This window comes from Neomonachus schauinslandi, chromosome 13 (genome assembly GCF_002201575.2).
Source record: "Neomonachus schauinslandi chromosome 13, ASM220157v2, whole genome shotgun sequence".
NCBI classification, from domain to species: domain Eukaryota; kingdom Metazoa; phylum Chordata; class Mammalia; order Carnivora; family Phocidae; genus Neomonachus; species Neomonachus schauinslandi.
Window position 1 is genome coordinate 79,977,670 of NC_058415.1, and position 66,332 is coordinate 80,044,001.

The 66,332-nt window shown below is 46.8% G+C and overlaps 4 protein-coding genes and 1 long non-coding RNA gene across 8 annotated transcripts; 3 read left to right on the plus strand and 2 right to left on the minus strand.

The window, feature by feature from the left end:
• Nucleotides 1-2,999: 2,999 nt before the first annotated feature.
• PSMD5 (proteasome 26S subunit, non-ATPase 5) lies at nt 3,000-23,999 on the minus strand. Of its 2 annotated transcripts, XM_021691149.1 has the most exons (10): nt 23,740-23,999; nt 17,837-17,981; nt 16,741-16,854; nt 16,176-16,304; nt 12,881-12,990; nt 10,331-10,473; nt 9,028-9,219; nt 6,817-6,926; nt 6,297-6,437; nt 3,000-3,818 (listed from the first exon to the last, which is right to left on the minus strand). In XM_021691149.1, the coding sequence occupies exons 1-10, from the start codon at nt 23,910-23,912 to the stop codon at nt 3,561-3,563; spliced, it is 1,515 nt and encodes a 504-aa protein (XP_021546824.1). In that variant the 5' UTR covers nt 23,913-23,999; the 3' UTR covers nt 3,000-3,560. The 2 variants fall into 2 exon arrangements, with proteins under 2 accessions (XP_021546824.1, XP_044776279.1); XM_044920344.1 differs by lacking the exon at nt 16,176-16,304.
• On the plus strand, nt 11,176-12,165 carry LOC110581348 (homeobox protein NANOG-like). The gene has a single exon (XM_044920345.1). The coding sequence runs from the start codon at nt 11,236-11,238 to the stop codon at nt 12,163-12,165; it is 930 nt and encodes a 309-aa protein (XP_044776280.1). The 5' UTR covers nt 11,176-11,235.
• A 443-nt stretch (nt 24,000-24,442) lies between the features above and the next one.
• Nucleotides 24,443-26,443, plus strand: LOC110581652 (tigger transposable element-derived protein 1-like). The gene has a single exon (XM_021691570.1). It carries the CDS (start codon nt 24,480-24,482, stop codon nt 26,367-26,369), a length of 1,890 nt encoding a protein of 629 aa, XP_021547245.1. The 5' UTR covers nt 24,443-24,479; the 3' UTR covers nt 26,370-26,443.
• A 6,010-nt stretch (nt 26,444-32,453) lies between these two features.
• LOC110581653 lies at nt 32,454-40,620 on the plus strand. Its single transcript, XR_002480395.1, has 4 exons — nt 32,454-32,515; nt 38,424-38,483; nt 40,276-40,321; nt 40,580-40,620. It is a non-coding gene; the product is annotated as an uncharacterized LOC110581653 (long non-coding RNA).
• Nucleotides 40,621-47,055: 6,435 nt separating this feature from the next.
• PHF19 (PHD finger protein 19) lies at nt 47,056-64,344 on the minus strand. 3 transcript variants are annotated; one of them, XM_044920375.1, is made up of 15 exons: nt 64,286-64,344; nt 64,000-64,200; nt 63,444-63,525; nt 60,660-60,755; nt 60,059-60,159; nt 59,398-59,546; nt 57,726-57,821; nt 56,898-56,966; nt 56,570-56,690; nt 54,443-54,510; nt 52,977-53,138; nt 52,351-52,438; nt 51,496-51,581; nt 50,661-50,756; nt 47,056-49,623 (listed from the first exon to the last, which is right to left on the minus strand). In XM_044920375.1, exons 2-15 carry the CDS (start codon nt 64,183-64,185, stop codon nt 49,281-49,283), a joined length of 1,743 nt encoding a protein of 580 aa, XP_044776310.1. In that variant the 5' UTR covers nt 64,186-64,200; nt 64,286-64,344; the 3' UTR covers nt 47,056-49,280. The 3 variants fall into 3 exon arrangements, with proteins under 3 accessions (XP_044776310.1, XP_021546874.2, XP_021546873.1); XM_021691199.2 differs by lacking the exon at nt 64,286-64,344 and having other exon boundaries at nt 64,000-64,264; XM_021691198.1 differs by lacking the exons at nt 59,398-59,546; nt 60,059-60,159; nt 60,660-60,755; ... (1 more) ...; nt 64,000-64,200; nt 64,286-64,344 and adding an exon at nt 57,932-58,128.
• Nucleotides 64,345-66,332: the final 1,988 nt, after the last annotated feature.

Sequence of the window (66,332 nt, forward strand, 5' to 3'; positions counted from 1 at the left end):
TCCAAGCTGCTCTCTCCCTCTCTAAAATAAATAAATCTTAAAAAAAGAACAACATAAAACCTTTTATCCAGAAATGAGAGAACAGTAATTATAACCAGAAGTCTTGTTTCTCTTTACAGTTAGTGAATTTGTAAACATCATATTCTGTGGAACTGTCATGACTCAGCAATAGCAATGGTGACTGATTTTTAGAATGCTCAGAATTGAAGGAAAACACTAAGGAATGTGTTGAACAACATTTTCATCTTGGATGTAAGCAGGAAACATTTCAGTAATCGGGTGGTAGAATTTCACTTAAAAGTGTTAACCACCTAGTATATGTTAACTTAAACCATACCAAAGACTTGGATCTCTAACTCTTTGTAAAGCTATTTTCATCAAGTCCTAGTTAGACACTGCTTTACAGATGGGATGCAACAAATTCACATTTTGTGTTATGTGTATACTCTCCATTAGCTTCCTAGGAATGCTGTAAGAAAGTACCACAATTTGGGTGAATTAAAAGAACAGAAATGTATTTGCTCAAAGTTCTGAAGACTAAATGTCTGAAAGTAAGGTGCTGTCAGGACCCTGCTCTCCCTGAAGCCTATAGAAGGGAGAATCCTTCCTTGTCTTTTCTAGCTTCTGGTGGTGGACAACCATCCTTAGCATTCTTTGGCTTGCAGACAGATCACTTTAATCTCTACCTCCATCTTCACACATGGCCTTCTCCTGTGTGTCTCTGACTTCACATAATTTTCCCTCTGTGCTGTGTCCAAATTTCCCTGTTCTAAGGATAACAGTCATTGGACTGGTACCCAAATGACCCCATCCTACTTTGATTACATCAGCAATAACTATTTCAAAATAAGGCCACATTAGGAATCAGGGGTTAGGAATCCAACATTATCTTTTTTGGGGGACACAATTCAACTTACAACACACTTCCTGATTTCTCTTGTATAAAGACTAGGCACTAGATCAATAGCTCCCATTCTGGGGTTCTTGGGATTTTAGGTGTCCCCAAAGTAATACACTTTGAAAATCTCCACCATGACACTTATTAGATATTTTTTGATATATTACTAAAATATACGGAGCCTCAGTTTATGTACAAAATCAACCTTGTAGGACTTATGGACTAAATGAGATATGTCAAGCATTTTGCATTGGATTTGGCCCACAGTAAATGTCCAATAAGAGGAATAGGCAGCATTTATGTTTTGAGTTAAACAGTTTAGGTTCAAATCTTGGCTCCACTTGCTGTGTGATCTTGTGCAAGTTCTTTAATTTTGCTGTACCATGGCCTCATGTGTAAACAGGGTAATAACAGTATTTTATTCCTGGGAGAGGAAGGATAGCAACATAAGTTAATAGATGAAAAGCTATTTATTTATTTATTGGGGTAGGGGAGAAGCAGAGGGAGAGGGACAAGCAGACTCCCCGCTGAGCAAAGAGCCTGATCAGGGGCTCAGTCTCACAACCCTGAGATCATGAGCTGAGTCAAAATCAAGAGTTGGATGCTTAACCACCGGAGCCACCCACGTGCCCCTGCAAAGCTTTTAGAACAATGCTTCACAAACATTTGTTTGCTATTATCTTCAAAATATAATCAAGCAACACATCTGACTAGCCACCAGGAAGCCAGGTTAACATTCTAGCTCTGGAGTGTGTAATCTGTCAGAAATAGTAGCTACTATTAGTAATAATGATAAAGAACTTCGTAATTTTCCCCTTTTAAGTTCCAGGGTTTGGTCACAATGCCTTGTAGTTCCCCAAATGTTTCTTGTTTTCATATCTGAACCTCTGCTTTCCCTGCTACTCTCCATTATTTTTCACTTGACTCTCTCCTACCGGTTCTTCAAGATTCAGGTGTTTCCTTCTCTGGGAAACCTTCCTTCAAGTCTAGGGTAGGTGTTTCCTGTTTTTCTCTATTATTGTACTTACTATGTCCACTAATGTTTTATTTCTAGTTCTAGTTCTCTAGTTCTTGTTTCTCTTTTCCTCCACTATTAGTTGCTTGCTACCTGTGTGATTTTGAGATAAGCTACTTAATTTCTCTGAGCCTGGGTTTCTTCATCAGTGAACTACAGATGTAAAAACGTAAACAAGATGAACTTAGCACTTAGGACAATGTCTAACACTTTTCCCAATGCCAAGCACACAATGAGCAGTCAATAGTGTTTATTGATTAAATGCAAAATAAAATAATTTGCAGATTTTATTTAATCTCAGAAAAAAGTCACGGGTGCAAAATCAGAATGAGTATGCAGGCCACACATAGGAGAGAGTGCAACTCTCTGAACTCGGATGTTAAATGAATAAAATTAACATCATGAATGAGATTAAAAAAGTCATCTTAGAGATAGACTGTTTCTCAGGCCAGGAAAGACTTGGCTATAACTTATTAGTGGTATTAGCTGTAGAGAAATGATCAGTATGGAAACAAACAAACAAAAACACCCACAGAGGGTTATCAGAGATGTTAGAAACGAGATGATTAATCTGGGACAAGAGAATTCCAGGCACTTGAGAACCATTTTGTTACAGAGTGGGAAAGGTTTATCAACATCACCATGGCTTAAAAGAGATCTACCTCTGGATTCTGAATCACACTCTGATAACACTCTCATGCCGAAACCTGACTGGTGACTGGCGTGCAGAGTGCTTTTCCAGTTACAAAGCAGGCCACTGGAAACAGGTGGGAACATTTTTTTTTGTCGATGAAAAGAAACTGCATCCTTTGTTAAATCAATGCAATGGCATCCTGGTTTATATATAGTGTCCTGCCATCTGACTCTGGTTATTAGGAGTCAGTGTCTCTCTCTCTGGTCAATTCAATTCTGACTCGATGGCTCTGAAAGATTAAAAGCGAAACCCTCAACAATGATGATCCACCAATAAGTAAAACAAGAGTTGGGAGAATCTTTCTGCTCTAGCATGTTAGCACTCCTTCCAAACCACAACAGAGTACAATTCAATGATAAACAACAAAAAAAGCAAAGAACACTAGAAACATTTTTAAAAGATTTATTGTCCATTTTCCAAAGGAATATAATGGTAACAAAAAACCCAAAGACACCTTATTAAAAGTACTTATTCTTAGTATGGAGAACATAATTTCAAGATTCCATATTGTTCTTCAAAGAATATTTATACCCAAGACTTTGAAAGTGGAATCAGAAAGGCGAAAAGGACCTAAAAGGAAAAAAAAAAAAAAAAAAAGGTGGTAAAGAGAATTCAGAAACAATTTGTTTCCAATCTATTTGAAGCAGAATTTTAAATAAGACAGTGAGTAAGTCCATGAAAATTTCTGGGGGAACAAAAACACCATCTTCTTGGAAAGATTAAGGCAGTCAAAGGAATCTGAAAAACATCGGTGCAATTAAGACCAAGTTTGCCTGCTTTCCTGGTTCCACACTGTGTTTCCATGTAGAAACACCACAGATGTAGTGATATAATTACATTAGACACTCCATGATAATTCTGGGGGAAGGGAAGCCTCTCTTTTGTAAAATACAGGTGAAGTCAAATGCCTTAGGAGAAGTTTTGGTCAAAAGTGGTCTCAACTCTAGAAGAAATCATTCAGCTCCTTCCACGGCTGTTGTGGAGATAGGTTTCACATAGTATGGACCTTCACTCAGGTAAGTTCTGAGCCTCAAATAATTTGGGTTCCCAAAGATTTCTGCAATTGTCTTGGAATTGGCAAGTGCTTTCACCAGTTCATATTTAGCATCCTTTGAAGCTTTGTCACGCTCCACAGACCGGTCCATCACATATTCCACAAACCCTGGACTATTAAACATAAGTTTCTGAGCCCAGGGTTGATTTGCAATGGCCTGAAATGGAAAGCAGAAAGATTAAAACTCCTCTGAGCCTTCAGAAGTTAAATGTGTTACTCGGATAGCACAATCCTTAGGAAAAAACTGGACAACATGAACCTTAAAAACGTTACTTTTTGGGCCACCTGGGTAGCTTAGTCAGTTAAGCATCTGACTCTTGATTTCAGCTGAGGTCATGATCTCAGGGTCCTGGGATTGAGCGCCATGTCAGGCTACACACTCAGCAGGGAGTCTGCTTGAGATTCTCTCTCTCCCTCTGCCCCTCCCCCACTCACACTGTCTCTAAAATAAATAAAAATAAATCTTTAAAAAAATGATACTTTTGCCTAAATAAATTCCCTCCTGAAAATCTAACTTAAGAAAATAACCTAGGGGTGCCTGGATGGCTCAGTCAGTTAAGCATCTGACTCTTGATTTTGGCTCAGGTCATGATCTCAGGGTCATGAGATCAAGCCCAGTGCTGGTCTCTGTGCTCAAAGTGGAGTCTGCTTGTCCCTCTCCCTCTACTACTCCCCCTACTTGTTCTCTCTTTCCCTCTCTCTTGCAAATAAATAAATAAAATCTAAAAAAAAAGAATCTGAATATTAAAAAGCTTTGTTTACAAAGATGTTTATCATAGTGTGGAAGTTATAATATAAATGTCTAATGGTGGGGGGGGATAGGTAAGTAAATTATGGTATATAGGAAGAAAAAATTAAATAAACATAAAGAATAATGTTTATAGGGGCGCCTGGGTGGCTCAGTTGGTTAAGCAACTGCCTCCGGCTCAGGTCATGATCCTGGAGTCCCGGGATCGAGTCCCACATCAGGCTCCCTGCTCAGCAGGGAGTCTGCTTCTCCCTCTGACCCTTCCCCCTCTCATGCGCGCTCTCTCTCTCTCTCAAATAAATAAATAAAATCTTTAAAAAAAAAAAGAATAATGTTTATAAAGAATAGGCAAATCTATGATATTAAAAAAGTAGATCCAAATTATATACATGGCATAATAACAACAGTGGAAAAATAAAAACTAGAGAAGAAAAGACTACCCTGAAGAAACTCTCATATGTGTGCAAAAGATAATATTTTTGAGAATGTTCATTGTAGTACCATTTGTAATAGAGAACTACTGAAATCTTCATTGATAGGAAAGTGATTCAACTGTGGCTATACAATGAAATAATGACCCTTTTTAAGAAAAAGATTTTATTTATTTATTTATTTAGAGAGTGCAAGTGGGGGTGGGGCAAAGGGAGAGAGAGAATCTCAGGCAGACTCCACACTGACTGCAGAGCTCAGTCGGGGCTCAAACTCAGGACCCTAAGATCATGACCTGAGCTAAAATCAAGAGTCAGATGCTTAACTGACTGAGCCACCCAGGCACCCCTGAAATAAAGACTTTCTAATTGCCACTTTTAACATACACAAACTTTAGAAACATAATGTTGAAGAGAAAAGAATGATATGAACAGCATGATACCATTCACAAAGTTTAAGTATAGGCAAAATACTGTAATTTGTTTAAAGATACACACATATGTAGTAAAAGTATAAAATCATGCATAGGCTTATAAACCCCGAATTCATGACAGTGATTACATCCAAAGAGGGAGGAAGGGGGGGGGGGGGGGTGGTTTGGCAGAGATTGGAAAGTATTACTGATGTCTGAAATTTTCACTAAAGGGCACCTGGGTGGTTCAGTTGGTTAAGTGTCTGCCTTTGGCTCAGGTCATGATCTCAGGGTCCTGGGATCGAGCCCCGCATCAGACTCCTCGCTCAGGGGGAAGTCTGCTTCTCCTTCTCCCTCTGCCCCTCCCCCTGCTTGTGCACTCTCTCGCTCTCAAATAAATAAAATCTTAAAAAAAAAATTTTCACGAAAAAAAAGGTAAATAAATACTAACACTAAAAGGAAATACACAAAACAGGTCTGACTTTAAGTGATTTCAAAAATTTCTACTTCACAATGTTTTCCAAATTTTAAAATAACGAATAAGCAGCTTTTACGAGAGCTGACACAGCTTAACTCAACCTTGTGGGTTTGGGCAAAGCTTGCTGAAGACATGCCTGAGCTAGTCCTTTAAGAATGAATAAGAGGTTAACAAGCAAAGTTGGAGAACAGTGTTGAATGTAGAGGGCACATAAAGGTCCAGAGATGTGAAGCAAGCAGTTTGCTATTACTAGAGCACTGAGTGCCAGAAGGGGAATGGCAGGAAATAAGGCTCAGGAAGAAGTCTCGGGCTGGGTCAATAGAGGATTTGCTTGATGGCAGATAAGGAATCTGGAATTAATTCTGTGATCCCACAGAATCCTGTCCAAACCTCTGCCACAATACCTAATGCCTTTAACTGAAACAATCTGTTGACACATCTGTCTCCCTCATTAGTATACACTAATAGCACAGGGCTACGCACTGGTATTTTCCAGGGCATGGCAGAGTAGCCACGGCTGAACTAGCTTCATCCCAGAAGGACCTGAGAAAACGAAGAAGATTCCTACCGTGAACACTTTTAAGGCAGCGCAGTGCAGTTCAGGGAAGGGTTGATTACTGATACCACGGAAGAGCTCCAGAGGATCCCGAGATAAAGAAGAAAACCAGGATTCTGTCATCCGCAGGAGGTCATCAGTCTGCTGCTCAGGCTACAGGACAGAAAGGAAAAATCTCAAGCCTTTGGAAGTCAGGAAGCCTGGGTCTGATGGCATGCTGTCCTTAGTTTGCTACATGATCTCTGCTAAGTCTGGAGCACACTTTCCCAAACCCAGTTCAGACTTCCCCAGTTGTTTTTTGTTTTCCTGATGGGGTGGATTAGGGAAGCTCTAGGGTCCTCTCTCTCCAGTTCTAACCTGGATGACTCCACTTTAACTTAAAAGATGTCACTAGTTAAATAGTGAGGGTTATCTTCTTTTACTAAAAGTTGAGTAACATTTATATTAAGTTAACCAGTATTATGTTGACTTATACAGATTTATTCTCCCAAACATATCCCACGGTCCTTCATTAATTTCCCAATTTACTTACCGGTATATAAAAAATAGATGAAATAGCATCTAAACACCTAATTTTGAGCTCTGTCGAGGCATTCTTTGCTTGATATCCTATTTTCATGAGCAAGCGTTCAAAGCGAGTTCCTTTGAAGGATAACAAAGTATTTTTTATTGTGGTAAAATTAATATAAAATTTAACATGTTAACCATTTTTAAGTATAGAGCTTAGTACATTCATGTTGTTGTGCAACCATCATCACTACCCATCTCCAGAACGTCTTCATCATCTCAAACCAAAGCTCTGTATTCATTAAACAGTAACTCCCCATTTCCCCCACCCTCATCCCCTGATAACCAGTATTTTACTTTCTGTCTCTATGTATTTGACTAAGTACCTCATATAATTGGAATCATATAATACTTGTCCTTTTGAGTCTGGCTTATTGCACTTAGCATAATGTCTTCAAAGTCCCTACATGTTATAGCATGTATAAGAATTTCATTCCTTTTTTTGTTCTGACTGGACCATGCCCAGTGTGGAGCCCAATGTGGAGCTTGAACTCATGACCCTGAGATCAAGACCTGAGCTGAGATCAAGAGCTGGACACTTAACCAACTGAGCCACCCAGGCGCCCCTCATTCCTTTTTAAGATTGGATATTTCATTGTATTGTATACACCACATTTTGTTTATCCATTCATCCATCAATGAACATTTTGGATTGTTTCTACCTTCTTGGCTATTATGAATAATGCTGTTATGAATACAGGTGTACAAATACCTTCTGAGTCCCTTCTTTCAATTCCCTCGGGTGTATATCTAGAAGTGTATTTGCTGGATCATATGGTAATTCTATGCATAATTTTTTTTAAAAGATTTTATTTATTTATTTATTTTAGAAAGAGAGCGCATACAAGCCGGGGGGAAGAACAGGGGGTGGGTGGGGAGGGCAAAAGAATCTCAAGCTGACTCCATGCTGAGTGTGGAGCCCGATGTGGGGCTCAATCTCAGGATCTTGAGATCATGATCCAAGCTGAAATCAAGGGTCAGTCACTCAACCAACTGAGCCACCCAGTCGCCCCTCTATGTATAATTTTTTGAGGAACCAACCACCATAATGTTTTCCACAGCAGCTGTACCATTTTACATTCCCACCAAATATGTACCAGGCTCTCAATTTCTCTACATCCTTGTCAACATTTGTTATTTTGTTTTTGTTGTCTTTTTTTGTCATAATAGCCATTCTAATGGGTATGAAGCGAACAATGAGATTTTTTTAAAAGTATGCTTTTATATACTATGACCTCTACCAACCTAAACCAACACAAAAATGAAACATGTAGTTGGAGACCAAGTGACAGGCCTAAAACACACATTCATATGTAATACAGCATATATATAAGACAAACTGCAGAGGATTTGGAATCAAAGGACCTGGATTTGAGTACGAGCTGCCCCACTGTCTGTGTGATCTTAAAAATTCTCTTAACTTCTCTGAGTTTCAGCTACCTTATCTATAAAATGAAAATGCCATACTATGTTCTTTGCAGGACCATTAAAGGATTACATGTCATAGGTAAAAGCACTTAGAAAAGTATATATAACCAGGATACCAGTTGTGATACACAATAGCATACTAATTTTCAATTCAAGATATACTTCATAAAGGTTTTAATAGTGCCCATATTATTTTTTGTATAGAATTCAGAGTGCTTTAAGATACTCATGGATGTGCTGTAAAAGTATCATTCTTAACATAAATTTGTAACAAATTTTTGTTTCTTTTTCTTCCTGGACATTATAAATATAAAACAAATGTGTGTTTTCATTAAATATTCACAATCCCAAGAAACAGTTGTTTATCCTTTTTATGAATATACGAGGAAAACGGCTTACGGCAATGAAGTAAGGATATAAAGTTCAAAAAGCTAAGTCAGTGTTGGAACTGGGATGTGAACCCAGGTCTTTCTGACTCTAGTCCACAGTCTCTGGACCATGAATACCATCAAGGAAGGTGTAGAGGGGACACAGTGCTTGGTCTAGCCAAGTAAAAACATAAATAAACAAAAATTCAGTAATAATTATGAGACTTTCTAGGGATGAGTCCAAGGTCACAGTAAAAAGACAGCCGTCTGTAAGAGTAGTTTCTACAATGTAGTTAATGCACCAACAAATGAGCTTATATATTGAATCCTTGTCAAAAATGAAGATATCCCTAAAGAAAGCCAAAATAAGTCATACCAACCTGTTTTTTGTAAAACTTGTTTTCCTTCAACATTGGATCCCAGGATTCCAATTGTGTCCACTGCTACACCAATCATGGTGGGGTCCTGACTTTCTGTCATTTCAAAGACTTTTTCCATAAAGACAGGATAACGCTCACAGATTTGTTGAGGACTATCCATGATAGCCAGGTTTCCAAAAAACTTCACAAATCCTAAAATATTTACAAAAACATACGTTAATAGAGGAGGAAGGCCACATAAATTGTGGGCCCTATGTTTTCATAGGGATGGTAATAAACTACCGGCCAGGAAGGGGAGATTGGTTATAGTACTGTACTCAGTTGCCTGGCAATCAGACAGCCCATAAGGAGATACCGAAGGACCTGTGATGTGTGGTCCTGAGAAGAGAAACCCCAGGGTATCAATGGAGCTGGATTCAAATACTGAAGCATTGTCATATGCAAGAGGAAGAGTAAAGAACAAGATACAAATTGGATACAAATTATAGGAAAGCAAGTTTGGAGCCACTGTAAGGAAGAAATTTTTTTTTTTTTAAGTAAGCTCTATGCCTAATGTGGGGCTTGAACTCATGATCCCGAGATCAAGAGTCGTGTGTTCAATACAGACTGAGCCAGCCAGGTGCCCCAAGAAATTTTTAAACAGAGATGTTCATCGATGAAGTAAGCTAGGCTCCCTAAGGAAGGAATACATTTCCAATTTCTGCAAGTGCTCAAGAAAAACTAATCAGCCATGTCCTAGAACAGCATGGCTGGAGTAGATCCTATATTAGATAAAGATTCCAAGAGAGATTTGTTGAATCTGTGAAATATACTGTAAATGTCATTAGTAGTATTTTTATTTATGTTGCTTTTGACTAAGGTTTGAAGGAAACTATCCTCATGCTCTAAATAGCAATGGTATTTCCAGAAAATCAGAATCAATAAGGCGTGGCTCCCACGGCAATACAGTCCACCTCATTAAGGGCTGTGGGTATCATCTAAAGGGAATCTGCTCTAAAGAAAATAATCCCCGGGGCGCCTAGGTGGCTCAGTTGTTAAGCGTCTGCCTTCGGCTCAGGTCATGATCCCAGGGTCCTGGGATCGAGCCCCTCATCGGGCTCCCGGCTCAGCCGGGAGCCTGCTTCTCCTTCTCCCACTCCCCCTGCTTGTGTTCCCTCTCTCACTGTGTCTCTCTCTGTCAAATAAATAAATAAAATCTTTAAAAAAAAAAAAAAAGAAAAGAAAAGAATCCCTGGCCTCTCCCGTCAGAAAGAACTCAGAAAAAACATATACCATCATTTTCACAGAAATCAGTATTTCTTACCTGGCAAATAGAAGCTAGAGAAAGGGTCTGACTCTGCCCCAACAATTATATTAGAAATCTGATCAATTACTCCTTCCTGAGCAAGGTACTGTCGTCCATGATGAGTATATGCCAGTGACGTCACCATTTCTATACAGGTGGCTCTGAAATGCCAAGATTTTGCATGTGGTTAACATAGTTTATAAACTGCTTTCATAGGCTATCTTACTTAATTCTTTTAATCTAAAAGGTCAGTAACCCTGGCTCTACTTTTCAGATGAGGACACAAGGATGAGAAAATTGCAATGATTTGTTCAGAATCACATTGTTATTACAAGGTAGAGTTTAGACTTAAATTTTGACCTTCTGACTTGAGGCCCATTACTATTTCCACTATGATAGGGCTGCTTCCTAAAGAATTTTTTTTAATTTTTATTTTGAAATGTCACACATATACAAGAGTATAAGAGATCAGTGCAGTATGTCGCCATGTACCCATAATCCTGATTGCATAGCCATCATGATTTTGCCTTACATAAGATTTTTGACAAGATTTTGCTTTTCATCTTTTTCCCTCCATTTTTGCTGAATTATTTTAAAGCAAATTCTAGTCATCTAGCCATTTACCCTTGCATACTTCGGTATGCATCTCTAAAAACATGAATATTTCCTCACACAACTATAATGTCATTTCCACGTATTTTAAAAATTGATAAAAATTCTTGGTATCAGGGACCTTTGGCTCCATTGGGCTTGTTGGCTCTTACTATTGCAGTGGTGACGCACTTCATCCTGTCTTTCTCAGACTCTTAACATCTGGAGGTCTTCCTACTCCTCTCAGCTCTTCCACCTAGAGCCAAAAGCCTGGGCCTTTCTTACAATCTCGCTCTTTTTTTTTTTTTTCCGTCTACCCTCGACTCACCAACATGAGTGCAGATCCAGCTCTGCCCCAATGCCCGCCTGGCCCCAAAGCACCCAGTTCTAGGGACTCTTCTCCAATGCCTGAGATTTATGGGGCTGGAGAAAATTATGCGTCCCTGCAAATGTCATCTGCTGAGACACCCCACGCGGAGACTGTCTCTCCTCTTCCTTCATCCATGGATCTCCTTGTTCAGGACAGCCCTGACTCCTCCACCAGTCCCAGGATAAAATTACCACCCACTTCTGGAGAGGAGAGAACAGTGAAGAAGGAAGATACGGCCCAGGGCAAGAAACAGAAGATCAGGACCGTGTTCTCTCAGACCCAACTCCATGTCCTCAATGATCGATTTCAGAGACAGAAATACCTCAATCTCCAGCAGATGCAAGAACTTTTCAACATTCTGAACCTTAGCTATAAGCAGGTGAAGACCTGGTTCCAGAACCAGAGAATGAAATGTAAGAGGTGGCAGAAAAACCACTGGCCAAAGGAGAGCAAGAGTGTGACTCAGAACAGCACAGCAACTGCAGAATACCCAGGCTTCTATTCCTACCACCAGGGATACCTGAGGAACACTTCCGGAAACCTTCCAATATGGAGCAACCAGACCTGGAATAACCCGAATTGGAGCAACCAGATCTGGAACAGCCAGTCTTGGAGCAACTCCTGGAACGGCCAGTCTTGGAGCAACCATTCCTGGACCAGTCAGACCTGGTGCCCCCAAGCCTGGAACAATCAGCTCCAGAACTGTGGAGAGGAATCCCTGCAGCCCCAGATCCAGTTCCAGCAAAATTCCATCAGCAATTTGGAGTCCATCTTAGAAACTTCTGGGGAAAGCCATAGCGTAATACAACAATCTGCTAAGTATTTTAGTACCCAGAAAATAATGGATTTGTTCCCAAATTACTCTGTGAACATACAGCCTGAAGATGTATGATGATGAGTATATTATTCGATCTCAATTTGGGCGGTGGCTGTATTACTTCTCCTAGGCTTTGTCTTTTAGGGTCCTATATATCTCTGCCTCGATATTCTGTTTCCCATTATTCTTATTGTGTCCGTTGAGGGGGTTCGATTGGAGTCAAAGAGGTTTCAGTAGCATTGGCTGCTATGGACAACATGATAAAAGGTGTTTCTGGCTATAGATAACTAGATACAATCCTAACATGGATATCTTTAGGCTCTAGAATCTAACCTCAAGAATAGGAAGTGAAGATACAAAGACGTGTAATGAAGGATAATTTGTATTTTCTGAGATTGTGAGGCTTTTCTTGTTAATAACCTCAATTGTTAACGGTGAAGGGTTAAGCTATAATGTGCTTCATTGATTTCCTCTGTCCCTTGTGATGTTTTACTAGAACTGTTAATTTGTTCATTATTCTAGTATTTGTAGAAAGATGTTTTGTATTTTAATGTATCATGATAATAGTACCAGTCTGGCTGATTGGTTTATAGGTTTAAGTACAAATAAATAAAATACCCACTTTAAAAAAAAAATTCTTGGTATCAGGGCGACTAGGTGGCTCAGTCAGTTAAGCAGCTGACTTGATTTCAGCTCAGGTCATGATCTCAGCATCCTGGTTACTAAGTCCCAAAGCTGTTTCCTGGACCTCCAAAAAAAGACGTTTTAAGAGCTCTCTCAGCCAACAAACCTGACCAGCACATCCTCCCCAGTCAACTCCCTGAGGAGCTGGGTTACCAATCCACTGGTGGTACAGTAGGTTAAAGATTCTGGTGACAGAGAAGAAATCTCCACAATTAACTGAAAGAAAAAGACAGAAAAAGCAAAAAGGTCAAAACAGCCCCAAATCTGTTAAATCTCATTTTTTTAAGTTATTTAGATTTTTATAACCAAACAGGTTCTCTTGTCCTTTCTCAATTCTTCCAATGACAAGATGAAATGAAACCTCTTCTAACATAAGGAAGACTCTACTCTTTAAAGCTCCCTGGTCCAAGGCCTTTAATACTACTTCTTTTTTTTAATTAATTTTTTTATTATGTTCAGTTAGCTGCTGTATAGTACATCATTAGTTTTTGATGTAGTGTTCAATGATTCATTAGTTGCATATAACACCCCGTGCTCATCACAACATGTGCCCTCCTTAGTACCCATCACCCTGTTACCCCAACCCCCCCACCCCCCTCCCCTTTGAAACCCTCAGTTTGTTTCTCGGGGTCCATAGTCTCTCATGGTTCATCTTCATCTCTGATTTCTCCCCCTTCAGATTTCCCTCCCTTCCCCTATGGTCCTCAGTGCTATTTGTTTATGTTCCACATATGAGTGAAACCATATAATTGTCTTTCTCTGCTTGATTTACTTCACTTAGCACCCCTCCAGTTCCATCCATGTCGATGCAAATGGTGGGTACTTATCCCTTCTGATGGCTGAGTAATATTCCATTGTACATATGGACCACATCTTCTTTATCCATTCATCTGTTGAAGGGCATCTCGTCTCCTTCCACAGTTTGGCTATTGTGGACACTGCTGCTATGAACATTGGGTGCAGGTGCCCCTTCTTTTCACTACATCTGTATCTTTGGGGTAAATACCTAGTAGTACATTTGCTGGGTTGTAGGGAAGCTCTATTTTTAACATCTTGAGGAACCTCCATACTGCTTTCCAGAGTGGCTGCACCAGCTTGCATTCCCACCAACAGTGTAAGAGGGTTCCCCTTTCTCAACATCCTCGCCAACATTTGTTGTTTCCTGTCTTGTTAATTTTTGCCATTCTAACTGGTAAGGTGGTATCTCATTGTGGTTTTGATTTGTATTTCCCTGATGGCTAGTGATGTTGAGCATTTTTTCATGTGTTAGATCTCAGTTTAAATTAAACACAGGACTAGGCACTTTATATAACTGAATTTTTAAAAAAATCCATTATCTGTCTCCATAAGTAGAAAAACTTCATTGAACGCGTAAGAATTACTTTGGTACAGAAATACTCCATTGTATCTGATTGTATTTGTGTGTGTTTTTTTTTTTTAAGAAATCATCAATCAGGGTACAAAAGCCTAAATCAGCAAAAAGATGGTTAAAAATCATTCATTCATTCATACATTCTATCAGTCAGTCATTCACTTACTCATTCCACAAGGTTGTCCTGAGGGCTTATGGAGATACAGGACATTGAAGGATTTTAAGCAGAGGAATGACAGAACCAGATTTGAATATTTAAAAGATCATCCTGACTACATCCGAAAATAGACTAGTGGTATCAAAAATGGATGGGAAGAGACCAGTCTGGATGCAAATAGAATAGCCCAGGTGAGAGATACTGGTAGCTTAGACTAGGGTAGTGGTGGTTGTATCAAGGAAGAGAAGTGCATGGTTTAAGTAAAACTGACACCATATGGACCTAATGGATATGTGGCAGGGAGAACAAGGCCTCACAGAGAATGAGCCCAAGGTCTAATACCCAACCATGCTGACTATGATACAGGGCCAGTGTGTTGCTATTTTTGACTGGAGCATGGGCTGGGTAAGGAAGCTTAGGAGTTTGGTTTGAGCATGAGTGTGAGGGGCCTAGAATACATAGGTCTAAAGGGGGAACAGTGAGTAAGCCATTGGACATGAGGGTCTGGGCTCAGAAGAGAGGTCTGGGTTGGAGGTGTATGGAGTCATTCCATATAGATGGGAACTGAAATCATAAGATGAATAAAATTGCCTAGAAATGAATATACAGTGAGAACAGGGTTTGGGAATTCACCTTCATGAACTCCAACAATTAAAAGTTCAATAGAGGATAATGAGCCAGGAGACTGAGAAGAAATAGCTAGAGAGGCAGAAGGGAAACCAGGAGAGCATGGTATTAAGACATGCAAAGTAAGAAAGTGTTGTGAACAGGGAATTAGACTGTCAACGATTCCATTTTGTATATGCAGCCTATTAACTGTATGGGCTGGGTCAGCTACTCCATCAATAGTGAGGTTAATGATGATCATGTACAGGGTTTACCATAAAGACTGAAGACAATATATGTGGAGATTTAGCACAATGGTAAGTACAAAGCGGGTACAAATGAGAGTCATTTCTTCATCTTACTACTGTAACTAATTATTTCAAAGTCTAATTTTTTTTTTTTTAAAGATTTAATTTTTATTTATTTGACAGAGAAAGACACAGTGAGAGAGGGAACAGAAGCAGAGGGAGTGGGAGAGGGAGAAGCGGATTTCCCGTGGAGCAGGGAGCCCGATGCAGGGCTCGATCCCGATGCAGGGCTCGATCCCAGGACCCTGGGATCGTGACCTGAGCCGAAGGCAGACGCTTAACGACTGAGCCACCCAGGTGCCCCTCAAAGTCTAGTTTTAACATTATCTCCTTTATTATAGTACTTTATGTAGTGCACTGTAAATATTTTTTATATGACTGTCCCACATACTAGGCTGGGAGTTCACCCCCACATCCCCAGCATCTAATATAGGGCCTAACACACTCAATGAATACATGGTAAACAAGCCATCTTGCCTTCCAGTGTAAGCTCTACTGCATTCTGAATTGCAGGCATCAGAAAGTGTGCGGGGTGCCTGGGTGGCTCAGTCGTTAAGCGTCTGCCTTCGGCTCAGGTCATGATCCCAGGGTCCTGGGATCGAGCCCCACATCATGCTCCCTGCTCCGCTGGAAGCCTACTTCTCCTTCTCCCACTCCCCCTGCTTGGGTTCCCTCTCTCGCTGTGTCTCTCTCTGTCAAATAAATAAATAAAATCTTAAAAAAAAAAAAAAGAAAGTGTGCTTTTAGAGGCACCTGGCTGGCTCAGTTGGTTGAGTGTCCGACTCTTGATTTCGGCTCAAGTCATGATCTCAGGGTCATGAGATCGAGCCCTGCATTGGGCTCCATGCTGAGCACGCAGACTGCTTAAGATCTTCTCTTCCTCTCCCTCTGCCCTTCCCCTTGCACTCCTGCACTCTCTCTCTCAAACAAACAAAAAAAAGCGTGCTTTTAGTCTTACCTCATACACTCTGTATCGAACAATGTCATTTGTTTTCATTACCCTTTTCAAATCATCCAGCAGATTGCTTTCAAATAAAGCCTCCAGTCCAGCTTGGGTTAGTGATATTCTTGACAGGGACTTAATGGCCTTATAAGGAAAGAAAATACCTCTTAAATCATAAAAATGCAAAATATTAATATTTACTTCATGAGATTGATGTGAAATTAGTATGTGGAATGCATCTTGCACAATGAGCATTCACTATGTTTTAGGTATCATTATTTAAAACTGAAAAAGATACACAGTATTCCCACTAGAAAACAGATGATGTAAATTTTGTTTCTTATCAAGCAACCTAATATAAGCTCCATGATGGATAATTTAGATATGTGTATTCTAGAAAACAGAAAGGGTTTACTGGTATTTATTTGACACCATTTATTTATCTGATACCATCTATATGAGGTTACCAATTCAACTATACAAATCATCCATCCTAAACTTGCACCTCTCAATCCAGAAGGCCTTCTTTTGTTTTTTAGAATACTCTGTGTATTTAAGCTGATGGTTTTAGGTGACTCACCGCTTTAGCTACAGACAGATTGTCTCCACCAATACAATAAACAATCTGTTTTAGTAATTCAGCATTATTCAGAATCTCAGTAACAGCATCAGAATTTTCAACAATTCTTCCGACCTGAAATAAAAAAGCAATCAGAAACTCCCTTAGTGTGCATTTATCTTAGGAGTTACTGATTACAGCTATAAGACAAGCCATTAAAAATTCCAAATGACCCAAATTCATTAAAGCTGAACATACTCATGGTAAAGTCACATTATTGAAAAGAAAGAAAAAAATTAACGGTAAAGAACTGACACTTCAGTGAGAGAAGACAATACAAATTCTAGTTCTATCAATTTTTAGCTACACTGACCTTGGGCAAATTAACTAACTTCTTTGAACCTAATTTCTTATCTGTTAAATGAGAATACTATACTTAATTGCAGGATAGTTATGATGATTGAAGGAGACTAAACAGGAAAAGTACCTACTATGGTGTCTAGCACATAAATAGAGAATCAATCAATACTTTCTCCTTTTCTGTTGAATTAATACTTCCAGAGGAGAGAAGGAAAAACAGTACTTGAATGCCTACTAAGTAACTAACTGCTTGGGTCCTAACAACTTAACAAAATAATCCTCAGCAGCTCTTCACCCAAATAGCAGAGTATTTTGGTTACTAGGGTTGTAAGAGTTACTGTCTCAATTTCTTGGTTTAGTGACCTTTACAATAGTACTTTTTTCATGCCACTATAATAAGACCTAATATGGCAATTACTTTCTCTAGACAAGGAGCTCCTTGAAAGAAAGAAATAGGCTTTATTTATCTTGGTAGCTCTAACAGTATATGGTACAATGCCCGGCATGTAAAAGGAATTCAGTCAGTATTTGATGAATGAATATTTCAGACAATACTTATTAGAACTCCTTACTTTAGCTTGGATCCTCCCGGTTATAGTTAGCTATGCACACTAGAATAGACTAGATACTTCCTAGGCACAGAGAGAGATTCTGTTTTCTTCATCTCTCTATCTTTGGCACCCAACACAGAGCCTGGTCCAGAGCAGGTGGTCACTAAATGTCAGTTCCCTTATTATGTGCTAGTAAAACTTCATACCTGGGATAGAGTGAGAATTTTTACAGAATCATTGGGGTGAGTCAGTCCCCTCTGAAGGTCAGCCCCGAGGTTCCGGGCCACGTGAACTGGCTCCACAGCTTGGAGCAATCTCTCCAGAATGGATACACACAAAGTGATCTGTTCCCTAAAGGAGACATCATAGATCTCATTAGTTTGTGTCCTGCCACGTACGTAGTAACAACCTATTAATATCTGAAGTCTGGCTCAATGAGGATCTTCTCCACACAGACTTCCCTTTAAAGTACTAACTTCAGGGGTGCCTGGGTGGCTCCGTTGGTTAAGTATCTGCTTTCGGCTCAGGTCATGATCTCTGGGTCTTGGGATCAAGCCCCATCCCCATGGCGGGCTCCCTGCTTCTCCCTCTCCCCCCTGCTCGTGCTCTCTCTCTTGCTATCTCTCCCTCTCTCTCAAAAAATAAATAAAATCTTAAAAAAAATACTAACTTCTACTAATTTACTAAACATTTACTAAGTACTCATTATGTGCCATGCCTGTGCTGGGGCTACAAAGAAGGATAATTCTCTAGCCTCAATGAGCTCAGTCTAATGGAAAATATAGAAAAACAGAAGGGCAACTATAATCAGGTGGATAAATGTTAGAGGTTAGGATTGGAAGCTATGGGAGCTCAAAAAAGAACGCAGGGATCAGGAAGCCCTCCCAGAGGGGTAATAGCTGAGCTAAATTTTAAGAAAAAGTGGGGATTATCTAGGAGGACAAAGGTGTTCCAGGTAGAACACATGAAGGGGAACAGAGGAATGAGGCAGTGTTATACATTCAAGGAAGTACAAGGAGCTCCATCTCACTGGGGTAAGAATGGGAGAGAACTGGGGAGAAGGTAAAAGGGGGGTATGAATGGGGAGCAATAAAAAAGGAAAGATGCACAGAAGACACATTCTGATGGGTCTTTTTTGTCATGCTACAGAATTCAGACTTTTTCCAGAAGGCAATGGAAAGCCACAAAGTGGTTTTAAGCAGAAAGTAACATGATGAGATCTGACTTGAGGAAGTCACTCTGCATCAGTTAGAGAAAGAATTTTTCAGTTAGAAGGCCGGTGATGAGGGAGTGAAACGAGGGAGTAGTAAGGAGGGATGGAGAAGAGAGAAAAGATTCAGGAGCAATTAAAGAGATAAATTAATCAGAACTTGATGACTACCAGTTGTGGATACAGAAGATGTTTTAAGAATAACTTCCTTTTCTCTTAATGGGCAGTACAAGTAAACAGCCCAGGCACTCATATACGGTTAATAGGAGCATACAATTAAACTGATACAACTTTTCTAAAAGTTGATTAAGCAATACATAGCAAAAGCCTTAAAAATGAACATAACTTTTTTAACTTAGGGATTCCACTTTGTATAACTGCACCTAAGGGAATGATTAAGAATGTTTATTATACCCAAGATAACTGAAACCATATGTCCCCACAAGAATTTGTACGTGGATGTTCATAGCAATAGAAACAACCTAAATGTCCCATCAATTAATGAATGGATAAACACAACCCAATTTTATCCATCCAATGGAATATTATACAACATGGATAAAATGTGGAAATATGCTAAGTGAAAGAAGCCAGACATAAAAAGCTTCCTTTTGATGATGATTCCATTTATATGAATGTCCAGAACAGACAAATCTATGGAGACAGAAAGCAAATTCCTGGTTGTCAGGGCTAGGGGAGGGACAGAGAGGAGGAAGGTGGAGGAAGGACTGTTAATGGATATGGATTTCTTTTCCTTTTTAAAAAAACTGACTGGATATACCATGGAATTTACCATTTTAACCATTTTTTAAATGTACAGTTCTGTGCATTAAAGTTCATTCACACTGTTGTGCAACCATCACCATCAACCATCTCTAGAAGTTTTTCATCTTCCCAAATGGAAAACTCTGTATCTGTTTTTTAAAGATTCATTTATTTATTTGCTAGAGAGAGTATGAGAGAGGGGGTAGGGGCAGAGAGAGAAGGAGAGGGAGAAGCAGACTCCCCCCTGGGCAGGGGCAGGGAGCCCAACACGGGGCTGGATCCTAGGACACCAGGATCATGACCTGAGCCGAAGGCAGACACTTACCCAATGAGCCACCCTGGTGCCCCAAACTCTGTATCTGTTAAACAGTAACTTCCTATTCTCCCCTCCCCTGAGCCCCTAGCAACCACCATTCTACTTTCTCTCTCTCTAAATGTGACTACCCTTGGTGCCTCATCTAATTGGAATCATACAATATTGTCCTTTGTGACTGGCTTATTTCACTTAGAATGGTGTCTCCAAGTTTCCTCCACGTTGTAGCATGTGTTAGAAGTTCCTTTCTTTTTAAGGCTGAATAATACTCCATTGTATGTATATACCACACTTTATCTATTCATCTGCTGGTAGATACTTGAATTGCTTTGTTATTGTAATTTCAATTTGCATTTCCCTAATGACTAATGACGTTGAGTATCTTTTTATGTGCTTATTTGCCATCCTTGTATCTTCTTGTTCAAATATTTTGCCCATTTTTAAATTGGATACTTTTCTTGCTTCTGAATTTTGAAAGCTCTTTATATATTCTGAATACAAGTCCTTTATCAGATACACTCTTCGCAAAGATTTTTCTCCATTTGTGACTTGCCTTTTTATTCTCTTAACTGTGGCCTTTGAAGAGCAGAGTAATTTTGATGAAGTCCAATTTATCAATTTTTCCTTCTATGGATCACGCTTTTGGTGTCACACCAAAGAAATCTTTGTTCAATCCAAGGTCATAAAAATTCTCTCCCAGGTTTTCTTCTAGAAGTTTTATAGTTTTAGGTTTTATATTTAGGCCTATAATCTCTCATACACTGTTGGTGGGAATGTAAAATGGTACAATTACTTTGGAAAACAGTTAGACAGTTTCTTAAAAAGTTAAATATACACCTGCCATATGATCTAGCCATTTCACTCCTAGGTATTAACTCAAAGAGAAAAGAATATGTCTGTGTAAAGACTTGTACACAAACGTTCATAGCAGTATTATTTGAAATAGAGTCAAACTGAAGACAGCTCAAATGTTCACCAGCAGGTAAACCGAAAACAAATGTGGTACATCTATACAAGGGACTACTATTCAGCAACAAAAAGGAATGAAGTATTCATCCACACCACATGGAAAAATTTAAAATAATGATGATGAGTGAAAGAGACCAGAGTACATACTATGGGATTCCGTTTATATAAAACTCTTTTTTTAAAAAAAAGGCAAACACATCTATAGTGATCAGTGGTTGCCTGGCTGAGGTGGAAAGGGATTACAAAGAAGCACAAGGAAACTTCTGGGGGTAAGAGATATCTTTGCTATCTTGACTGTGGTGATGGTTCCAGGGTGTATACATATGTCAGTATGTCAATACCTGTCAAATTGTGTAGTTTTTTAAAGATTTTATTTATTTATTTGACAGAGAGAGAGCAACAGAGCACAAGCAGGAGTGGAAGAGGGAGAAGCAGGCTCCCTGCTGAGCAAGGAGCCAGATGCAGGGCTCAATCCCAGGACCTGAGATCATGACCTGAGCTGAAGGCAGACGCTTAACCAACTGAGCCACCCAGGCGCCCTTCAAACTGTTTATTATGTGCAGTTTATTTTATGCAAACTACATTTCAATAAGGCTATTTTTTTTTTTTAAAAAGCAGCCATAGGTTAAATAAACTGTATAGTGCATAAATTTCAGATCACATGTGGCCCTTTATAGTAAAAAGCTAAAGAGTTAATAATTTACAATCAATCTCCATATTGTAAAGCAATAATCTTAGGACTTACTTTCTATCACAAAAACTCCTGTCAAGATTCTAGATTTACATCTATTAGATCAGATTCTGAACCAATATATAGCAACCTGGTTTTGCCAGGATAATAGAACTAGATCTAGAGACTGCCAAACTACTATCTGCAGAAGAATTATTCTCACAAATTGCAATTGGTATCTCCTATGTACCCAGTTCTGAATTACCCTGTTTTTAAATTTCCATTAAAATTGTTGCCTAGAGCACTGCTCCTTCATTAGGCAAAACACATCCCCCATAGACCTTATTCTTCAAACTCCCATTCATTTCAGCTCCTACTGTATCTCTGGTGTTAATTTAGGTTATGACTTTTGAAATTTTCTTCATCCCTGATATAAAGTGGTTGGACTAGGTGGCCTCTTTAAAATTTATGAGTCTAATCTTTTATTTGGCATATATTGTACTATGTGCTACACCCTAAGAGGGATGCAGAGATGAACAAAATACGTCCCCTGCATTCAAAGGATTTTCAAACCAGAAGTAAACACATAAAGAACTATAATATAATGCAACAGTGTCAAGTACCATTAACAGAAATAATGATAATGCCTCTCAGGAAGGATCTGAGGACCAGTCACTTGAAACTGGAGTGGCCAAGTGAGACTTTTTGGAGGTGACAGCACTTTACCTGGGCTTTCAAGAATGGAAGAATTTGGAGAGAGGGAGGGCATTTCAGTTAGAAGGACATGCATGAACAAAGTTAGGAAAGTGCCAAGTCATGCTCAAGGGAAAGTAAATGTGCCACATGGTAGCTGAAGCAGATGAAATATTTGTAGAGGAGTGGAGGAAAAAAATGAGGCTGGAAAAGTAGGATGGAAATATACTGTACCGGCCCAAATGCCAGAAAAAGAAGTCATAATTTCATACTGTAGACAATGGGAAACGATGGCAAAGATTTGAGACAAATAACCCAAGAAGTTAACTGGTTGCTGTGTGGGAAGAACGTGCTGGACAAAGAAGCTTAAAGGTAGTGAGTCAGACTAATAGCAAGAGACCCAGCAAGAGGGAGAAAATGAGGGCCTGAATTAAAGAGGACAGAAAAGAGATATTTCATAGGCAGAACCGGATAATGTTAACTAATGGATTTAATGAAGCAGAACATGTATAAAAAAGGGAGGAATCTCAGAAGGATATAGCCAAGAAAGCCCCCTGAAATCACCCGGTGTTGATCTAGTTAAGATTTTTTTACCGTTTCAAGTAGAAGGATCACTTTTACATTTCTGGATCACAAAACATTTGTAAAATTAGGAGCTCCAGTGGCGCAATCGGTTAGCCCGCGGTACTTACACAAAGTGCTTTTTAATCAAACAGTACAGATGTGCATAAAATGAAAAAAGTTGCCATCCCAAATCCCACTTCTGTATTAATAGTTCCTGCTGTACCTTTCAGATATTATCAGTGTTCTACTAGTCTGTGTAGTGGGGAGGGGGGACGGCGATTGAAATCCTTAAAAACATTACACATAATGGAATCATAAACTCCTACAATTTTCCTTTTTCATTCAACAAGATATATTAAGAGATTTTTCCATGTCCACATACATAGATCTACCTCAATTCTTCTACTAGCTGCACAGGGTTACACAGTAGTAATGTATCATAATTTATTTCCAAATCCTTTTAATGGATATTTAGGTTGTTTCTAGTTTTTTGCTGTCACCTTCTGTTATGCAGCTCTCTCTTTATACAGGACATTTTGAGTGCGAGCATACCTGCCTGTTCCATGCCTACGGATCAGAAGATACGTGAATTTAGAATGTGGGTGGACCTTGTCAAATTGCCAGGATAGGACCCATTCTTAAGAGGAAAGAAAGTCACGAACCCGTACACATGACTGCGGAGCCTCCTTCTAGGTGGGCAACCTCGCTTTCCCTCTCCAATTCCTATTTCAAGGATGAAGGCAGTGAGGCCGGGCGACGGCCAGGGGCACACAACTCGGAGGCTGGACTTGAGCGCCGTGTCTGGCCTCGCGACCCAGGGTCCCTCCCGCTAAAGTGTCAGCGACTTCTTTACCCTCCCTGCGACTGGGGAGAACCCTTCCCCTCCTCCCAGCCACCCTCGTCTCCATGCTTGGGGTCGTCTCACCGATGGTTCTCGTTGAGCAGGGAGAAGAGCGGGCCAAGGCGCAGTTCGGCCGCTAACTCGCGGAGCTCGCTGAGCGGCACGGTCTGCAGCACCGAGTGAAGCGCGCGCAACTCCTCCAGCGGTGCTTCCAGTCGCGACACCTCCCTCAACAGCGCTAGCGCCTGGGCCGCCATCGTGCCCCTCCCGCCCCAGCTCGCGGCTCCGCCGGCTCCCGGCTCCCGGCTCCCGGCGCGCCGCTCCGAGCCTCGCGAGATTTGCGAGGCGCAGCCTCTCTTCCCGGGGTTTCCGCCGGGACAGCGAGCTGCCCCGGCCGCACCAATAGCAATGTGGGGGCGGGCGGGCACGCGCGCGCTCCGGGGCCGCCAAGCCTCGCGAGACGGAGGCCGTCACGGGCCCGGCCAACTGTCGCCGGTGGTTACGGGGTTGCGGCCGGGTGTCATCGTGGGCGCCGCTTGGTGGGTCGCGGAGGCCGACTTTCCGGTCGGCTTGCGTATTTCCCTCAGAGAGCGAAGGCGCGTCAGATGCCCGGCAAGCGGAGTGGTGACAATGAGGACCCACAGAAGGTTAAACGGCCTCGCGGGCGGCCGCCCGGTCCCAAAGCCAGGCTGTCGGCTGCGGCGAGGGCGGCGGTGGTGGAGGCCGCCGCGGCTTGGGCAGCGGCCGAGGCCACCCCAGGCGGCGCGGAGGCTATGGGCATCCTGCTTCCGGGCCAGACACGAATCAAGAGGAGGCGGAGGGTCATGCCTCTGGAAGACAAGATGAAAATTCTCGAGAAGCTGGAAGAAGGCGTGAGTAACACCGACGTGGGGCGCCTGTTTGGCGTCAACGAGTCAACCGTGCGCACCATTAAGAAAAACGAGAAGGCCATCAGGGCCAGCATGGAGAGTGTTTCGCCGCTGTGCTCCAAGGTGCTGTGCATTCCCCGTGACGTAAACATCGAGAAGATGGAGACCGAGTTAACTTTCTGGGTGGAGGACCAGACCATAGGGGGCCGGCCTCTGACGCTGAAGGCCATCTGCAGCCAGGCCAAACGCATTTACAAGCAGCTGGTCGAAACCACTGGGAACGGCAACCCGGATAAGTTTCATGCGAGCAAGGGATGGTTTGAGAAGTTTAGAAATCGCTACAGTCTGCGAAATTCGAGGTTGATGGGGGAGGAAGAACCCCTGAATGCCCAGTCGGCACCCAAGTATTCCAAACAACTCCAGAGACTGATCAGAGCCAGAGGCTACGTGCCTCAACAGGTCTTCAACGCCGAGGAGATGAGCCTGTTTTGGAAGTGCATGCCTTCACGTACTTTTAGGGAAAAAGACAAAAATCCCGAAAGCTTAGAGGAAGCTAAGGACAGGATTTCCCTCATTTTTTGTGCCAACGCCGCCGGTGACAAAATGATAAAACCCTTGCTGCTTTATAAAGACCCCAATCCCAGTTGTCTTTTGGAAAAAGATAAAAACCGCCTTCCTGTGTTCTGGCGATCACACCCCAAAGTATCATTAACTGCTGCCCTCTTTTTGGATTGGTTTCATAATTGTTTTATCCATCAGGCCCGGAGTTATTTAATAGAAAAAAATCTTGAGTTCAGAGTGTTGCTAATTCTGGACAGAGGTCCCAATCACCCAGACTCATTATTCTTTGCTCATCCTAATGTTGATATTGTGTTCCTCCCTCTGGAAGGCACTAGCTATCTTCAGCCCTTGGACCAGGGTATAATTGAAGCATTCAGGAGGTATTACACCAAGCATATGTTTGACCACTTTGCTGACTGTATTGAAAAAAACCCCTGTCTTACTTTGAAAGAAACATGGCAACAGTACAACATTGCTGATGCTTTGGTAGTGATAAAAGAGGCAATGGATGATATAAAACCGGCTGCTCTTAATAAAGCCTGGTGGAAACTTTGGGATGATGTTGTGAATGATTATGCATGTTTCCCTAGAGCTAATGAAGAAGTTGCAAAAATCGTAGAGTCTGCAAAGCGGATGGACTTTAAATTCCTTGACATTGAAGAGGGTGAAATTAATGAGCTGCTCAAGTTTCAGGCTTTGGCCATAACTGAGAGAGAGTCTGTATCAATAAATACGGAAGAAGACAAGTCCCCGGAACCAGAGGTAAAGATGAATTTAAGGAAATTGAATGCTGTCTTACGCCAGGCCTCAGACCTCATTGATGCTGCAATTGATATGGATCCTTTCCTGGACCGAAGTTTGGCCTTTAAAAAAGACTTCAATAAATTGTTATATACCTATAAAGAGGTACAGAAGAACCTTCAAAATAAAGCAAAGGAGTTGAAGAAAGAAAAAGACACAAACGAAGAGGAAGTAGTGTGGATGAAGAAGATGGATACAGAATCAGAGTCTGAAGGGGAGTCTGAATCTGAATCCGAGTCTAAATCCGAATCTGAATCCCATAAGGAGGAGCAGGTAGAGAGAAGGAAAGAGGACAAGAAGCCTCCAGAAGAAGATCCTGGACCCTCAAGCAGTGGCACTGAGACTCTCACTATATCTGAAGAATCTGCCAAAGCCATAAATGCAGAATTGGACTTTTGGAATCTAACCTTGGAATTGAATCTGGAGAGAGTAGATGTGCCTGAGTTAAAGGAAGAGAATCCAGAGGCAGTTCCTTCCAAATGACAGTTCATCTCTTGCCATTTTTCCCCTGTTGCCCCAACATCTCCCTTCATCATGACCATCCTTATCATCACCAGCCACACATCCGTATCATTTAGTCATTCAACAAACAGTTATTGAGCATAAGCTGTGTGGGGTCCTGTGCTAAAATTGGGGACATCATCTCAGGAAATCATCTCGGGATCTAAGGTAAATAGTCATTAACAGTGGCTACATTTCTTATTAATGTAATAGGTATAAAAGATCACAGTCTTGACTTATTTTACTGGACTTTGGATATAAAGGTTTTCTTAGGACCACAGCTTCATTTTCTCTAAGCCAGTTTTTCCACAGATACTAAGTTCTTCAATCACAAATGGAGATTTTCTGAGTTAACCCTGGTAGTCAGTATGAGATTACTTGCTTCTGGTTTTTGTTTGTTTGTTTGTTTAAAGGTTTTATTTTTAAGTAATCTCTACACCCAATGTGGGGCTCAAACTCACAACCCTGAGATCAAGAGTCACATGCTCTGCCACTGAGCCGGCCAGGAGTCCTGAGACTACTTTCTTTTGAAAAGCTGACATGGTCTTACGTTTTCTACAACATTCTTACATCAGTATTCTTTGTTAATCCCGCCCCCGCCCCCCGAAGGTGGCATTAGCCCTTCCTTTACCAACCCCCCCCCACCCCCGCCCCAGAGCTTAAAGAGTTTATGTAATTGGCATAAGTCTTCACAGCTAGCTATGTAAATGATAAGACCAGGGCTACAACTGGTTTATTAACTACTTTGTCAGACACTGGTGAGAAATGTGGGCCTTTAAGAACTTAGAGTCCCAAGGAATGAGACAGACAGTAAACAGATAATTAAACACAAAGACTGTGAACTGGCAGCCTGCAAGCCAGATTTGGCTAACAGATGTGTTTTGTTTGGTTTACCCAGCATACAACAATTTTGAATTGGTTTCCAGCATTTCCCCGGCTTGTTAAGGTACTGTTTACATACAATATAGAATTCACCAACGTAAGTGTATGTTGAATTTTGTTGAATTTTTTTAAACGCTTGTGTAACCACTACCACAATCCAGATATAGAACAGTTTCCTTAAGAAAGTTTACTTGTGGCCTTGTGTACTCAGTCCTTTCCCCTGCCCCAGAGATATCATTTAAAAATTAAGATATTTCACATAAAAAGCTGGATTAAAAAATTGCACACCCTGGCATCAGTGGACTCTGCATCCCTGAAGGGCAGCAGTCAGTCATTAGCTTGCTGCTCTTCTTACTTGTTTGCAGCTCCCCATAGTTGATGATGTCGAATGCTGCAACAAAAGTGTGTACGAAGTGCCTTAGGGGAAATAGAGGACTGTGGGACTAACCCTGCAAAAAGCTGCACGGAGCAGCTGGTCTAGAAAGATGAGTGAGTTCGTAGGTTTAAGCCAAGGAGAATTAGATGTGAGATCCTGGGAGGAGGAGGTGCTGTGGGGGGATAGGAAGGTAGGGGTGTGTGTGGGTGTGCGCACGCATGTATGTATGTGTGCTTCACTTGTTTTTGTAGGCAGGATGGGCCCCTATAAAGTGGAAGAGTTTTGTGTGCGTGTATTAGTGTTTGTGTGCCGTGGTTTCTGGAAGTTTTATATATCTAAGAAACTTAGATCTCTTTATCTGTACATGTGGGGATTTTATAAATTTTTTTGTTGTTAGAATGGGAAGGGGAAATTAGTATTTTTATTTTTGGAGGGGTTGTAGGTCAGCATATGGTGTCTGGGTTTTTTGTTTCTAGGAAGAGAATTGCCTAGTGAGAATTACTCCCTCTTTCCCTGCCCCCTCCCCCACCACTTTGTCCTCCCCGCCAGCCTGGCTGGGGCCTGGCTGGGCAGTGGGGCAGGCAGCAGGTGGTGAGGGGATAGGGCAGTGTAGGCCCTCAGTGCCCGCCCATCAGGTTGCAGCTCAGCCCGAGGCTGCAGTTTGCTACGGCTGTGCTACTGAATTACCAGCGACGCCATGGACAGGCTGGGCGCTCGGTGCCCTCTGCCAGGCTGTCTGCGGCCCTCTGTCCTCATATGCTTCCTGGTGAGTGTCCCATGCTATGGCTCTGTGAACTCTTTCACCCCTAGACCTCCAACCTGGGGAATTGAGGGGAGAAGGTGTGTTTCTTTTTTCTGCTCCTGGGATTTTGAGCTGGGAGCAGGCAGGTAGGAGGTGGAAGGGGGAATCCCCTGAGACACACGACCCCTTCCAACCCCGCCCCCCCCACCGGTGTCCTGGAGAGTGTATAGCATGCTTCTGAAGATTACCAGCAACGCCTCACTCCCCATTTTGTGAGGAGGAAGGACTGGGCTGCGTTTCACTGCCAGGGTTGTCCGGGGAGGTGATGGGCTGTCTGCTGGTGAGTTCTGATCTAGGGGTCACATGGTAGATTCTTTTAACCTTTCTCTTGCGGTCACCATCTCGTTTTTTGTTTGTTTTGTTTGTTTGTTTGGGGGTTTTTTTGCATTTGAAGAAGAGTTTGGTTTTCTCATCTCTGAAATATCTTCAAATGTTAAGGTTGGAAGTGGCCACAGAGCACCACCAGTGGTGTGGTGGTGGTGGGGTTGAGCGGGGTGGTGGAAAGAACTATAGGAGACGGTCAGAAGTCTTGCTCACTTTTTGGGTGATTTCTTCTCTGTGGCCGTTACATTGCTCATCTGAAAAATTGGCACAAATCAGTGGCTCTTAACCTTTTTGGAACTGTAGATTTTCTTGATTTGTGTGTGTGTGTGAAAATTGTGGATTTGTACGAGGTACGAGGAAAATGTATGGCTAAACACAATGTAGCACTCAATTCCAGAGTATCACAGGTTCCTTAAAATTAGGTCGATTACAAGCTTAGAACCACTGGGTGGCTTCTGAGGCCCCTTCTGCCTTAACACAGGTTGTAAAGTCAATCATAACCTCTTCAAAGCTATGTAAATATTCCAGGACAAAAAAAATGGCAGAATGAAATATGAACCAAAGGGATACATAAAATATTTTAAAAGAATGTAAAATTAGAAAAAGTGTTTAGTAAAAGGTAAGTATGAAAATGTTATAAAGACTTTAAAAATTATAGTGAATCTTTTTTCCATTATAATATTTCTATTGGGGAATATTCTGATGTGTGTATTTTCTGTCAATTTTGCATTCATAGAATGTCACAGAATATGTCATAGAATGAATATATTGTAGTCCACCCTTGGTTCCAAACTGTCCTCTCATGCTTCCAACACATTGTTGCTAGGTCCACAAACATTTCTCAAATCTCCCTGTCAAGTGTGGTAAAGTCCTGCACGTGTGAAAATGAATGAGACTGTAGAGCTCATGCCCAGTGGGGGAGACATGTGTAAACAGCTGTCTGTCCTTCACTGTGATCAGTGGAACAACAGAAGGATGTGAGCAGCAACTCTGGCCTCTACCTACCTACTAGATGCCAAGAGCATCTCCTCCCCAGTCATGACAGTCAGAATTGTCTCTAGATGTTGTCAGATGTCCCCCCGGGGGCAAAATTCCTCTGAGTTGAGAACCACTGGAGTATGTGAAGCTGAAATGACCCCACTAAATCCATTCCTAGGCATGCTCACTGCAGTTCAAAGAACCCACAGTGGGATGCAGGAGTCTTGGATTAGTCTTGGTTCTGTCACAGAGTTTCTGTATGTTCTGTCTGTTACCTTGTTTGTGAAATGATGGGTTATCTTAGATACCTGAGGGCCCATTTACCTCTTAGCATTTTGACTATGAGTTCATATGAGAGTTTCAATACATTTTAGGTGAGTTTATAGTTAATCCTGTAAGTGCAGTTTCCCACTGATACCTACTGGCTGAAATGTTCCAGATCTTCCCTAGGAATGGCTTTTTTGGTTGGGGGACAGGCCACTACCCCTTTTGTCTAGATTCTGTGCTAGAAGCCACTTTCGAGTCATTGGAGCCTTACAGTGTTTTAGTAAATCCAGTTCTCTGGTCAGAGCCAAAGCTGGTGACTCAAAAGCCCTATCTACTTCACTATTTAGTCTTTTTTTTTTAAGATTTTATTTATTTATTTGACAGAGAGCACACAAGTAGACAGAGCGGCAGGCAGAGGGAGAAGGAGAAACAGGCTCTAGGCTCCCCACTGAGCAGAGAGCCCAATGTGGGACTTGATCCCAGGACCCTGGGATCATGACCTGAGCCGAAGGCGGACACTTAACCGATTGAGCCACCCAGATGTCCCCACTATTTAGTCTTAATAACCACATCTTGCTGGTGTAATTATTAATTCACTAGTTTACAAGTATTTATGGTGAACCTTCTGCGTGCCATGAACTGTGTGGGGGGTACAGTGGTGAGCAAAGCACGGTGCCTTTCTTTATCGGATCAGTGATTACAAAGTCTTTTTCCTATCCGGTTTGAACCCATGACAACTCTGGGATAGGCAGTAGCAGTGTCAGCATCTGCATTCCCTAAGTAACAGTTAGAGAAGGGAGAGGAGGTAACTTGTCGAAGGCCACAGGCAGTTAGCGGTGCTGGCCCTAGGATTTAAATCCTGCTCTCTAGTGCTTTTGCTTTTTTCTTACAGTCTAGTTGAGTTGTCATTAAAAAACACACACGTGCAATAAAAGCTTCACTGAGAATCCTGGTTCTTTTGTTCTTGCGTGGTCACTGGTTTAGTTCAGAGGACTGGTATTTTGATTTGGAGGTGTTGGCGGAGGTGGTAGGAGGGATTGAGGAACCCAACCCAGACAGGCCTCTAGTCAAACTGAAACTCCAAACATTAAAAACGCTGCTCAGGCCCTGCCAAGAAGTAGGAGCCAGGCTCCAGGCAATACTGTGGAAGGAGTGGGAGGACAGAGGCTTATTTGAGTGAGGCCTGAGCCCTGGGCTGGGAGGCAGGAGAAGCGCACTTCTGTTCAGCCTTGCCTGAGTCACTGCAGGCCTCCTTTCAAGTCGCCTCTGTCCTGTTAATGGCTCCATGATCTCTCCCAAGCAGAGAGCCCTGGAATGGAAGCCGTTCTCCAATTGTTTCCAGTTCCTCTTATTTTAAATGTTTATCATTAAAATAGTAAGAACAATTGTATCTTGAGTGTCTTTTGCTCTCACATTGTCACTGCCATCTTCTTTGCTCAAGATCTTAAGGTCTGTTTCCTAGATCATTGTAGTGGCCTTTTAAGTAGATGGCCTTCTGGTCACTCCTCTCTCTGTTATTCTTCCCAACTTGACCACGTTTATTACTCTCCTACCTAAAAACCTCCGACAGCACCCTATCCCATGAGTACAAACCCCAAACTCCTCTGACTGAGCCTTCTCTTTATAAGGCTAGCCAGTCTCATTTCCTCTTGATATCATACCTGCAGATTGGAGATCTCATCTATCCCTTAATACCTCTTGAGTTTGTACATATTAACGTTTACTAGGAGTACCTCCCTCTCCTCTTGTAAACTTACTTATGATTTCAGATCCAACTTAGATGGTACCTTCCCTTTGAAGCCTCTTCTGCTCCCTCAGGTACAACCTTCCTCTAGGTCCTACCACCTCTCAGTTACAACAACACAGGTCACATTACTTTGAATTAGGCTACCTTTTCCCCTGGACTACCCACAGTGCCTGCACAGACACAAATAAATGGAGGTGAAATTAACTCTCTATGACATCAGTAGATCATTCATAAATAATCCCCATAGGATGATAGTAGTTCAGTGGATTCCAGTTGGCATTACCTCCAATAGCAGTTTTATACAATAAGAATGGATTTCTGCTCATCCAGATGACAATTCCTAATCTTGGCTTCACCAATTACAAGCTATGTGATCTTGATTTCTGAGCCTCCATTTTTTTATCACCTGCAAAATGCAGAGGAAAATATTTAGGCACAAAAACTTAAGCACTAAAGCTCAATACAGATACCAGGAATTATTTTGTGGATGGGGAATGGGGATGAAAAAATGACGCTTAGCCTTGGTTACAATTTGCTTGAGCTGGCAGATCGTGAATTGGCCATGTCACTGCTGACCTGTGCTTTTTTTTCCCTACCATGTAGATCCTGACAGCTTCTTTCCTGTCATACCCCATATTCAGGACCCTTAGCCTGCGGCTCCATTCAGCTGTCACCGGCAGCTATGTTTCCGGCACTTACTCCATCATCTTTGTCAACTGTCCCAATGAGCAAATTGCCAGAGATATTGCCAGGTACGGTGAAGGGGCTTAGGTGCTGCCCCAGGAGGCTGGGGGAGCTATCGGTATACTCCACTATGTCCACTACACAGCTATCTGCTTGAGGTGATAAGAGAAGCATGGCTGTATGATCCCCCGACAGATCCTGCTGCTGGGCCTGAAAATGTTGAGTGGTGCGTGGGAGCGTTTAAGGGATATGAGGCCCAGAGAGCTAGGTGGCTTGCCCAAGGTGTTAAGGTCAGAGGACAAGGGAACTCTGCAGGCTGAGAATTTAAGTCTTCTAATACTTGGCTCAGCTCTTTTTCTTCTTAGAGATACTCTCTTAGCTTACTTCTAGAGGTGCTCACCGTGGCAAGTGAGGAGGAGGAGGCTATTCCACGTATTTAGCAAATTTCTTTCTTTCTTTTCTTTCTTTCTTTTTTCTTTCTCTCTCTCTCTCTCTCCCCCTCTCCTCCTCTCCCCCTTCCTCCCTCCCTCCCTTCTTTCCTTCCTTCCTTCAAGATTTGTTTATTTTAGAGAGAGACAGAGAAAGAAGAGTGTGCGAGCAGGGAGAGGGACAGAGGGAGAGAGAAAGAATCCCAGGCAGACTCCCCAGTGAGCGTGGAGCCAAATGGTGGGGCTTGATCCCACATCCCCAAGATCATAACCTGAGCCGAAATCAAGAGTTGGATGATCAACTGACTGAGCCACCCGGGCGCCCCAGTATTTGGCAAATTTCTTTCTTTTTTTTTTTTTTTAAAGATTTTATTTATTTATTTGACACAGAGAGAGAGAGACAGAGAGCAAGAGAGGGAACACAAGCAGGGGGAGTGGGAGAGGGAGAAGCAGGTTTCCCGTTGAGCAGGGAGCCTGATGCGGGGCTTGATCCCAGGACCCTGGGATTATGACCTGAGCTGAAGGCAGACGCTTAACGACCGAGCCACCCGGGCATCCCAGTATTTGGCAAATTTCTTTAAAAGCAGCTATGGTGTGGTACAAAGAGCACTGGACTTACAATCAGACCAGGGTTTGAATCTTGGCTGTGCCACGTCAGTAACTGTGTGACCCTGGGTAAGTCGCTTTCTTTCTCAAAGCATTAGTTTTCTGAGTTACAGCATAGGATAATGCCACTTACCTCACAGGACCCTTGTGAGGGTTAAACGATAGGAAATATGTACAGTTCTTACCCCAGTAAAGTGGACATAGCAGATGCTCAGTAAATGTTTGTTGTATCTGAATGTCCCCCATCACTCCTTTTTATAGCTGTGACTTTGAAGAGGGTTAATGGGTCTGGAGGGTGATGGACTGGCTTACTCTATAAACTCAGCCATCTTGAAATTGATAGACTAAGTTACAGTGTTTTAAAATGTTGAATCTGGTCTTTAGGGACACAACAGCTTCCAAATTCTTGGTCACAGATTAACCTTGCAATTTATTCCATATTTCTTCCCCCAACCAGAATGTCTGTGTTTTCCCCATTACACAATGTTATATTTGGAGACTAGCATTTGCCTGAAAGAACCCATGATTACTCCAGAAATACGACCATAATATTTAGCAGCTAGGAATTGAAATCCCTTTAAAGCTTCTGGTGTACCTAGGGTATGTGCTAAACTGTTTGAATCAGCCGCTCTGGGTCCTGTCAGGGAACAGTGTCAGCTCACATCTGTGAGGTGGGGTATTGGGAGGACAAGGACTCTAACTCCTGGATCCTAACTAGTCGACAGGCCAGTTCAGTAAATGGATCCATGTATGCTTGGGGAGAGGTCTCTGTTGACTTCTTGCATCCAAGGTTCTGTTGAGAAGTCAGGTGTTTGTTGAGTCTCGTTCTTTGTAGGTAATGCTTTTGGTCTCTGATTTTAGGAGTTTCTCTCTATCTTAATGTTCAACTATTCATTTGGTAAATATTCTTTCTCTATTCTTTCTGTGTCCGTTTCCTGGAACTCCTAGTTAGGTAGATGTTGAATTTGTTCTCTGGGACTGAACTTTTATATTTTTCTGTTTCTTTATTCTACATGCTGGGAGAATTTGGAGCAGTCTTCTCTCTTCTTTGTTTCTCAGCTCTTTTGCTATTCAGCCCTCCTGTTTTTTTGTTTAAACAATTATAATTTTTTAAAAATAGTTTTTTAATAGTTTTACTTTTCAAGATTTCTAATTATTTTTAATAACCAACTGCTCTTATTTCATAATTGATCATATTTTATGGATGCAATAACTTTGCCTTATCTCTCTGTAGATATTAATTATACTTAATATATTTTAAATTTTTTTCCAATTTTATTGACCAATTATTGACATATATAACATTGTGTAAATTTAAGGTGTACCACTTGATACTTTATATAAATACATATTGCTAAATGAGTACCACAGTAAGGTTAGTTACCACATCCATGACCTCACATAGTTACCTTTTGTATGTGTGTGTGGTGAAAACTTTGAAGATTTGCTCTCAGCAACTTTCAAGTATATATAATTATACTTATTTTAAAAGCTTGGTTTTGAAAGTTCTATTAACTGATTCTCTTGTGTAAATTCTTCTGTTTGTTCAGTTTTGTCTCTCTTGGTTATTGACCTTCCTCAGTTACTTGGGATTAATTGGGACCTCTCTCATCTTTTTTTTTTTTAAAGATTTTATTTATTTATTTGAGAGAGAGAGAATGAGAGACAGAGAGCACAAGAGGGAAGAGGGTCAGAGGGAGAAACAGACCCCCCGCTGAGCAGGGAGCCCGATGCGGGACTCGATCCCGGGACTCCAGGATCACGACCTGAGCCGAAGGCAGTCGCTTGCTTAACCAACTGAGCCACCCAGGCGCCCGGGACCTCTCTCATCTTTTTAGTCACGTTTGTTGGGGAGGGGTGCAGAAGGGCTGCCAGGAATTGGCATTATGCAGCACTGTTTTCAGTGAGTGGGGCCTGGGGGCCCTCGTGACGGCTCTCCTGGCACATTTAGCGCTCCTGCCTGGCGACAAGCACTCCATCACTTGTGCCTGGGCCCTGGAAGATTCCAGGGGTCCGCCTGCTCCTGCCGTGACATCCCAGCTACTCACCTGGATGGTTGCCTCCATGTTCCTGCCTGCTCTGGTTCCCCCGTGGCCTCCAGACAGGGACTGTTGCTCTCATCTTCTGTGGCAGTTCCCCTGCCTGCACCCACTCATGTCTCAGGGTGGCCTTTTCTCCTTTGGGGCTTCCTCGTAGTTGCTGGTACGTAACGCGTTCTTCCTGGGTGCTGGCAGGGCTGAGTAATGAGCATTTCCTGTTGTCTCTACGGTTTGTTAGTCCACCCGCTTGACCTGCAGGTCTGAAGTGGAGCCTTTAGGGAATATGGCTGTGGGGCTCTCACTCAACCTAATTTGTTTCATAGTTTTTATTAATGGTTTCGAGAGAACAGAGGCAGACAGGTTTAGTTGCCAGAGTTTATAGAAGGAGAGTAAATGGTACATGATGGGGAGGGCCCCATGAACAGGAGCAGACAGGAACCCAAGCTTAGCTACAGAACCAGCACTGAGGCCAGGTCCCTTAGCTCTGGGCTAGTGGTCTGTCTTCTGTAGTGTTCTTTAGAGATTAGTCTGCTGCCTCTCAATTCTGGGTCAGTTCAGTTCTGGTTCCTGGCAGGTTCTTAGATCTCTTCATTGAAAGACACATCCTTAGCTAGAAAAATTACCTAGAAACATTTCTTATTGGGGCCGGGGTGAAAATCCTGAGTGTTGAATCAGAAGACCTGATTCTAGTGTCCTCTTTGCTGCCAACTCCACATAGGACCTTAGGCAAGTCTTCCTTCCCTGGGCTTCCATCTCCTGTATATAGAGGGAAATGGATTAGATCCGGGCGCAAACACAGATACCTACAGGCAGGCCCCTAAATGAGCAAAGTGGGCTGGAGTGTCATGAGGGCAGGTGATGGTGGATAGCAGCCCTGACTCTCCCTGTGTGTTGGGAGGAAGAAGAGCAGTGGGAACTGTGTGGACCTGAGAAGGGGATGTCACGCCTCAAGGGAGTAGCCACTGCTCAGCTCTAGCTAAACGTGACCTTGTCAGACTGTAGTTCTAATGTTACCAGGCTTACTTTCTGGTGAGAAGATAGATAATCTGATTTTTTGAGTGTGTGAAATATCCTAATAATAAATATTAGTAACAGAGTCAAAATTTTAAAAAATTCCGGGGATGCCTGGGTGGCTCAGTCAGTTGGGCATCTGCCTTCGACTCGGGTCATGATCCCAGGGTCCTGGGATCGAGTCCCGCGTCAGGCTCCCTGCTTCGCGGGGAGCCTGCTTCTCCCTCTGCCTCTGTCTCTCTCTCTCTCTCTCTGTCTCTCATGAATAAATAAATAAAACCTTTAAAAATTTTAAAAAATTCTATAAGAGCCAAACCATGTCTGTGGTCTGTGATTCACTAGTCTGTGAACTTGGCAGTTTCTCAAGGCCCTAAGAGCTCTATGTGTCTCTGTCCTCTGCTCTCCTCAGATGAGCCTGTGTGTCAGTCAGCTGATGTGCTCTCTTTTGCTTTCACGCTCTCTGGTTGTGTTTTTGTTTTTGTTTGGGTTTTTTTTTGGCTATAGGGTCGTTTTGAATAACACAGTCCTCCATATTTCTACAGTGTTTTACCTATGGACAGGTTGCTGTGATCAGTCACTGAGGAGCTTACATTCTGGGCCTTTGAGACAATGGGATTATTTTTTTTAAAGGTTTAACTCACTCCTTGTGTTTCCTTGCCACCTTCAGGAGCAATAAAATGTCATTTCTCAGTGGACAATTGAATGAGTAAGACTTGCCATGGTTGCTTAAACAGATTTGTGCCATGTGCCTCTCCTTACAGTCAGGGACTTATTTAGCTCTGGAACTTTCCAAGGGAATGCCACATTAATGTGGAGCCTTAAAAAGAGTACTGTTGAACCTGGAACTGGAAGAGAAAGTAGGTCAGTTCTCTTGGCAGCAGCTGAGGGCAGGAGGGATTGGTGTGTAGGGCTCAGATGAGGTTGATCTGGCAGGGTCCAAGCACTTCAGAGCACAGAGACCAGCCCCCGCTTGGCGGCCTGAGACCTGAGAAAGGTTTGTCAGGGCCGGCCTGATTCTGAGGGCTTCCGGTTTGTTGCTTGGGAATGCTTCTTTGCATCGATGATTTGGTGGTGCCCCCATTTCTGTGACACCTGCACTAATTCTGTGTTCCCCAGGGCTCTGCACAGGAATCAGAACGTCAGACCAGGAGCTCCAAGCTGTGGTCTGCCCAAAAAATCTTAGAGGTCTGCAAAGTGATGGCTGTGCTCTTAGAGCTATGGTGGAAACCTTTACATAAAAAAGGTGAAAAGAGCCTATATTTGCCAAACACAGGGTATGATTTTTTTTTTTTTTTTTGCTTTTACTTGGACTTATAGCTGTTCTGTGTGGCCACGTGGGTATCTATAGATCAGAAGCAGTGAGTGTCAGCCCGACACATACCCAAGAGATAAAAGCAGAAGATGGTGATAGACTAAAATGATGGTGGAAGGGTTGGAAACCGCTGACGAACTGATCCTGTTATTGTACAGGAGAGTCAGCTTTAGTGAGGGGGACATGCCTATCTTGGGTAGGGGCTCAAATACTTATTCTTAGAATGAAAGAAAGAACATGGTTAAAGTCACATGCAAGGTCGGAAATGGAATCCAGGTCTTGTGTCCAGTGTTAATCAGTTTCCCTTCCCCAAACAGACTGGGCCTGTCCTTAAAACTGCCTTGCCATAGCTACTTCCTTCCTTTCCTCCCCACCCAGGGAAGGATTTATAAACTGCGCTGTCTTTAGAAGTTCTGTGGTGTGCATGCTGGTTATAGAATGTGTTGGCTTGAGGGGGAAGGGTTGCTCTAAATGGTTCTCAGGAAACCAGAGTAATTCCCAAGAACTCCTGTCCCTTGTCCCTTTTCTTAAGATGTTGGGTACTTACCTTGGTGACGGTGACTCTGTCTGTTTGCTTTAGGGCTAGCCTGGATAAGAAGCTGGCTGCCTCTGTGAACATCCTGCCCAAGGCATCCTCACTGTGAGTTTTGCTGTGGCTTGTAGAAGGGTGTGGGGGTGCTAGGTCAGGTCCTGGCTGGTGGAAAGAGCACTCAACTGCTGGGTATTTGTTTAATGAACACTTCATTGTTAATTTGTATTCGGAGGAAGTCACCTAGTGGATTTCTGTCAACCAACAAAAGCAAAAATAGGCTGTGTATGGAGAAGGGAGGAAAAAGACCTATAGTTCAGAAAAAGCGAATCTTGTTTGCACATTCTTTGTTTAAATTAGTTAGCTTGCTGTTAGCAAAGAAGTCCGACTGGGCATTCCATCCCTGAGTAAGCCTGTTAGGGATATCAAAGAAAATAATTCCCACTGCTTTTGAATTCTCTGGAAAACTTTGAGGGGTTGGCTTATGTGACAAGCTGTTTCTGGGTTGTTTGCCTTTCATTTCTTTAACACCCTCACTTGAGTTAATTCTGGTCTTTCCATTTCCCTCATAAAAATATGTCAGCATCCCAGTACTAGCTGTGCAGGATTTGTCTTGTGCCTTAATCTCTCCCATCCTAGCCTGTTTCTCATCTCCTTCTTCCCCTCGTTGGGTGGGGGGAGGGAGGGTGGGTGAGGAGAGAGAATATCTACTGTGAAGGTCAAAACAGAAAAGTGCTCTATAATGGAAGCTCCCTCCACACCCCTCCCCCAACGATGTCATCCCCTCAGGACTCACATCATCTATAGCTATAGCTCCCAAATTTGGCTGTGTTTTAGATTCCTGAGCACCATTCTAGATCTGCTCTATCATTCTCCCTGAGAGTGGGGCTTGGGTCACTGAATTTTTAAAAAATTGTGTAGGTGATTCACATAAAGCCTGTCTGGGAACCAGTGCTTGGGAACTAGAACAGAATTTCAGCCTCACATTCCCTTCATATGTCCATCCTTTTTATAATTGACTCCTTCACCATAGCACCAGTGGCCTAGGTCATCTTAGACTTGCCCTGAGTCAGTGTAGATATTTTCAGGCCAACTTTCTTTCCCTTCCATTGATACTGTTTTTGGACTCTTTTCTGAACTTCATTACTGACTTTGTTTTTTAACTTTTGGACCTGTTTTCATATGTTATAAGGCTCACTTTCTCTGAAGTCTCCTGTGCTTTTTTGATTATCCATTTGTGGGCACTCCACTTTGAGAGTCAATAATAAAAGTAGCACTAGTCCAAAGGATGGGAGGGGCCTAGAAGCCCGGAGTATAGGATGAGCATAGAAAGAGCTGAAGGGGTGCCTGGGTGGCACAGTCGGGTAAGTGTCCAACTCTTGGTTTCGGCTGAGGTCGTGATCTCAGGGTCGTGAGATCGAGCCCTATGTCAGGTTCCATGCTTAGTGCAAAGTGTGTTTGAGACTCTCTCTTATTAAGATAAATAAGATCCGAAAGAGCTGGAGATGCCCAGTTTGGAGGAGAGAAAACATAAGAGTTTCTGCAGGGCTGCCCTGAGGTGGCTCTTCATATGGAAGTTGGAGAAAACGACTGGGTGGCAGATGTTGGCATGCCATAAAGAAAACCATCTCATGTTTTCTAGCCTGTAAGGTAGATCGATGGACTTCTTCAAGAGATGGTGAACCTCTCACCCCCAGGAACGTTTAGGTAGCTGCTAGAAGCATTCATTAGAACGGTTGGACTAGATGACCTTTGGGGACTTGGCCAATTCCAGATATTTTTATGTGGGCTTGGAAAGATTTTAAAGTTTCTACCTTGATAAGTCACCTGACTGGGCCAGGTCAGGCATCTCACTGGGCTCATCTTGTGAGCATCATAATTTGCTTTTGTTCTCTTCTTCTAGGTACTTTTGGAATGGAGAAATCGAAGAAGCCACTGAAATCCTGTTGGTGAGTGAGGATGGGGGGGTTGGGGCCTTGATAGAGGAAGAGTGAGACCAAGGCCTTTTCCCAGGTTCCAAGGAAAATTGAGCAAAGATCAACCGATTGAGGTTCTTGCCCCACATCAGATGCCCTAGGCTAATTTGTGACCAGTGCCTGGTCACCTGTAGGAATGCTGTTTCCTGAGTGGCCAGATGAATCAGTAGCTGCCCAACTGGGCCTGAGGTCCTCCCTAAAGCAGGGATTTTTTTTTTTTTTCTTTTACAGCTAATAAAGACAAAGACTTCCAAGGTCCACGTGCTATCCAGCTATATCAGGTAATGTTGGCATCTCTTCTCAGGCAGGGACGTACTAGGGACTAAGTGAATAAGCTTGAAAATCAGGAGACTAGAGCCTAGTCACCAACCTCCCACATGACCCTGGGCACATCCCTGCCCCTCAGATTCTTCATCTGTAAAATGAGAGGCTAGAATGAGTTTGTTGACAATGGTTCTCAAAATTTTGGTCTCAGGATCCCTTTACACGTTTAAAAATTATCGAGGGACCAGAGGAGCTTTGTTTGCATGGGTTATATTAAAGTTTATTGTGTTAGAAATTAAAACTGGGGCGCCTGGGTGGCTCAGTTGGTTAAGCAACTGCCTTCGGCTCAGGTCATGATCCTGGAGTCCCGGGATCGAGTCCCGCATCAGGCTCCCGGCTCAGCGGGGAGTCTGCTTCTCCCTCTGACCCTCCTCCCTCTCATGCTCTCTGTCTCCCATTCTCTCTCTCAGATAAAAAAAAAAAAAAGAAATTAAAACTGATAAATTAAAAAAATATTTTAGTTCTTTTAAAATAATAATAGGTGTACCTGGTGGCTTGGTCAGTTAAGCATCCAGCTCTTGATTTCAACTTAGGTCATGATCTCAGGATCCTGGGATTGAGCTCCATGTCAGGCTCTGCGCTGGGCATGGAGCCTGCTTAAGATTTTCTCTCTCCCTCTCTCTCTGCCCCTCACCCCCCCAAAATAAAACAAATACGTACACTGACGTGTGTCCCTAAAATAAGAAAATTCACTGTCTTGAGTCATTGGATAAAATTACCCCAACTCCCAAATGTTTAAGCACCTGTGCATGTGCCATGATTACTAAGGATGCTATCTCATGAGAACTTGACCGTGCCTCTTTCACTGGAAAGGAAGCAGGGATTATCACCCCATTTGACAGATGGGGGACTGAGGCCCAAGGCCTCACATATCTGCATTGTGTGCTGAGGGCCAGGTGAAAGAAATGGAGAGAAGGGAGAGATCCCTGTGGGTTTGGATAGTCGAGGAAGATCCCTTGGAGAAGGTCATTGGTTGAGTTGGGACTTGAGGGATAGATAAGCTTTTAAGTGATCAACGGAGAACTTTATAGATGGACAAGAGAATCCGGAGGTATGGGGGGATGGGGCTTGTTTGGGGAAGGCACAGTGATGAGTGTGGGATAGTAATGAAGATAGTAAGTGACATTTAACGAGGGCACACAAGGCTGGTCAGTATACCAGGTAAGCGCTTCATGTGCCTCATCGCATTTAATCCTTGGCAGTCCAGTCACGGAGGGACTATTTTTATCCCCTCTTTTGTAGGGCCTTTGGAGAAATGAAGTGACCTGTCCATAGTTCCATAGCTATGAGGAGGGGCAGACTTAGAATTTGAACCCATGACTGTGAGACTAAAGCCATCTGGCCCAACTCCCCACTTGTTGACAGGTGGGAAACAGGCTCAGAAGCAGTGGGCCACTGCGCTGGACAAGGTGGGCTACGGCAGATCGCAGGGCAGCTCAGGTGACACTTTCCAGTTGGGTCTAATTGCATAGACTGGTTCTAACCCTCATCACTTACAGGGCTCTGCTTTCTTTCCAAAGGTTGGTGCATCCTTTTGAAATCCCAGAAGTCTTCAGTCTTCCCATGGACCAAGGAGATGTCCACTATTTCAAGTGGCTGGAGGAGGGCATGGAGGAGGACTGATTTGGGGCAGGGGCGGGGGGAGGCTTTTGTGTCTCCTGATGGCTGCCTCTAGGGAAGGGGGGTCTCTTTCTGTTTCCTGGCACCTCTGGATTCTGTGTCATTACATCACGGAAGAGCTAAGGAACTTGAGAGGCTGAAGGTCTGAGCCCCTGAGGCTGGAAGAAGAGGCTGGGTTGGTCGGGCCAACCAAGAACCCGGTGGAATTTGTCTCGAGTGCTTCAGGCTTAAAGGTGGCCAGGGGGTGGGAGGGCGAGGATGGTTATGTGGGGAGGCCAAGGGGAGGTGGCAGTGAGGGTGAGGTTTGTCATCTGCTCCTTCAGTCACTGGGCCTACCTCAAGTGCCCAGGATGTAATTACTCTTCTGCTTCTCATGAGGAGGAATGGACCCGGTGACCTGTTTACCCGAAGTGTGTGGGCTGAATGTCGCCTTCTAGGGGAACTGGCAAGCCCTTTATCCAAAAGGATGAATTGCTAATGGTAGAAATTTAGGGACAAGCAGGATTATTTCTTGTAACTAAAGATGCTATTTGTTATTCCTGAGTCCTGAGGAGGTGGGAATGGGCTTCATGAGTGTCGGTAGGACTGGGGGAACATTAGGTATTAGACACAGCCTCATGGCTTAGAAGCAGGTCTAGACTCTTCTGTAGCCTCAGAATGTGACGGGTATCAGAAGGTTCTGGTGCCTTGCTCATTGGAGACATAGGTTCTGAGCCCATGGTACTAACCTTGTCAGTTGAGCATTGAAACTGAGCATCCTAAAGTGGAAAGAGCCCTGGGAACTGCCAGACCAGTGTTTTCCAGACTTGTTCCCTTGGGTCTCAGAAGTTGACAGATGGTACCCTGGGTGCTTCCTGGGTGGGGGTAAGGGTATGAGGCTCCCCACCCATACCTCAACCAGTATAACTACCTTTTATCATTTTTATGTATTAAGCTCACGTGTAAGATTTTGGGTTTGGTTTTGTTTTGTTAATTTTTTTGGTTAAAAGCTAGTAAACCAGTGTTCTAAGCCAGTCTCCATTTTATAGATTACCAAAGGAAACTGAACTGCACTGAGGTCCAGCAAGGGGGTGGCGTGTTGCGTTAAGGATGGTAAGGCCAAGCCTACTCACCCTGTGTCTGGTGCTCCTCTACCTGCTCCCTGGGTCTCGGGTGGAAGAGAGCAGGGAAGGCAGAGCCCCTTTGGGGTGAGAAGAAAGACTTGAGCTAGGCCCCCTCCATGAACCTGTCACAAGGTAACCTCGCTCTGGGGAGACTCGTGGGCAGTTTGGGTGGGGGTCCACAGACCTCTGTGGAATCCTGGGTCTTCCCAGAGGGAAGGGTATGTGGGATGGGTATTTACTGCCAGGCTCTAGTTCTGACACGAGCTGTGCTTCTTAAACCTTAGTGCCTCCAAATATAAAATGGAGGCCCTCCCAGGGCCCTTCTGTGAAGCTCTTGTAGGGACTTAAGGCAGAGGCTCTTCCAAAGGTCCAGAGGATCCTTTTTTGATAGCCAGTGGGGATTTTGGAGGGTTACCTCAGGAGAAGGACAAAGAGAATGATAATGGTGATGTCCCTTTTTACAACAGATGTTTCTGATACACGCGAAAATCTTGGATAAAGTAAGCCCTAGGGAAAATGCTTTGGGGACCCCAGAAGGACTGCCTCTGTTGCTTTCGGGTTAGAGCCCAGTTTCTTTCTTTCTTTTTTTTTTTTTTAAAGATTTTATTTATTTATTTGACAGAGAGAGAGAGCACAAGCAGGGGGAGTGGCAGGCAGAGGCAGAGGGAGAAGCAGACTCCCCGCAGAGCAGGGGGAGCCTGTTGCGGGACTCGATCCCAGGACCCTGGGATCATGACCTGAGCCGAAGGCAGTCGCTTAACCAGCTGAGCCACCCAGGCGCCCTAGAGCCCAGTTTCTTGGTCTGGCCTTCAAGGCCCTTCATAGCCTTGCCTCCCCTCACTTTTTCCATCTTCACCTTCCACCTGTCCTTGCCCACGCTGGCAAGGAGATGTCTCCAGTAGGCTGTGTGAAGCTATTCCTGTATTCGGGCCTCCCCTCGGCCTGGAGCGCCGCCCGCATGAATGCCTGGGAAATCTGGCTGCTCCTTTGCGAGGCCAGCTCTGCTTGGAGGGAAGCTCTCTGGCCTCGGTGTCCCTGTTATCCTTGTGTATCACGGTCATCCTCCTGTTTCTAGATCGTGAACTACTCGAGGTCAAGGGCATGTCTGAATCTGTTTGAGCTCTTGCACAGGATTGGGCAAGTATTCCCAAATTGATGTTTCAAGGATTTGAATAAAGAGTTCTCTGTAGCCCACAGTTACTCAGCTATGGAATTGGCAAAATCCAGCCTTTTTTCTTGGAACTTTCTTAAAGTGGGACTAATTCCAAAGGAGATTTTTCTATTTCTGACCTTCATTGGGGCATTTTCTGTGCTGACTGTGCACAGAAAACTGTTTCTTGGGGGACTTCCTTTGCCTCAGTGTCCCAGCTGGCTACAGGAAATGGGAGAGGGGAGGACAAACGCCAGCTCTCTGCCTGGTGCTCTCCTAGGTTCTCCACATTATTTTATCCTTCTAACTCATTGTTCTCCTCAGCTGGAAGCTGACTCCTGAGATCAGAGAGCATGACACTTAAAATACTTGGCCAAGCTAGGCTGTGAACCCACGTGTCCAATTCTAGATCTGATGCTCTTACTGCCTCCTTCAGAGAGGTTGGACATACCCTTGGTAGGCCAAACACCTTGAGAGCCTACTGTAGCCAATTCTAAAAGAAGGGGTATTGGTTCCAAAAAACTCTGTGCAGTAAGTTGGTCTGACACTTAAAAATGTATTGTTTACTTCTTCCCACGTATCTGGAGGCTGGTGACAGGATCTTTATTCTGCAGATGAGGGAACAGATCTAGAGAAGCTGAGTGATTTTTCAGGTCTGCGTGACTCCCAGCTTACTTACCCTAGACCACACTGTCCCTCCAGAGTGCTGCTGTGGGGCTGGGCTAGGACCTAGACTAGCGGCTCCATGCAGGAATGCCTTCCCAGCATTTCTCAGGGAAGGTCTGTTTTTTGAATCCAAAATCTCCAGAAAAGTCACTTGAGGAAATGAGAAAAAAATATTAAAATTATCTGTGAATACTGAAGCTTAAAAGCATAGAGATGTCAACTGGTTTGAAGAAATCATCAGATAAAAAAAGCAAGAAACACCAACATGAGGAGTTGAGGGTTGAAGGGAACCAGGACAGGAGTGTGCAGGAGAGAAATGATTACCATGGAATCAGTCTTGCTTGCAATTGTTGCTGAGTCCCAAGTGCGTCTGTCTAGCCCTGTCTGCTGCAAACTGTGATTTATTTTTGCAGATAAGTTTATACACATAGTATACATTAAACAAATTCTGTGAGCTTTGTTTGAATAAGCTTTGAAAGCAAAATAAATTTTAATTGAGCAATTCTGACATGTGATTTCATGTAGTATTCTTAACCTTGCTAGGATATTTGAATGTTCTTTGAATGCTATCCAGTAACGTTCCCCGGCATTTTCCAGTGTTTAAATATTCCCTATAGGCTACAGTTCTTTGTAAATACTACTAAGTAAAATTCCTATTTGTTAAAATTTTTTCAGATATCTATGATAATGGGGAAAATATGAAAAATGTTTTAAGTATTTTAAGAATAACTTATGATTTGGGGAATTTTTGAGAATTCTGATTTCTTGTTCCTAAGCTCCAAAGGTAAATATTTATTGTAAATCTGAATCACTAATCTAGACCACAGAGAACCAGGCACTCTTCAGCCTGGGAAGGACCACTAATCTGAGGAGGTCTATACAGCTGTTCACTTTGGAACTTGGACTGGAACCCAAGTCTCTTGACACCGCAGACCATTTACTTTTCATTCCATTAAATTGATTTCAGCCCAAAGAATAATCCCACCCCCTTCCCCCACCCTGGCTCCAACTGTGATTTTGTTCTAAGGGCAGTTAAAAGGCCAAAGCAGAAAGCATGGTAGCAAAAAGTGGGAGCCACAGTTAATGAAGTTCTAAGTGCAGACATTAATAGGCTACACTCTGGGGTGTTTAACAGGTTACACTCTACCCCTGAAATTACAGAATCCACTTGAACCCGTGGCCTGCACCTATTTCTGACTTTTTCCTATTCCTTCATGCCAATTTTTTTCTCAAATTCAGACAAGTTTAAGGTCCTAACCCATCACATTTATATGTGAAATGGTTTCCTCTTTCACCTGGGAGCTGACTTCAGCAGGGATTATTGCTGGCACTGGAAGGGTGAGGAATGCAAAGGAACCTGCCCAAAGTGCTGTAAGTTATAACTAGCAGAGACAGGCCTAGAACTGACTGCAGATTTCTAGGTTTATGTGCCTGTATGCATTAAGTAGTTTTACAGTGGCTGTACGTATTTTAACAAGGTCCGTTTCTAAGGCCATTTCCCATCTTTTACTTCTCCATGGCCCTGAGCTAATGCTTTTTGCCCTGATGGGTCAGGTACTCACAGATAAAAATTCCACATCCTGTTGGTGGTAGGGTGAGAGTATTGTGGGGGAGAATGTGGGAGGCAGTTGAAGGACTGGCAGGTGGCCAGATGGGGTCCTGTCATTCCTCCTCAGTTTCCAGGAAACCAAGACCAGAAACCAGATAATTCCTCCTGGTGCCCAACAGCTGATAGTTCGTTCACTAGAGGGAAGATAGTTAATTTTTCAAAGGGAGCTTTTAAATTATAAACCAGACACATTAATTATAACTTTAATATAACAAATGTTATTAAAAGCAGCAAATTCAAAACCATAAATCTTTTCAAAGGTGCACAGGGTTATTATAAGGTCAGTTGGCAGTAATGCAGCTGTTAACTGGTACAAATGAAATGCTGGGATGTGGAGTCAAGGTGGCCTTGCTAGGCCTTATGCTGAATTTCCAAGTGAGGAAGACACCCCCTTCCCCCCTTCCCCTTCTTCAAGCCCAGAGCCTCTCTGGAGCTTGAGTAGAGAAGGTGCAGGTGCAGAACTGTGGCAGGCCTTGCTTGTCCTGTGCTTTCTCAGAACCCTAGAAAGCAGGCCTGGGGGGTTGCTGTACCCTCTGAAGCCAGGCAGGAAGCCACAGATTGGATCCCAGGTCCCACACCCCTGCTGGGCGGGGGGCTGGCTTCTCAGCTCCCCTTCCATCTGGCCCCAGTTGGGGGCTTCAGTGGCAGCAGCTGTGGGGCTGAGAAGGGAGAGAACGGGGCCCACCCCCAGCTGTTCCCTGCCTGGCTCACGCTAGGGAAGCAGAGGGAAGTTGGTGGGCCGTGTGCAGGAGGTGAGGTCCTGTGTGAAAGGCACTATAGGAGCTAAGTTTGAGGCAAGGGGCATCTGGATGATCTCAGGGACTCCCTGATGCTCACGGGGGGGCGGGGGGGGAGGGGCTGAGCCTAGCAATGGAAAAACCAGCTCCCCAGGCCCGCTGCCCTGATGCCACCCCTCTGTTCATCCACCTTCGCCCTGCAGCTGGCGGCCTGCAAAACCCAGCCAAGCTGGGGGCCGCAGCAGCGGTTGGCAAGGCTGGCGTCCATCTGGCCCAGGCCCTGCCCTAGTGAAGGCACTTATTTCTACTTTCCAATCATGTGAGTCAGTTTCTGATATCTCTGGAAGCAGCAAAAATGAGGGGTCCCCTCCCCTTCTCAATTCTGGTTTTCCTCCAGATGGGTAGGAGTTGTAATGTCAGTTCTAAAAATTCTATTTTTACTCCCACTGACAAAGACTTTCCTTTGAGGGGACTGAATAACACAAGCCCTTTAAAAATCCCAACCTGTTCCAAAAAGTGATTGTCAATCTCAGGGCACAGCAGGGGCTAAGGAAGAGGGTAGGCGTCCTCTGTGCCTCCCCGCGGGGTCACAGCTGGTTCATGGCTGAAGGAAGGGGGCAAGGGCTGGACTTCCATGTGTGGTTGCAGCACGCGGCCCTGAAGAGGGCCGAGGGAGAGCCAAGGGCAGGAACCAGGCCGGTACCAGAGGGAGTGGGGGTGTGTGGTGTGGGTGTGTGTGGTGTGTACTCCGGAGGGTGAAAGCACACGTGTGATGGGGGCTTCTGTGTGAGTGTGTATTGTCTGGCTGCGTGTGTGGTGGGTCGGGGGTGGGAGGCACAGGAGACATCCGAAGGTTTAGCGTGACACGGCTTCCTTTCCTCCCACTTCCGCCCCCGTCCCGCAGGTTTTCCAGGCCACTTCCATTCCAGCAAGGCCAGGCGCAGCTCCTTGGCAGCTATGAGGGGGTGTGGCCAGGGAGAGGATAACTCCTGGGACCTGGGAAGCTGACACCCACAGCCCTTACGCTTAGCCTTAGTCACTGGGCTCTGTCGTTGGTGCCTTCGGAGGCAGAGACCCAGCCTCTTCTGGCCTCAGATCCCAAGAGTCCCAGGCTCTCTGCCTCCCAGGCTTTCACAGAGGCAGTCTCCCACCCTCACCACCCCTGGCCAAGGGGAGCAGGGAATGGCAGGAAAGCGGGAGGGGAAAAGCTCTGAGAGGCGTCCTCTTCTCTACCTTCAGCAATGCTTAACGGTTCCTGTTCTTAGAATGCGATCCGGGGGTCGACTGGCTGTGCATGGGTCAGGGGTGAAGGACATCCAGGAGAGGGACAGCCATGCACGTGTTAAGTGTGTAAACGCACACACCCAAAAGGGGTGGGAGAGAGAGGGACACAGACAAAGAGAAAGACTCGGGCCTCAAGAAAAAGGGTCGGAGAGCCAGGGGGACACCCAATTCAGAGTTACAGGTGAACAGTTTGAGGAAGTGTGTGGAGACACTGAGGCATAGCCAGTGGGACCTTAGAGACACAGGCAAAGGGGTGAGGAGCCTGAGGAGGCCCAAGAGCAGAATGGGCACGCAGAGCGGCGCAGGCCTCGGCCTGGCAGGTGGGCGCGAAGGGCCTTTTGCCAAGCACTGGGAGCTGTCTTGCTTTCCTCCCCCACCCCCACCTGGAGAGAAGTGTCTCTCCGTTGGTCTCCAGGCTCCTGGCATCTCCTGGAGCGAGTCAGTAAGGGGTGGTCCCTTCCCACTCCACCAGGTACTGAACCTTGCCCTCGGGTGTGACCCTCCTGGCCAACACCTGGTACTTCTCCCCACAGGCTAGCCGCCCGGCTGCGCCAAAGTAGTTGGTGATAGATGACTTGAGGTGGGACAAGGACGAGTCATCCTCACTGATGCTCTCGAAGGTGTGGCTGTCGATGCCTTCGTCCGGCCGCTCAGGGCCCGAAGCCCCCTCGGCACTGCTGTCCGAGGGGCAGCGCCCACCCAGCTCGGCTGCCCGCCGCTTTGCCCGCAGGGGCATGTACGCTTTGGCCGCCAGCTTCCTCTTGCGGCTGCCCACCGTCCGTCTGCGTCAGGATGGGGAAAGGAAGACGACAGGAATGGGGTGGAGTCATCCTGACAAGCCCCTCTCCCCGAGCACCCCCTGGGCACCGGGCGCTGGGATGGAGCACCTCCCTGGGTCCTCACCACAATCCCGAGGAGGCTCAGGGAGGGGGGGAAACGGCCTGCGGAGGGAGTGACGGCGCCAGGACCCAAGCCTGGGTGTGCCCAGCGCTAAAGGCCGCTGCCGAGGCCCTGCCTGCGCTGCCTCGTCCCTTCCCTGGACTGTCCCTGGACTCGCAGCTAGGAGTCCAGTGGGTGGGGGAATGAGAGCGACACACTACCGTACCTTATCCCCAGAGCCTGGACTGGAGAAAGGCAGACGTGCATGTGCAACACACACATAGGGACAGAAAGAGCTGGGGGAGAGACGGACACACACAAAACAAGAGGTGCGTGTCCACAGGTGCTTAGGAACAGGAAGCAAGCCCCGAAGAGCTTGTGAGAACCAAAGAAACAGGAGGAACCAAATACAGACAGAGGTGATGCAGAGAGAGCCACCCAGAGAGGCCTGAGGGCGGACAGACGCCAGGACATGAGTGTCCTAGAACGCAGTTGCAGGAGCCTCCGGCGCCGCTGAGGACCGGCTACTGCCAAACAGACGGTAGCCTTGTCTAGGTCCCCAGGCGTTTCTGTCCCCTCTCCCAGGCCCCACCCCCTGCACGATGCCATTTCCCCCTCCATCAGCCTTCCAAATCAATGGCTTTTTTCCTTAGGGACCCAGAAGACAGACCCCAGATTTAGACAGCCAAGAAGCAGGGCACGCTGCGCTCAGAGGCAGAGACATGCGGAGCCATGGCCCGTGGAGGCCAAGAACCCTGGCGCGGAAACTCCCCAGGGACAAGTGTCACATCACCCGCAGCCGGGGCAGGGCACCGTGAATGGCCGTACGCAGCCCCGTCTGAACCCCAGGACTCCGAAGCAGATGGTCCCAGACCCAGACTCACGAGCGGAGAGAGCCAGGTCCCCAAGCTTGAGGAGGCACGGCGGGGGAGGACCTCACCTGGAGTCGTAGGAGAGGCTGGTGGAGGCCGAGCCAGAGGTGCTGGCGGCGTCAGTGGAGTCCACATCTGAGAAGAAGGTCTGGCCTGAGCTGGCGCTGAGAGGGAGCAGAGGGTGAGCCTGGCCCCCGACACCCGGCTACTCTCTAGACCCGAACGGCCTTCATTTCCAGCACCTGTTTCAACCTCCTACCAGCCATGCAGACCCAGGTGACGAGGTTCGGAGAGGCTGAAGGACTCCGCTGGGGCTGCACAGTTTAGTAACTGCTCAGTAGGGGCTGGAGCCCAGGCCTGTCTGACCGAAACCCTTCCTCTCCTCCAGGAAGCACTAAATGACCTTTCATCATTTTGGAACCCAAACGGGACTGTGCAGTCTCTCCCCTGAGGTGCACCGACACAGCCTGGGGAGCCTGGGGAGCGTCAGGGAAGGCGCCCTGGAGGAATGGGAACATTCCCATTGCAGGGTAACCAAAGCAATTCTGGTGCACAGTGGGAGGGCCGGCAGAAGCAGGAGAGGGGCTGGAGAGGTCGGGAGGGCCCAGGCAAGGTGGCCTGTGACCGTGCTCTGGGGAGCTGTCCTGGCCACCTTCCAGCAGGGGCATGGCGTGCCGAGACAGCTCTAATGTGGGAAGACCGGTCAGGCAGCCTAGGCAGGCAGCCTAACGCAGTGTGGACCCCTTTAACGGGAATGACCCCGAGGGGGCTTCAACTCCTTGAAAGGCTCTCTGCTTTGTCCCTTCCAGAGCCTTCCTTCGTTGCTGGGGAATCGAGGTCTCACTGCTTGCTTCCACCCCATGCTTCAGAGCAGCCCTCTCTTGCCGGGTCCCTCACTGTTACCTTTTTAAGCTCTGAATTTCATCCAGCGAGAAGTCGAATATGCTGGCTAGGTGGTGGTTGGTGCTCCAGGCTGAGGTAAAGTCGCTCTGTGGACACAGGAAGGAGGGGGAGGAGGGTCAGTGAGCGTCAGACCCGCCTCACAGTAGCCTCTCTCTGCCAAGGGCCACACAGGCTCTCCGAGGACTGGGCCTCCGGACGGTAAGACTGGTCACTTGCTCTTCCGTCCCAGGCAGGCCAGGGAGCCGGATCACAGCGGGCCTGGCCCTGACTCCCTCTCTAGCCGACTGCGCCACCTTCCCACCTCTGGGCCTCAGTCACCCGAACTGCAGAAGGCGGACAGGAACGGCTGCCGGGCTTCCCTGCGCGCGGGGCCGGGACGCAGAGCAGAGTGAGACGCTGACTACGAGCACCTTGCACAGCGTCAGGTGCGGGGCAGGTGTGAGGACCGCTGGCGTCACTGCCCACACGGAGGGCTGCCGCGCTGAGGCCCGGCCACTAAGGAAAGAGTGCTCTGGGGACCTGTTCTAGGCTGGGCTCGGCCACTGGCGGACGTGTGACCTCAGGGGAGTCGCTGGCCCCTCCTGGTCCGCAGTGACCCCACGGGACTGTGGGAGCAAGGACATTACCTCCCCTGCCCTGCCCCCTCGGCTTCTGGGGAGAACTCGAGGAGATAAGGGAGTGGTCTTGCGGAGCCTTAGCCTTTGCTTGTTTAGCTAGGGGAGGAACTGGCTTCTCCTTTAAGGGACGTGGGGGAGTCTCCCCCCTAGGCCTGGGGGCTCAGTTCCCTGCACAGGAATCCCTACTGTGTGCTGACCCTGTGTGTGAATGTGGAGAGCAAGAAAACAAGAAACTAACACTGGGAATAGCATCTTCCAGCAAAAACTTTGATCTTTTTCTTCTATAAACTCGCCTTTTCTGCTGCTGGAATTCGTGAGGCAACAAACTGTGGAGACAGAAAGGGGAGAGGGGGGCCGGGTCAGAGCCTGAAGGCCCAGGGGGAAGAGAGGCAGGGCTGGGGGACACAGCAGTGCTGGGGCAGGGGGAAGGGAGACAGGCGCTCCTTCCAGGCAGTGGGTGTGGGAGGGCGTGGGGCAGGGGGGTACGGTGGGCAGAAGAGAGAGAAGGCTGGTCTGTCCCCGACGCCCAGGACGAGGGGCTCAGCTCAGCCAGAACCAGGGACGCCTTACACACTCTCACTTCCCCTTACCTCTCTGCCTAAGCCCTAACCCAGCAAGACCGGGCCCCCTGAGCTGGCTTGCCCTCCAAGCAAGGCAACAGGGGCGACGGTGGAAGGAGCCCAGGGTGTGGGACTGGGCCCCAGCTCGGTTGCTAACTGGCCCTCTCCGGTGCCTCCAGCTGGGCCTAGCAGGGTGGAGGTCTTCCCTGCTCACTTGGGCCCATCTGGGCCCACTGCACAGCCCATCGGCTGGGGCTGGAGCTGGGAGTAGCAGAGACCCCGAGCTCGCCCCCCAGGCACTGACCCAGGCTTGCTCCTTCCTCTCTTACGCAGCTCAGAGGAGGCGCCGCTCTCAGTGGGCGCCAGGCCCTTGTCAGGCAGCAGCTTCCCTGGGGGGTTGGGGGGGACACGGATACGCAGACGGAAGATGCACTTCTTCTTCTTGATCTCCTTGCCACAGAGGAACCTGGGGGATGGGCAGGGGGAGGAGAAAGCTCTGGAGTCTGTCGGCCCATCCTCCTGGTCAGGAGAGTCAAGCATTAAAATTACCCTCTCTGCCTCCCCGGACCTAGAGCTAAAATCCAGGGTTGCCCGTGGAGACGCTGATTCCTCAAGGCTCGTGGGACCAAGGGTCCTGGGTGGTGGCTGGGGATGTGGCTATGGTTCCTCCCTGTCCTCCCTCTTGCATGTATATGATTCTTGCTGCTCCTCTCCCTTTTCTACCCTGCCTCAACTGGCCCCAAGGTCACCACCTCCAGAAAGGTCTCCTCTAGCTCCCAGGGGAACAGCTATGGCCGACACTGGATTCTACACCATTCCGTTTTCTGGTCTCCCCAAGGAGACTGAAAACACCTCCAGGTGCTTCCCTCCTCCTTCCAACACTGGCTGAGCTGCCATGAGGTGAGGACGTGACTCAGACAGTCCTACCCTCAGAAGACTGTCCACAGGGAGTGCGGGAGGCCCCATTGTTCAAGAGTAGGACTGTGTCTGGGCCCCAAACCATGAGAAGGTGGAAGAGAGAGTGGATAATTCTGTCTAGAGATGTCTGGAGAAGTTTCACAGAAGCAGGGACCATGTCCTATTCCTCACTGTGTCCTCGGGACCTACACAGGGCTGATACAGTAGCAGTTCAATAAACAGTCATTCGTGGAACAAATGAGTGAAAGGGATGGAAGAGCATTCTAGTCAACAGAGGGGTCTTAGCAAAAGCACTGAGTGGGAGAGCAGTGGGTTCAGAATGGCCAACACCCAGAATAAATAAAGCAATGGATCAATGGCAGAAGGCAGGGGGGGCAGGGTCTGCTCATGAGAGGCCTTGAATGCCGTGCTCAGGAGCCTGGGCATTCCCTGCACCGGCAGCATGGGATGTGTCAGCTGTGTGTTCTGAGAAGGACTCGGAAGTCTGGAGGAAAGACGAGTTAGGAGGCTGCAGCCCACCCAGGAGATGATGAATTGATCCTTCAGTGCCTGGCCCAGAACCACAGATGGTGAGAGCAGGAGGGGCCCTCAAAGCTCAGGGGTGTACCCTCTATGGAGCCAAACCCAGGACCCAAATGCATCAAGCTGCTGGAGTGGTCGGGGAGGCATCACAAAGGAGGTGGGGTGCCCCCTGAATCTTGAAGAATGGGTAGGACTTATTTAGTCAAAGAGAAGGGGAGGGAGACCCAGGTTGGAGCACAGTTTGAGCAAAGGCCATGAGGCAGGAAGATGCTTTACACCCAGTCCCACCTGTTGGGGGCCCCATGCACTCCCTCCCTTCCCTGCACTCACCGGCTTTTGTAACTGTTCAGCGCATTGAGGAGATGTGGTCCTCGGTCAGTCACGGGGGTGCTGGTGAGCTGAGGGGAGCAGCCAGCAGGAGAATCAGACCTAGGCATATGACCCCTGTCCCCTCCCTCCCCTCGATCTCTGAGTGAGGGCCCTGACTTCTGCTGAGATTCTAAATCTTTTCACCTCTCTGAACTCACTTCTCCATCTGGAAATGGGAGAGTTAACTCCTGTCCTAGATGGATCAAGAGGTTTAACGGGACACCTGGGTGGCTCAGTCGGTAAGCATCTGCCTTCAGCTCAGGACATGATCCCAGGGTCCTGGGATCGAGCCCCACATCAGGCTCCCTGCTCAGCAGGGAGTCTGCTTCTCCTTCTCTCTCTACCTCCCACCTCGTTCTCTCTCTTTGGCGCACGCACGCGCTTTCTAATAAATAAATAAAATCTAAAAAAAAAAAAAGGTTTAAGAATGCCCATGCCCTTGACCCAGTCATGCCACTCCATGGGCTCTATCATAGAAATAGAATGTGAAATTCGAACAAAGCTTTAACAAAGCTTCCCTGCAGCGTCAGCCCTAATGACCGGCCAGTGTGCAGAGCGGGGAAGAGACTCCCTGCCCAACAGGAAGGAACGCAGTAAGTAAGCCATGGTGGAAACCAATGCAGTCATTAAAAATGTTGATGAAAACTCTTTCGGAATATAGAAAAGCATTTATGATATAATGTAAACTGAAAAAAAAAGATTTAAAATTTTATATACTATATAACATAAACCAAGGAAAAACAGACGTAGAAGAAAGGATGGAATATATTAGTTGCAATTGTTTCTGAGTGGTGTGATGGGGGAATATGGATGACTTTTTTTTTTTTTTTAAGTAGGCTCCATACCCAGTGTGGAGCTCAACACGGGGCCCAAACTCAAGACCCTGAGATCAAGACCTGAGCTGAGATCAAGAGTCAGACACTTAACTGACGGAGCCACCAGGTGCTCCCGGATGATTTTTTTTTAAGTATACCACCTTATACTTTTTAGCACTTAACAAATTTTTCTACCAGGAACATGTATGTTCTTTTTATAAATCAAGAAAAAAGATATTAAAAATACCAGCTCTATCTTTTAAGGCTTTACAATATGTATATCTTTTTTTTTTAGATTTATTAATCTATTTTAGAGAGAGAGAGGGGGAGAGAACAGGCACATGAGCACACACACGGGGTGGGGGGCGGATCTAAAGCAGACTCCCTGCTGAGCACAGAGCCTGATGCAGGGCTCGATCCCATGACCAGAGCCGAAACCAAGAATCAGCTGCTCAACTGACTGTGTCACCCAGGTGCCCCAACAGTATTTATGTCTTATAAATTATCAAACACTATAAATGAAGATGTTATTATATGAAAAGCTTCTACAAAGCATAAGGGTCATTTTGTGTGTGTGTGTGTGTGTGTGTGTAAATTCCTGTCTCATCAAAGAGAGATTTGGGGCAGTCAGTAGAGAAGACACCTCACTCTGGATTGGTGGAGAGGACTCTAAGGCTGTCGGTAGGGAAAAGGGGGCATGGCCCCACCATGGGAGAGGTTGGTTCCAGTCCTGGCTCAGCTCCAAAGCTGTGCTGGCCGCCAGGGAGTCGCTCTCCACCTCTGACATCCTGAAAGTCTCTGGTTTGTTACTTTACTCCCTGGGTCCCAGGGCCCCAAGACGACTTCCGCTATTCAGAGTAATACCAGCAGGGGGCAGGCCCACTTCACTTTCCACTGTAGCCCAGTCATCCGGGGGACGTCAAACTTCTCTGTAGAGAGCCCTGTTCCAGCCAGATGCACCCCTAGCTCCCTGCTGCTGAGTCAGTGAGACCCCAACCCGCCCACTGCCAAAGCCTGGGTCAGGAAGCCCCTTGCAGGGCACCGGCTCAGAGGCTTGGACTCAGGGACGTGGCAGCTAAGAGGCTCTGGGTCTTTCTCCCAGCCAACAGCCCTCACAGACAGGCAGTGCTACGGAAGAGTTATCCCTCAGACACCGAGATCCCAGTCCTGCATGGACCGTGTGGCCCTGGGCAAACCTCTTCCCTCTCCTGACCTCGGTAAGCCCACTGTGGAATGGACTCCTGCCATTCTGCCGTCCCACGGGCCTGCGTACCTTGCCAAGCTGCAGGAGCTCCCAGTGGTGGTTGACAAAGGCCAGAATCTCCTCAAAGTCAAAGTACTTCTTCTTGCTCTGCACCCCCAGGTTGTAGAGGGCCAGGTGAACCACATCCACCCTGGGCAAGGGGGCGAGTAGGTGGGGCTGGGGTGAGGTGGCAGCCTGCCCAACCAGGGCTGGAACCTCCTGGGTCTGGGCTGAAGGGCAGGGGCAAGGCTGGGAGCTGGTGGCTGGAAATGGAATTGTTCCCGGAGGGCGGTGGGAGCGGAGCCGGAGCCGCTGGGAGGGGACGGGGGTGGGCCTGGGTCAAGCCCCACCCTCTCACCATCGAAGGGGCAGCCGCTCGATGTACTCCGGGCCCTGGTTACACACGGAGCAGAAGAACAGGTAGAACCTGGGGGCGGGTGGAGAGGGGCCTGTGGTGGGAAGAGCTGACATCCCACCCTAGCCCAGCCCCTCGCCCCGCACTCCCCACCTGCCTTCCCACAGTAAGTGTCATCCTCATCCCGAGAACTAGTGGCTCTAGAGCGGGTGGGGGTTAGCATGGGGCAGGACAAACACCATAAAATACTTCCCTGCCCCTCCTTCCCCTACGTCGGTATAATGGAGTGTGGCTGAGTTCAGAGTGAGCTGAGCTAGGCTGGGCTGGAGCTGGCACCCTCTTCCCCTCTGAGACACGCGCGCACACGCACACACACAATCACAAACACGACACACCAACCGAGACACACAATATCTGGTACGACGACACACATAACCCTTCTGTTAGCTTAGCCCCATCTGTCAGAAGCCAGATCAACCATCCACCTCCCAGTGGCTCCTCTAGTAGCCTGGGTAGGGGTGGGGCGGGGCCTGCCTCATCCTCCTTCCCCAGACACTGGAGGAGCCCGGGGCTTAGGGAAGGTGGGACTTTGTCTAAGGTCTCCCCCCAGGTCAGTGGCAACTGGGGCCGCGGCCCGACATGCTCCTTCTAGTGAGAAGGCCCCCGTCGCCCTGAGCGGACTCCCCAGGACAGGTGCCCACCATCAGAGACCCCCACCCACCTGCGCAGGGCCTGGCAGGCGGTCTACAGGAGCCGCTGCCCCTGCTGAGGTCCCTCCCCCCACCCGCCCACCTCCCCCTCGAGGCTGAGCCGGGCCAGGTGAGCACCTACCGGTCTCCGAACATCATGGGCTCGTTGAGGCACTGGGTGCAGGCCTCGTGGAACCACTGTCGGCACCGGTAACACTGCAGCATCCGCAGGTACCATCTGGAGCCAGAGGAGCCAGGGTCAGGCCGGCCGCGCTCCCAGCCAGCCACCAGCCTCAACCACCTCTGCCTACACCAACTCGCGCTCCGCGGGGGGCGGGGGGGACTCACAGTTACCGAGCACCGAGGCTGCGCCAGGGGCGGTCGGGGGAGCAGGCGTATGCTCTATCGTTTCATCTCACCGTCTGGTAAGAGATGGGCCACTGTCCTAATTTTATGGGTGACTCTGAGCTTAAATGGCTTGCTCAAGGTCACTCAGGAAGCAAGTGGTGGATGGTGACTCAAATCCTGGGCTCCCTCACTTCAAAGCCTGTGCTCTTCATGCTGCCCTGGAGCCCCCATCTCTGGACTGCGCCCCACGCGCTGTTTCTCAGACACCACCGAAATGCAAAGGTTTGCCCAGGAGACACGCGGGAGACTAATGGCTCCTGCAAGCTCCACGGGGCAGCACCGCGTCTGGTTTTTCTTACCCGGTACCGTATCTACCCTGTCATGTGAATGAAGGGCCAAGTGGTATTTCCTTAACGACAATCCATGCTTTGTTTACAACTTGCCAGGTGAGGTCCCTGGACTGCCTGCGTCAGAATCACCTGGGGTCTAGGTTAAACTATGAAGATCCCTTGGTCCACTCGAGACCTACTCAATCTTTTGGGGAGCCCCTGGGAGATGTATTTTTAACAACCACCCTGAGCAGCTCTGCCCAGTAAGCACCGAGAGCCATTGTCTCAATTCTGTAAAGGTCTCATTAAGCATTTCTCCCTGTTATCCCACATCCCTTCCTGCACTCAGGGAAGTTGATCCCACCTGAGAGATGAAATACTTCAAGGGATTTGCCCAAATTACCCAGTTAGGCTGGGTAAGCCTAGCCTCCAGTCCCTTACTACTTGTCAACAGATCTTGGGGCCAGGATTCAGGACTTCAGGGCATCCTGCAGGCTGTGTCCTGAGGGCAGAGACCCGATCTCTCACTTCTGTGGTTCCTGCCACCATGTCTGGTGCAGTCGGCCCAAGGGAGCAGGCTCAATCCCCCATGGCTACATGGACACCCAGCCTGGTAAGGAAGAATCAAAGACTCTTGTCCTATAGTTGGGGCAAGAATCCCCTCCACGGCATCCCTACACATAACCCCCAGCCCCTACTTGCACACCCCCAGAGGAAAGTACCTTAGTATCTCATCAGCAGCCTATCTCACTGACTCTGACAACGGAAAGGTTTATCTTCAATTCCACGCACCAACAGTAACAGCTCACATAATTTATTAAGTGCTGACCAAGTGCCAGGCCCTGTGTGAGACTTTCTGTGAATTATCTAATCGCTACTCTGCTCACAACACCATACACGGGGACACTACGACGAGAACTGCGTTCAGGGGCTGCGCACAGCTCCAAGGAGCTGGGACGATCTGGACACTCGCTTCAGTACTTCCTTCCCTTCCCGGGGCCTGGTCTGAGAGCGCTAGCCTCGCCACCTCGAGCCCCGCCTCCGGGCCCCGCCCTCACCCCCCGGGAGGCCCCGCCCCCGACCAGGGCCCCACCCCGCGCCCCGCCCCCCGGGGAGGGCCCCGCCCCGCGGCCTTACTCTCCCGGCCCTCCGCAGTAGCAGTAGCACTGCTGCTGGTTGGTGCGATGGGGCGAGTCCCACTCGAGCTCCTCGGGCTGGTAGGACAGCACCATCTTCACGGCCTGCAGCGTCCTGGCGATGGCGCCCTTCTTCAGCGCGCCGCCTTTCTGCGGGGAGATGTGGGTCCGGCTCAGCCGCGGGGTCCCGGCAGGGGTTGGTGGCTGAGGGGAGGGCGGGGTGGCTAGCAAGGGACATGCTGACCCCGCGGACCCGCGGATACTCCAGTGTAGTCAGAAGCACAAGAAGCTTTTTCTCATCGATCCCGAATCTATCCTCTCTCCATCCCAGAAGGCTCTCTTAGTAACAGTATTAACACGCAACAATATAGGTAACGATAATAACCAGTATGTATTGAGTGGGTGCTCCCATGGGTTTTGTCTGTTGATAGCAAAGCGCCTACCCCTGGCACCAAACCCATATCCATTCTGCCGTTTGTGGAGGAAACAGGCTCAGGGGGCTAAGGAACCTGGCCAAGGACATAGCACTTGCGATCAGGGGCAGCAGCGCTGTCTGCCTCCAAAGCCCAGGCTCTGTGACCTGCAGTCCGGCCTGAACCCAGGGAGTCTCGGCTTCCCGACGAAGTGGGGAAAGGCAGGGACGGCAAGGATGGAGGGCTCACCCGCACAGCCAGTGCGAAGATGCAGCGTCGGCAGAACCAAGGTGTGAGCAGGGGCCGGTCCGCACTGCCCGCTCTAGGGATGTGGCACTGCTGGTGGTACCCTACAGCAGAGGGGGGCTGGTGAGTGCCCGCGGGGAGCAGCGGCCCCAGGCCAGTCAGCCCAAAGGCCACAGGGCTGGGGAGGGCGGCCGCAAGTCGGAGGAGCCTTATGCCTGCCGGCTGCTTGGGGACTGGGGGGCGATGCTCACCAAGGCAGCCAAGCTGGCATCCAAGCAGGCGACTCAAAGACAGCCTGGGCCCCAGCGGGGGGGAGGCACCACAGTCTGGCTTCAGCCTCCATGCCATCTCTCCACCCTTCCTCTCTATTGGGTTAGGGGGAGCTCCAACCTGCACACCTTGTCTCACTTTCCAGAAGCCCCAGCTCTCCCCAGGAGTCACCTCCCTGGGCCCTCATTTCCAGAGACTGGCTCCCTGTCACTCTGGAGCTCCAACAGAAAGAGGAAGCCAGCTGAGATCCCAACAGTAAGGCCTGCCCATTGGGCCAGTGGGGGTGGAGAACCGCAGGTCGGGGCCTCCTCTGTGCCCTGCTCACCACACTCACCCAGGCCACACTTCCCACAGATGAGGATCTCATTCAGTGGCCCTGACGTCTTCCCCAGACAGATGTTGCACTTGGGCTCCTCCCCAGGAACGCCAGCTGAAAGGGAGAGAGGTCCTCCAGGGTCAGTTCCGGCTCACAGGAATTAGAAGAGTTTAAAATTCACCTTCCAGGTACTGAGCCTCTACTCAGTGCAGAGCCTGGCACTGGGCCCCACGGGCCCACTCACTGAGTCTCCCCAACCACTCTGAGGTACCTAGTATCATTAGCCCATTCTAAAGATGGGAAAACTGAGGCTCAGAGCGGTTAAGTCCCAGAAATTAAATAGGAGACAGATTTGAACCCGTGGCTGTTTGACATCAAATCCTTTGTTCTTTCTGACCACATCATGCTGCCTCTTCTGCCTAATTTAGTTTGTTTCTTAAACATGTTTTTTAAATTTTCTTGTTTTCTTTTTTTTTTTTAAGATTTTATTTATTTATTTGACAGAGAGAGAGACAGCGAGAGAAGGAACACAAGCAGGGGGAGTGGAGAGGGAGAAGCAGGCTTCCCGCCGAGCAGGGAGCCCGATGCGGGGCTCGATCCCAGGACCCTGGGATCATGACCTGAGCCGAAGGCAGATGCTTAACAACTGAGCCACCCAGGCGCCCCTCTTAAACATTTTTTATGTTAACAATAATAGAATGTTATAATGAAACTCCATGTTCTTATCAACAATTAAGAACTCATAGCCAATCTTGTTTTGACTACATTCCTACCCACTTCCCCCTCTTGTATTATTTTGAATCAATTCCCAGATACCTAACCATTTTCTGAAAATATTTCAGTATGTAATTCTGAAAGATTAGGATCCCTTTAAAAAAAACCCAACATAACTATAGTGCCTTTATTGCACCTAAAAACTAAAAACTATTTCTTAATATCACCAACAAATTCAATTAGTGTTCACATTTCCAGCTGTTAAATAAAAATGTCATAACAATTTTAGGTATGCTCAACTGCTTTTAATCTACAGGTTCTTTCTCATCTCTTTTTTTTCTTAGTTTTTTTTGGTTATTGTTAAAGAATATGTGTGTTCTGCATGGACCACAGGGTGTTATGCACAAACAATGAATCATGGAACACTACATCTAAAACTAATGATGTAATGTATGGGGATTAACATAAGAATAATAAAAAAAAAAGAATATGTGTGTTTATGTGTGAAAGGTTTGAATGAATAAATTAACACATTCTGATACATGTTTCTGTCTTGTTCCCCCTAGTGGATTGAAAGTTTTTTAAGAGCAGAAATGGTATCTGCTCATCACTATGTCCCCAGGACCTTATACATTGTGTAGCACATAATGTGTTCAAGACACACCTGTTGAATACATGGTCTCTTGCCTCTTATTCCTGAATATGCAACTGTGGGTCGCAGTAAGCCCTCACTGGCTTAAGGAAGTAAGCCACTGATGTCAGCCAATAAGGTAGGAAGCTTAATTAAGTAATCAATAACTCCGGCTTACTCAGCCTTGTGCTTTCGTAACTTGGGTGATGCCAAAGGGGCACCACCCTGCCTGTGAGGCACAGTTATCTGGCTGGGGAGACAAGCTGTTCCCCAGGTGAGCCCTGTAGCACATCCGGGGTCCCCGGCACACCGTGGATCTCTACTGAAATGTCTGCTAAGGCATCTTTCTTCACCTGCTGGCTCCCTATGCCTCCAACTCAAGAGAAGAGCTCCTCATCGCTTTGGACCTTTGTAGAAGAAATTGAGAGTGCGGGGGGAGGGGGGCTTGGAGAAGAGTCTCCACGTCTGCATCAGCCACCACACCTTGGAGACAGGGGTGGTTTGGAACCTCTACGAACTGGCTGGGTTCTGTGGCCTCTACTTGGCAGGCTCCTTGAAATCCTTTCTTACAGTAACAAATTCTTTAGGAAGTGCCTCCCTATAACTCAGTACCGCTGGGCTAAGTGCTATACTTGGGGTCTCATGTCACCACCCCGTGAGGTCACTAATGTCATCACCTCCTTTCTTCCGATGAAGAAACTGAGGCTCAGAGAAGTGGTGTCACTTGCCCAAGGACGTGCAGCTAGCAAGCTGCAGAGCTGAAACTTGGTGCAAGATCTACTGAACCTAAACTTGGAGCTCCATGTTGGAAATGTATGAGTGTTGGGACTGCTGAGTGGTGTCTGTCGTGTCTGTGGGAAGGGGGAGTGGTGGCCAGAGTGGGAAAATGTCAGCTCTCTGCATGCAGGGATGGCACTCAACCCGGCTCCCTTTCGAAGCCGGTCCAGCTCCGTCCAGGCATGTCCATCTTCACCCTGCCTGGTCCAGCTCTGCTTTCTTGACTTTCCCACCTAGGCTAGGGCTGCTTCCGCTAGTTTTCTTCACACGTGGATAGGGCACACTGTGCTCACATCTAAGGGTGCCAGTTTTGATTGCGTGGGCCCCTCCCCTCCACCCCCGTTCCTAGCCCCAGACTGATCCCCAGCTTTGTGCAGCAGGGGATGACATGCCATCCCAGCTCTCCCGGCGCCTTCCCAAGCCACTTTCTCCACCTGACTGCCTCCCTCATGACGTGGGAGTGATCAAGGGCATGACGGATGTCAGAAGTGCCTTTCCATGTAAACACACAACTAGTCATCTTATCCCCTCAGGTGGGCTTGTGGGGGGACGGGGGTCCATGGACAAGGCCAGATGCCAGGAGTACCAGAGAGAAGGAGAGAAAGAAAAAACATGGAAGTCGAGGAGGAGAGAGGGCCAGGGATGGGGCAGGGGAGGCCCGAGCTCTCAGGAGTACTCACCATGTTGTATGTCCTTCCACAGGACCCAGTATTTGGAATTATCTTCAAAAGTCACAAGGCAGCTCTGCTTAGAACTGCTGACCTGGGGCACGGAGAGGGAGGGGCAACGTGAGACAGTGGCTGGGGAAAAGCCACTGGGACATGGTCTTCCTCTCCTATTTTTGTCCCCACAGGACGAGGGATTACACCCGCTCCTTGTGGCCCAGAAGTCAGAGCTAGGCTGGAAGGGGAAGGACGACAGCAGTTCCAGAGGTAACGTGCACCCAGTCCCTGGGGCCGCAGTCCGGGGCCAGGGGACCACAACTTGGTGGGAATGCAGAGGATAGCACAGGCCAGGTGGTCATCTGAGATAACCTCCAGCCTGATTTTGTTTTGTTCTGTAGGCTCGCAGAGCTCTATTCTAAAGACCTGGTTGGACGGTGTTGGCCCTAAGGATGGCACCTGCAAAAGCAGGTTCTGGTTCCTTCCACGGTCATCTTTTGAGCAGGAGGGGCATGAAGGGAGGCCCAGGCCAGAGGCTGCACCTGGGAACTAGGGCCAGGGAGGAAAGGTTTACCCTCTTGATCTTCCCGAGGTAATACAGTCCATCGGTCCAGCGGCACAGCACATACTGGCCCTCCGTCAGCTTGGACATCAGGTCTTTGAAGTTGTTCTTGGCTTTTGCCAGGGCCCCCTTGTTGGGGAGGTGGCTGGTGGCACCATAGGAGTCCCGAGTCCCTGGATCCAGAGCGCGATTCTCCATCGGCTTCCCCTGACACTGGAAGAGAAAGAGAAGAGGGTTTTTACTCCTCACTCCCCTGCTCCAGCAGTCCATCCGGGAAAGGAAGGGGACTACCACTTACACAGCCTATGGTACTATGGGCCAGGCACTTTGATTATCTCACAGGATCCTCGTGACAACCCTGTGAGGGAGACATTATTATTCCCATTCTATGGACAGAGAAACTGAGGTTTGGCAAGGGAAAGTGGCCAGTGGCGCAGAGGCCAAGGCAAGGCTCATAATCAGGTAGGCTGACTCTAACCCTGCTCTCTTCCCACCCATACCATGCTGCCTTCTAAAGAGAACGAATCTCTCAACCAACCACAGAGCAGTCTCCCTGCCCAGGAGGCCTGAACTCCCAAACTTAGGAGCCTGAAGCTTTATCCCTTAAGCAAACATGTTCTCTGAGTGGAGGGTCTTCTCCAGGGGAGCAGCGGGAAGTCTTCGCTAACCTCCTACTGCCCCCACCCAACCCCTGCCCTGAGATCTGGCCAGAGGAAACTCACCTAGGAAGGAAAACTCCTAGGTGGTTTGCGAACGGGTATAGACGGTCCACCTACGTCTTCCATAATCCCCCTTTCTGCTCTCAATTATGGGGTGATTTAATGGAAACCACATTTCTGGGACATTTAAACTCACTCTATGCTTTTACTCAAATGCGAATGTGCTGCAAGCAGGTAAGTCAACACAAGCCACCCTCTCGGCACCTGTCTCTCTCACCATCCTATAAAACATGCCACTGCCCTACTGCTCTCTTCTTCCTGCTAATGGGACCACTAATGGTCCCCAGAAACCCTGGGCATCTTCAGACTTCTCCAACCAGTGAGTTGCCAGTTGGCCAACTTCAAGCCCAGTGGATTTCTGGCATCTGGCCCCTCTTTTCCAGTCCCTGTCCTGGTCTGAGTTCAGGCCTCTCTTTCACTTGGGCCATTCATTCATTCAATAACTGTTTCCGGAGCCTTGTGCTCACTTATGCCGGGTGCTGGGATGGGGAATGAGACTACCAGCACCCAGTGCAGGTCACTCCCTGCTTTCCTGTCTCCCCACCAGACTCTTCCACAGGGCCACCCATTCTTTCTTATTTCTCCCTTTCTTATTAATCCCTTCCAGAATCCTTCTGTGACTCCGCAGTGTCTTCGCAGGCATTGGAAGCCTTCCCCAAGGCCCCCTCCTCCCCTCTCTGGGCTCAACCTGGCTCTGTGCCCCTCCACACTCTCCAGCCAAACACAGCCTTGCTCTGTTCCCTGCACCCCCTACTCTGGTCCCCTCCTTCTCTGCCATGGCACGGGGCACCTGGTGTTTATTATTTGTAGACAGGGAGAGAGTCCCGTGTGTTTTGCTGTGTCAGTGCGTGTGAACCCTTGTGAGATTGTGTTTCATGATGTCTGCGGCAGTGTGTCAATGGATATGTGAAATTAAATACATGTGTGTCTGTTCAGTGGCCCTGGGGCGGACAGGGCACTGTTGGGGTCTTGGCTCCCCAGACGACACTGGGGCCATGTTCCCCTCCACCCCACACCCCCATTCTGCCCTTTTCTGGACGGCAGAGCACCGCAGGCTTGGGGCAGGGTATGCGCTCCGAATCCCTGCCACCTGGCTCCCCGGCGCTGTGAAGTCCCCGCCCGCCGGGCCTGGGCCCCGGGCCGCGGCAGGTTCACAAACTGACACTTCCTCCCCCTGCCGCGCCGTTGGGAGCCGGCCCGGTCGCCGCGCCCCCACTGGCCGGGCGGGGGCCCCCGGGTGGCGGCCCCCTCCCCGCGCCTCCATCCTCCCGGAGCGGGCCCCCGCGGGCTGTGATTGGCTGATTCAAACCCATCTGCAAAGAAATGCCTGTTTGCGGGTTCCCGTCGGCGTCCAGTTCAAATCCGCGGCACCCGGAGCGCGGGGCCGGGCGGGGGCAGGAAGCGAGGATGATTCATGCGCCGGGGCCTCTCCCAGGGCGGCCGTTGGCTTTTTAAAAAAGGGTGTTCGGGAGGGAAAAAAAAAAAACTTGCAGAGGTACCCCCGGCGGGTTCAAGCGCTCCTCTCTTCGGTCGCTCCGACGCCAAGCATCCCCCCTGCCCCCCCCACCCCGTCCCAGTCCTGCCGCAGCCTGACTTCGGACGTGAGCAAAATCCCAAATGCCCGGG

What these genes read in the sequence shown, in the direction of transcription:
- LOC110581348 (XM_044920345.1), top strand. Translation starts at nt 11,236, where the DNA reads ATGAGTGCAGATCCAGCTCTGCCCCAATGCCCGCCTGGCCCCAAAGCA.
- PSMD5 (XM_021691149.1), bottom strand. Translation starts at nt 23,912, where the DNA reads ATGGCGGCCCAGGCGCTAGCGCTGTTGAGGGAGGTGTCGCGACTGGAA. An exon ending in CTGCTCAACGAGAACCATCG is followed by an intron (nt 17,982 to 23,739) that starts GTGAGACGACCC and finishes TGTCTCCTTTAG; the next exon opens with GGAACAGATCACTTTGTGTG. An exon ending in GGGGAGGATGTGCTGGTCAG is followed by an intron (nt 10,474 to 12,880) that starts GTTTGTTGGCTG and finishes TTGGCATTTCAG; the next exon opens with AGCCACCTGTATAGAAATGG.
- LOC110581652 (XM_021691570.1), top strand. Translation starts at nt 24,480, where the DNA reads ATGCCTCTGGAAGACAAGATGAAAATTCTCGAGAAGCTGGAAGAAGGC.
- PHF19 (XM_021691199.2), bottom strand. Translation starts at nt 64,257, where the DNA reads ATGGACTGCTGGAGCAGGGGAGTGAGGAGTAAAAACCCTCTTCTCTTT. An exon ending in AGCTCCTGCAGCTTGGCAAG is followed by an intron (nt 54,511 to 56,569) that starts GTACGCAGGCCC and finishes TGCTCCCCTCAG; the next exon opens with CTCACCAGCACCCCCGTGAC. An exon ending in GAAATTCAGAGCTTAAAAAG is followed by an intron (nt 50,757 to 51,495) that starts GTAACAGTGAGG and finishes GCTCCCTCTCAG; the next exon opens with CGCCAGCTCAGGCCAGACCT.